The 57,085-nt window shown below is 48.1% G+C and overlaps 2 protein-coding genes across 7 annotated transcripts; one reads left to right on the forward strand and one right to left on the reverse strand.

Annotated features, from left to right (window-relative positions):
- The first annotated feature begins 350 nt into the window (after window positions 1–350).
- On the forward strand, window positions 351–21,943 carry VDAC2 (voltage dependent anion channel 2). 2 transcript variants are annotated; one of them, XM_023204881.1, is made up of 10 exons: window positions 351–753; window positions 941–996; window positions 2,027–2,095; window positions 3,791–3,840; window positions 9,440–9,592; window positions 9,673–9,725; window positions 11,121–11,348; window positions 12,933–13,083; window positions 20,221–20,278; window positions 21,387–21,943. In XM_023204881.1, the coding sequence occupies exons 2-10, from the start codon at window positions 966–968 to the stop codon at window positions 21,476–21,478; spliced, it is 885 nt and encodes a 294-aa protein (XP_023060649.1). In that variant the 5' UTR covers window positions 351–753; window positions 941–965; the 3' UTR covers window positions 21,479–21,943. The 2 variants fall into 2 exon arrangements, with proteins under 2 accessions (XP_023060649.1, XP_023060650.1); XM_023204882.2 differs by lacking the exons at window positions 351–753; window positions 941–996; window positions 2,027–2,095; window positions 3,791–3,840 and adding an exon at window positions 8,000–8,366.
- COMTD1 (catechol-O-methyltransferase domain containing 1) lies at window positions 18,670–26,498 on the reverse strand. Of its 5 annotated transcripts, XM_023204877.3 has the most exons (8): window positions 26,273–26,467; window positions 26,020–26,147; window positions 25,670–25,775; window positions 25,463–25,581; window positions 25,341–25,395; window positions 25,022–25,155; window positions 23,988–24,098; window positions 18,670–21,314 (listed from the first exon to the last, which is right to left on the reverse strand). In XM_023204877.3, exons 1-8 carry the CDS (start codon window positions 26,364–26,366, stop codon window positions 21,270–21,272), a joined length of 792 nt encoding a protein of 263 aa, XP_023060645.1. In that variant the 5' UTR covers window positions 26,367–26,467; the 3' UTR covers window positions 18,670–21,269. The 5 variants fall into 5 exon arrangements, with proteins under 5 accessions (XP_023060645.1, XP_023060648.1, XP_023060644.1 ...); XM_023204880.3 differs by lacking the exon at window positions 23,988–24,098; XM_023204876.2 differs by lacking the exon at window positions 18,670–21,314 and having other exon boundaries at window positions 23,364–24,098.
- Between the last annotated feature and the right edge of the window lie 30,587 nt (window positions 26,499–57,085).

The following is a 57,085-nucleotide window of genomic DNA, read 5'->3' on the forward strand; positions in this document are numbered from 1 at the left end:
GCACAGCAAGGCAGTCACACCAAGGCGGGAAAAGAGGGCAGAAGAGCGCGAGGGGTTGGAGGTGGCGCCCCTGTGTCCCACTCGTTCTCCCTGGGCTGGGAAAGAGAAGCTGTCCCTCAGAAGCGCAGGCTGCGCTAGCTTAGGGTGGAAGTGGGTAACGCTCAGCTGACTCCCCGCAGGCGCCCTATGCAAGGGTTTGTTTCTGGGGGGAACCCGCACCAGCGTGTAAGTGAAGTAGGCGAGATGTACGTGACCCCGGTGGTGCGCAGCCGCGCCCTACCGTCCAGGCCACGCGCCGACGCCCCGCCCCGTCCGTGACGCGTTCGCGCGGGGCCTCCGCCCCATCCCCCTCCCGGGCGGGCCGCAGCGCGCTGCCTTCGCCGTTCCCCGCCCCCTCGCCTCTGAGGCTGCCCGGATAGCTGCCTGATCCAAGGCCCAGCAGCTTCTGCCTTCCCGATCCCCACCGACGGACGGAGGCAGCTCACCTGCAGGACCGTGGCGCTGTCGGTCCACGTGGCCGCTCCGGAGCAGGCTGGAGTTGGCAGCGGGCTGCGCTGCGGGCACAGGCGCGGCGGACAGCCCCGGGGGCAGCGACGGGGTCCTGGCTGGGAGAGGACAGGGTTGCGGCGGGCGGAACGGTGTCTCCTTCACTTCGCCCTCCAGCCGCTGCAGCTGCAGCCCGACCGGGAGCGTGACGAGCGGCTTCAGCAGCTAGCGGAGCGGTGGCTGCGGCCCCCCTCAGGAGACCACCAGGTACCGCCGCGCCCGCCTCACGCCGACCCAGGGGCCTAGGCCGCTTCGGCCAAGCGGGAGGCCTGCGCCGGACTTGGGGTCGGCCCTTGCTTCCTAAGATGGCCGCGCTGCCCAGCGGCCCCTCGCCCCTCTCTGCCCGGGACCTCCCTTTGACCCCAGCTGACCGCACTTCTTGTCCCTCCCGCAGATTGCTCTCTTCCCACGGCCTCGCCATGGCGACCTACGGACAGACTTGCGCGCGGCGTAAGTAGAGCAGGGATCTCTGCCGGATGGGGTGGCGGGGAGTCGAAGCCTGTCGACCAGAAACCCGCAGTTTGTTTCCCTCTGTCTTTCCGAGGACTTGGAAATTCGGCTGCTTTTGGTGGTCGCCTTACCGTCTGACCACCTCTGCCGAGGAGGGTCTGGGCTGCTGGATTTCAAATAGGGAAACAAGGTCCGGGGAGTTGGTCTGTGGCCGCATGGACTTTCAGCTTTTGTACGTGTCTTTGACGTACAGAAGTAAAAGTTATTAAGTGGGGATTCCGCTTTGGGGGATCGGATCAGTCATTCTTCTAGAGGAAGTAGCAGTCCTTGTGAGAGCACAAGGTCATTACATGTGCTCCTAAGGGCGTGGACGTGCTTTGTGGAATGAATGAGCTGGTGTAATGAACTCAGATTGCCTGCCCTTAAGCAGCACAGCACTGGGTAAGGATTTGAGAGTTATATTAGTAAGTTTGAAGCTCCGTTTGATATTTAGTTGATACAGAAATTTGAATGAAACACAGGTGGCAGTATTTTTTCAAAGTTTCAATATTTAAATTCCCAGAGTATTGAGTTCTCTTCCCACTCCAGGATGTTGGTTTTCACCTCAGCGAAGATATTAAAGGACGTATCAGGGACAGGGCCTAGTCTTCGGTTTTGATTGTATCTAATTTAGTTCAATCAGCTCATCTCAGTGAATGTTGGTAGATACATATCCATGCACACAAATACTTGTTTCTTTGTACCTGTCCAGTTCTAGGAAGTGAGGCTGTAGGTAATAGACTGTTTTTCTATTTTGGAACGAATTTCCCAAGTTTGTATAACCATGGTTATCTATTTTAGAAATAATTCGTTGGTGGTGTCTCCTTTATGGGTCGTTATAGTTTTAGTGTAGCTCCTGACCGGATAAAAAAACATAGTTCCAACAAATGGGATCGCCTGAATTGTAATATCAGCAGTGGGTCATACTCTAGTTCTTGGATAGAAGATGGGAGAATAGAGACATTAACACTGGAATGTTTTTTTCTACCAGCAATGTGTATTCCTCCATCATATGCTGACCTTGGCAAAGCTGCCAGAGATATTTTCAACAAAGGATTTGGTAAGAACCTTATTTTTAAAACGTGTTAGATAAAGAGTGAAAATGTATGTTTGGGTTGCTTAGTGAAATCAGATTAATCGTTGCAAATTGTAAATATCTTGCTGCTTTACATTTAGATGTATTTATTTTTTTGAGCCTGTTGCCCAGGCTGGATGCAGTGGCACGATCATACCTCACTGCAGCCTGGACCTCCTGGACTCAAGCGATCATCTTTCCTCAGTCTCCCAAGTCCCAGGTAGCTGGGGCTACAGGCACACTCTGCCACACTTGGCTAATTTTTTTATTTTTCGTAGAGGTGGGGTCTCACTGTGTTATCCAGTAAAATACAGTGGCCTCTCAAAGCCTGGTTGGATTACATTATAGGCATGAGCCACTGTGCCCAGCCTTGTTTTAATTCTTCTGTTAGAAACTTAAGATGCTTACATTAAACTTCTGTAAAAATAGTTCTTTTACAGACTGCATCCCCCTCCCCCAGTTTTCCAAAATTTTTTAAAACTGTAGTTAAAGGATTTGAGCCTTTACGAAAAAGCGACTTGTGCTTTTGTTTTTTTCAGTTATAGCTTAGGCCTTGGTTGACTAGAGTTTTGATATATTACTGTTTTGCTTTTGTGGTGACTCCTAGTACTTTCCAGAGTTATGAGCTTTTTCAGGTAAATTTGAGTTTTCTTAAAGATTTTGTTCCATACCCTCCCCCCCTTTATTTAGATTGTTGGAAATACCCCATTGCTGTATTATGATAAATTGGTTTTGTTTTTGTGTTTTTTTGAGACAGAGTCTTGCTCTGTTGCCCAGGCTGGAGTGCAGTGGCGTGGTCTTGGCTCACTGTAGCCTCTGCCTCCTGGGTTCCAGCAGTTCTCCTGCCTCAGCCTCTCTGGTAACAAGCACGCGCCACCATGCCTGGCTTTTTTTTTTTTGCATTTTTAGTAGAGATGAGGTTTCACCATGTTGGCCAGGCTGGTTTTGAACTCCTGATCTCAAGTAATCCACCCGCCTTAACTTCCTGAAGTGCTAGGATTCCAGGCATGAGCCACCGCACCTGGCATATCATGATAAGTTATTAGCTATTCTGAGATTTAAGTTGAATGATTTTTAAATCTGATATTTAAGTTTAAGAATAGTTTGGGGGCTGGGCGTGTTTGCTCACACCTGTAATTCCAGCACTTTGGGAGGCGGAGGCGGGTCAGGAGATCATGAGGTCAGGAGATCGACACCATCCTGGCTGACACCATCCTGGCTAACACGGTGAAACCCCATCTCTACTAAAATTACAAAAAATTAGCCGGATGTGGTGGCACACACCTGTAGTCCCAATTACTCGGGAGACTGAGGCAGGAGAATCGCTGGAACGTGGAAGGCGGAGGTTGCAGTGAGCCGAGATTGTGCCATTGCACTCCAGCCTGGGCGGCAGAGTGAGACTCTGTCTCAAAAAAAAAAAAAAGAATAGCTTGAAAGCGTTCTTTTGTGTACCAACTACCAAAAAACTGGACAAAGCAGCATAGGTATAATTCTGCCCTTTATAAGCCAGTTTACAAAAGATGAATTTCTAACAATTTCATTTAAATAGTGTATATTAACACATTTTTATCCACCTCTGAATATGTGGAATCTTTTTGTTTTTTATGTATAGTCAACAATTGCTATGCATCTTTCATACAAAGTAATAATTTTGTTTCTTTTGTTCTCTATTTGTTGAAGGTTTTGGGTTGGTGAAACTGGATGTGAAAACAAAGTCTTGCAGTGGCGTGGTGAGTGTTACTGTTGAATAAGTTCTATTGAACCTTTATAATTTTTCAAGTCGTAAAATGGTTATAACTGAAAGATGTCTACCTGTTTTGTCTTAAAGAAGAGGCGGAAGTTAACTTTAAGAGATTTGCTTGTAACCTGTTTTATTTTGGTCTTGAATATGATTTCTGATTTTCATATGTGGTCTTTTGTTGTGTTATGTATACACAAGGAACTTAGGAAAGACCAGTCAGGTGGTATTCTTTACTCAGTAAGATTACACATTTGAAGGCAGGGAACCCATGAGACTTTTTTGTAACCCTTTGTCAACAATGCTCGTCAGTTATGGGCATAAAATTATCAGGAGCTCATTAATCTAATCATTTATATAATGTGTACTAATCATTTATATAATGTCCATTTTCTAGCAGTTCTCCCTGGAGAAGATTTCCGCATGTATTTTGTGAGTTTAGGGAGTCCTGATCTGAACTTTTTTTTTTTTGAGATGGAGTCTCACTCTCACTTAGACTGGAGTGCAGTGATGTGATCGTGGCTCACTGCAACCTCTGCCTCCTGAGTTCAGGTGTTTCTCCTGCCTCAGCCTCTCTAGTGGCTGGAATTACAGGTGCCCGCCACCATGCCTGACTGATTTTCATATTTTTAGTAGAGCTGGGGTTTCACCATGTTGGCCAGGCTGGTCTCCAACTCTTGACCTCAGGTGATCCACCCACCTTGGCCCCGGAGAGTGCTGGGATTACAGGTGTGAGTCACCATGCCCGGCCAAGACTTTTTTTTTTTTTTGAGATGGAGTCCCGCTCTGTTGCCCAGGCTGGAGTGCAGTGACGCGACTTGGCTCACTGCAACCTCCGCCTCCCAGGTTCATGCCATTCTCCTGCCTCAGCCTCCCAAGTAGCTGGGACTATAGGTGCCTGCCACCATGCCCAGCTAATTTTTGTACTTTTAGTAGAGACAGGGTTTCACTATGTTGGTCAGGCTGGTCTCGAACTCCTGACCTTTTGATCCGTCCGCCTCAGCCTCCCAAAGTGCTGGGATTATAGGTGTGAGCCACTGTGCCCGGCCAAGAATATTTTTTAAAGAGGTTAATATTTTGGTATTTTGGTGTCTTGATAGTTGGGTGAACTGTTACAAAGGGGATAAAGTAAAATTTAACTTTCTTTGAGACAGGGTCTCACTCTGTTGCCCAGACTGGAGTACAGTGGCACAATCTCAGCTCACTGCAGCCTCAAGCAATCTTCCCACGTCAGCCGCCCAAGCATCTGGGAGTACAGGCCCTATCATCATGCCTGAGTATTTTTTTGTAGTTTTTCTAGAGATGACGTTTTGCCGTGTTGCCCAGGCTGGTCTTGAACTCCTGAGCTCAAGTGATCCACCTGCCTTGGATTGACCTCCCAAAGTGCTGGGATTACAGATGTGAGCCACCATGCCCAGCTAGTAAAATTTAGCTTTGTGCAATTTTTTTTACTCTAAAAATTTTTGTTTTGAGATTATTTTGGGGTGGGTATAAGTGTGTGCATATTAGAATACTATAGGTTATTTTGATGTATGTATGTATGTGTATATATATAAAGAGAAAGAGTTTTTTTTTTTTTTGAGACCGAGTCTCGCACTGTCACCCAGGCTGGAGAGTACAGTGGCATGATCTCGGCTCACTGCAAGCTCCACCTCCCAGGTTCACGCCATTCTCTTGCCTCAGCCTCCTGAGTAGCTGGAACTACAGGCACTGGCCACCACCACACCCGTCTAATTTTTTTGTGTTTTTAGTAGAGATGGGGTTTCACCATGTTAGCCAGGATGGTCTCGATCTTCTGACCTCGTGATCTGCCTGCCTCAGGCTCCCAAAGTGCTGGGATTGCAGGCAAGAACCACCATGCCTGGCCTATATAGACATTTTTGATGTAGTGCATGCAACTGATATTTATTTAAATTAATCGTATTGTGGTTTCCTTCTTTTTTTTTCCTGAGACGCAGTCTTGCTCTGTCGCCCAGGCTGGAATGCAGTGGCATGATCTCAGCTCACTGCAACCTCCACCTCCCAGGTTCAAGCGATTCTCCTGCCTCAACCTCAGCCTCCCAAGTAGCTGGGATTACAGGTGCTCGCCACCATGCCCTGCTAATTCTTATATTTTTAGTAGAAACAGGGTTTTGCCATGTTGGCCAGTCTGGTCTCAAACTCCTGACCTCAAGTGATCACGAAGTGCTGGGATTACAGGCGTGAGCCACAGCGCTCGGCCTGTAGTTGTTTAAAAGCCTAGGCCTGTTGAATTTCTGGGGTTTTACATTGATCATATCTGTCACTTGTTTTCTTTGGTCTGAAAGGAAGCCTAGGTGTTTAGTTATGATTGAATGACTTGTTTGGCCAAGTTAACAGGTTACAGCGCAGTGATTTAATGTGTTTTTTAATGTTCCTATTGTTAGTCTATTGAGGCCCCTAGTGTATTTGTTGAAACACAAAGGGCCTTCTAAAAAAGACTCAGTCCTCGTGTTTAAAAAGCTTACTTTCTAGTTGGAGAGAGAAAATAAACTGAGAATACTGAGATAATTAATATCGAATACTAGATTGTTTGATAAACCAAATCTTTATTGGAAAGGAATAGATTATTGTGTATAGGGTTAGGGAAAGTTTTATGGAAGTAGGTTTAAGAGCATGAAGGATGTATAGGAGCTGGATTAGATATAGCATGTTTTTACTCACATTTAATACGTGTAATTGAACAGCCGTAGTATTGATCCTCTAGTTTGTCTCTGGCCCCGGATAAGTGCCATTAATACCTGGCTCTGTTTTCTTACCTGAACTGCAAAGGTACTGAGGCCACCCCAGAATGTAGAAGCCAAAATGTCTGGTGGTAAAGGGCATGAGCTGTAATCTGGCCCAACTCTGGTCCCACAGGGTGGTATTGGCTTTGTTTCTTGAGGCTTCCTTGGCATGTGTATATAGGCTGGCTGTTGATCTGTAGGCTGATGGATGGCAGTGGGTGGGGCCCTAAGAGTCATTAATGTCATTCAGGATTAAAAATATCTACTCACACATTCCCCGTTCAGACTATCTGCTAGAAGAACCTGTTCCATATATATTGTTTTAATAATGCTTTCCTTTTCTGTGGAGCATATGAAAATGTGCAAACTTTCACAGTGTCAATTCAATTTAATCATCCAGAGGTAAGCTTTGTAATTATAGTTGCAGAAACAGACCCAAAAAAGGTAAGTGAGGCTGGTCACAGTGGCTCATTCCTGTAATCCCAGCGCTTTGGGAGGCCAAGGCAGGAGGATCACTTGAGCCCAGGCATTCTGAGACTAACCTGGGCAACATAGCGAGACCCCATCTCTACAAAAAAATTTAAAAATTTGCTGTGCTTGTTGGTGGGCACCTGAAGTCCCAGCTACTTGGGAGGCTGAGATAGCAGGATCGCTTCGCTTCAGCCCAGGAGTTTGAGGCTGCAGTGAGCTCTGCCTGTGACACTGTACTCCAACCTGGGTGACAGTGAGACCCTGTCTCCAAAAAAAAAAACAAAAAACAAAAAGTGTGTCCTGCCCAGTGTGATGCATTTAGTAAATGACATGAAGAACTGGACATCAGAACTCCCAATTTTTATATCCAGTGTTCTTTCCTAACAGGATCCAATGCTTTTTTTTTTTTTTTTTTTTTTGAGATGGAGTCTCGCTCTGTCGCCCAGGCTAGAGTGCAGCAGCGCGATCTCAGCTCACTGCAAGCTCCGCCTCCTGGGTTCATACCATTCTTCTGCCTACAGGTGCGCACCCCCACACGCAGCTAATTTTTTGTATTTTAATAAAGATGGGGTTTCACCGTGTTAGCCAGGATGGTCTCGATCTCCTGACCTCGTGATCTGCCCACCTCGGCCTCCCAGAGTGCTGGGATTACATGCGTGAGCCACCGTGCCTGGCCAATCCAATGGGTTTTTTTTTTTTAATTGGAGATGGAGTCTCACTCACTCCATCACCAAGTTAGAGTGCCGTGGCACCATCTAGTCTCACTGCAACCTCAGGCTCTCGAGTTCAAGTGATTCTCCTGCCTCAGACTCCTGAGTGCTGGGATTACAGGGATGCACCACTATGCCCGCCTAAGTTTTGTATGTTTAATAGAGATGGAGTTTCACCGTGTTGGCTAGGCTGGTCTCAAACTCCCTACCTCAAGTGATCGTCCCGCCTCAGCCTCCTGAAGTGCTGGGATTACAGCTGTGACCCACCGTGCCCAGCCAATCCAGTGCTTTTTAGTGTAGGTATTGAGGGCTACGCTTTGACTTGAAATTCCTGTTAATGAAAGGATCTAATTTAGGAGAGTATATATAAGACCTGAGGATTTGTCTCTATCAGCAAAGCAATAGTTATACAAATGTTCTATTTTCTGAGAGAAGGATGACTGCCCTTTCCTCCTGTTGATACAGTTTTTGATATTTCTCACTCTGCAGATATCACAATTTCTGGCTGTAGTCTCTTTATTATTTTCACATCAGCTGTCTTCCTTAGGCATGGCGTGGTGATGCTTGTGATCCCAGCTACTCAGGAGGCTGAGGTATGTGGATCACTTGAGCCTGGGAGGTTGAGGCTGCAGTGAGCTGTGATCACACCACTGTGCTCCAGCTTGGGTGACAGAGGCAAGATGCTGTCTCAAACAAACAAACAAAAATTCAGATAAGCCCTCCATATTTTTTCTTTTTCAGTTCGTGTGCAACCAGGGATTCGCACATTATCGTTTTTAGACAGGGTCTCACTGTGTCACCCATGCTGAGTGCAACGGTGGGATTATGGCTCACTGCAGCTTGGACCTCCCAGGCTCAAGCAATCTTCCCACCTTGGCCTCCTGAGTAGCTGGGACTACAGGCGCACACCACCACGCTGAGCTGGTTTCTTAATTTTTGTAGAGATGGGGTCTTGCTATGTTGCCCAGGCTGGTCTCTAAGTGCTGGGATCACAGGCGTGAGCCGCCACTCTGTTTCCCGCTGATTTTTGAATCCCAAATAAAATCACCTTAGCAAAACCTTCCTTAAAACTTCTAGATGTACAGTTGGCCGGGTGCAGTGGCTCACGTTTGTAATCCCAGCACTTTGGGAGGCCGAGGTGGTGGATCACCTGAGGTTAGGAGTTGGAGACCAGCCTGGCCAACATGGTGAAACCCCGTCTATACTAAAAATACAAAAATCAGCTGGGCATGGTGGCGGGCACCTGTAATCCCAGCTACTTGGGAGGCTGAGGCAGGAGAATCACTTCAACCTGGAAGGCGGAGGTTGCAGTAAGCCGAGATCACGCCACTGCATTCCAGCGTGGCGACAGAGCGGGACTCAGTCTCAAAAAAAAAAAGGGTGTACAGTTTGTTCACTTGAGAATTCACTACAGATGAACTTGTGATTGATTAGAAGTGTCAGCTGTATGTAAAGTGGCAGTCAGTTGCTCAAAGGCTTGTCACTCTTATATAAGCTTCAGAGAGTAGCACAGTGCAGAGGGATACGAGTGTTCAGGAAGCTGAGAAAGGAGGATTCATGAATTTACCAAATGTTTCAGTGGGTTGTATGTGTGTGTGTGTTTGTAAGTTAGTGATGAATTCTAGGCTTATGAGAATGTTCATGAAGTTATTGATTGTCTTGTTAGGAATTTTCAACATCTGGTTCATCTAATACAGACACTGGTAAAGTTACTGGGACCTTGGAGACCAAATACAAGTGGTGTGAGTATGGTCTGACTTTCACAGAAAAGTGGAACACTGATAACACTCTGGGAACAGAAATCACAATTGAAGACCAGGTAACATTTTGAAAATTTTAGTATTAATTTTATTGATTATTTTTGTAAAAAGAAAGCAAATTACTTTTCTTTCAAAATAGATTTGTCAAGGTTTGAAACTGACATTTGATACTACCTTCTCACCAAACACAGGGTAAGCACAGACATTTTTATCTGTATTACATTTAAAAGCATTTCTCTTTTGTGTATTTAGAAAAGGTGTACCTTTACTGTTTGATAGCTTATTAAGCTACCTTGTGGTGGTGAAATCTCTGTATCTGCTTTTATTTATTTATTTGAGATGGAGTCTTCTCTGTGTCACCCAGGCTGGAGTGCAGTGGCATCATCTTGGCTCACTGCAACCTCCACTTCCCAGGTTCAAGCGATTCTTCTGCCTGAGCCTCCCTGAGTAGCAGGGACTACAGGCGCACACCACCATGCCCAGCTAATTTTTGTATTTTTAGTAGAGGTAGGGTTTCGCCATGTTGGCCAGGCTGTTCTGGAACTAATGACCTCAGGTGATCTGCCTGCGTTGGCCTCCCAAAATGGTGGGATTACAGGCATGAGTCACCACGCCTGGCCATTTTTTTTTTTCATATCTTATTGCATCTATTTTATTTTATTTTATTTTATTTATTTATTTATTTATTTTTATTTATTTTTGTTTGAGACAGAGTCTCACTCTGTCACCCAGGCTGGAGTGTAGTGGCGTGATCTTGGCTCACTGCAGCCTCCGCCTCCCGGGTTCAAGTGATTCTCCTGCCTCAGCCTCCTGAGTAGCTGGGATTACAGGCGATGTGCCACCACGCCCGCCTAATTTTTGTGTTTTTAGTAGAGACAGGGTTTCACCATGTTGGTCAGGCTGGGCTTGAACTCCTGACTTTGTGATCTGCCTGCTGTGGCCTCCCAGAGTGCTGGGATTACAGGTGTGAGCCACCTCTCCCAGCCTATTTATTTATTCTCTGTCACCCAGGCAATGGTGCGATCTTGGCTCACTGCAACCTTTGCTTGCTGGGTTCAAGCGATTCTCCTGTCTCAGCCTTCCGAGTAGCTGGGATTACAAGCGTGTGCCACCATGCCTGGCTAATTTTTTTTTGTATTTTTAGTAGAGATAGGGTTTCACCATGCTGGTCAGGCTGGTCTTGAACTCCTGACCTTAGGTGATCCACCCGCCTCAGCCTCCCAAAGTGCTGAGATTTCAGGCAAGAGCCACCATGCCTGGCCTATATCTGCTTTTAGAATACTATGGTTGCTATCATTGGCTTGCCTTCAAATATTTGCCTCTTCGTTGTTGCACTAACTTGGGCAATTAATGTGTTTCTAATAGGCGTTTGTGAATGATTGTTAATTCTGCAGAGCAGTTCTAGATGGCCGTCCAGTTGCCTCATGTGTCCTTGTCTTGTAGTTGAGATGATTTTTTTACTCCGTTATTGTATTGCTGGTTTTTACTCCCTGGTCATACTGCAGTTCATTTAAGTCTGTTTTGTGCTCTCTTGTGCATAAATATGTGTACATTTTTCCCAGTGACGTCAGTTTGTTCTTTTTCCAGAAAGAAAAGTGGTAAAATCAAGTCCTCTTACAAGAGGGAGTGTATAAACCTTGGTTGTGATGTTGACTTTGATTTTGCTGGACCTGCAATCCATGGTTCAGCTGTCTTTGGTTATGAGGGCTGGCTTGCTGGGTACCAGATGACCTTTGACAGTGCCAAATCAAAGCTGACAAGGAATAACTTTGCAGTGGGCTACAGGACTGGGGACTTCCAGCTACACACTAATGTGTAAGTATTTCTTTCATAGGATACTGTGATGTAGGCCCTCAGAGGATGATTTTGATGTCTGTCATCTCTTACTGATCTGGGTGCACCCTAAAGGATTTCTCTTAACATTTAAAAACAAAATCATTCTTGGTCATTTCTAGGGTGCCCCTTGAAAGCTTATAGTAAAAGAATGTTAATCTGACCTTTGGTGCTGAGAGAGTAAATGTTCATTTTATATGGGGTTTAATGCACTTTGTATTTTTACACGAGGCATTAGATATTGGCAGACTACTACCAGTATATTCATTTTAAAAGATGTGTGGGATGCTGACGTGATAGGATTGCCTAAAATGTATGGTGTTTTGTTGTTGGGTTTTTTTTTTTCTTTCTTTTTTTCTTTGTTGAGACAGAGTTGCTCTGTGGCCATCTCAGCTCACTGCAACATCCACCTCCCGGGTTCAAACAGTTCTCCTGCCTCAGCCTCCCAAGTAGCTGGGACTACAGGCGCATGCCACCGTGCCTGGCTAATTTTTGTATTTTGGTAGAGATGGAGATTCACCATGTTGGTGAGCCTGGTCTGGATCTTCTGACCTCTTGATCTGCCCACCTCCCAAATTGCTGGGATTACAGGTGTGAGCCACTGGTCCCAGCTGCTGCTGTTGTTTTTTTGTTTGTTTTTAATAATTATAGAGATGGGGTCTTGCTATGTTGCCCAGGCTTGTCTCAAACTCCTGACCTCAAGCGATCCTCCTGCCTCCACCTAAAGTGAGCCACTACATAGGCGTGAGCCACTACATCCAGCCTGGTTTTTTTTTTTGTTTGTTTTTTGTTTTTTTTGAGACAGAGTCTTGCTCTGTCGCCCAGGCTGGAGTGCAGTGGCCAGATCTCAGCTCACTGCAAGCTCCGCCTCCCAGGTTTACGCCATTCTCCTGCCTCAGCCTCCCGAGTAGCTGGGACTACAGGCGCCTGCCACTTCGCCCGGCTAGTTTTTTGTATTTTTTTAGTAGAGACGGGGTTTCACCGTGTTAGCCAGGATGGTCTCGATCTCCTGACCTTGTGATCCGCCCGTCTCGGCCTCCCAAAGTGCTGGGATTACAGGCTTGAGCCACCGTGCCCGGCCCCAGCCTGGTATTTTTACCCAAGCCCAAACTAGATAGATATATGGAAAGTACTTAAAATGTTTTTCTTTCCATTGTAAAAATTCATTGGTAAATAACAAGCACAAAGAAGAAAACCTACATTTCTCATAATCATGCCAGCTAGGTATATAATCTTTGTTAACATTGTGGTGGTTCACCTTTTTATATGTGTGTGTATATATACGTGTTTATGAAATACATAACCGAAAGGCTGTATGGGAATCTCTTGCATGTTTAATACAGTGTGATAATTCCACTGAATGGATATTCTGTGGTTCATTTTACCAGTCCCTCTATGGGTATGGGTTGGGGGAAAAAACCTGTTAAAACTTGCAAGTTTTCAGTGGAACACTAAAGACCCACTTGAGCTGTGGTTTTTATTTAAATGTAATGCTACAAATCAGCCTGTGCCTTAGACATTATTACATTGTCTATTCTAGATATACTAATTTAAAATATCTTATAGGAATGATGGGACGGAATTTGGAGGATCAATTTATCAGAAAGTATGTGAAGATCTTGACACTTCAGTAAACCTTGCTTGGACATCAGGTACCAACTGCACTCGTTTTGGCATTGCAGCTAAATATCAGTTGGATCCCACTGCTTCCATTTCTGTGAGTACTTTTGTGGACTTAGAAGGGGGTTTTGGTTGTGGGAATGAGTCTTTGGGTATACTGAATTGTGTTGAAAATTTGAACTGATTTCACACAGTCCCCAGTTTACAGATAGATTGGCTTTAGATTTTGAAATGTTGCTTTTTTGATGAATACAGTGTTAGATGTTTTATTTCCAGGCTGGGCCGGTGGAGTTTGTTTAATCTCAAAAACTGCTGAGTTAATGTTGATAATAACCTTGAGCCATAGGCCTGTCTAAACCCAGGTATAGCTGGTGTTTTGGTCCCTGGGTAGTTCTTATCGTGTCAGAAATAATAGTGCTTTAATCTTTTTTTTTAAGGCTCTCTTTTGTCCAGGCTGGACTGCAGTGGCACAATCATGACTCCCTGCAGCCTTGACATTCTGGGTTCAACCTCAGCCTCCTACTATTCCCAACTAATTTTTTGATGTTTTTTTGTAAGGATGGGATTTCCATAAGTTGCCCATCCTAGGCTCAAGCTGTCATCCTGTCTCAGCCTCCCAGTGGAGGCTGTTGGGATTACAGGCATGAGCCACTGCACCTGGCTAGTATTTTAATCATCACTTTGTCTTTTTTTTTTTTTTGAGATGGAGTCTCACTCTGTCGCCCAGGCTGGGGTGCAGTAGTGCAATCTTGGCTCACTTGCAAGCTCTGCCTCCTGGGTTCAAGCAATTCTTCTGCCTCAGCCTCACGAGTAGCTGAGATTACAGGTGCCCGCCACCACACCTGGCTAATTTTTTTGTATTTTTTAGTAAAGACGGGATTTGTTGGCCAGACTTGTCTCAAACTCCTGACCTCAAGTGATCCACCCGCCTCAGCCTCCCAAAGTGCTGGGATTACAGGCATGAGCCACCACGGCTGGCCCCCTTCTCCATTTCTAATTGCACTACAGCAATAAAAACCTCAGGATTCATACAGCACACTATTCTGTTATTTGCATTGATGTTCTCGTATGTCTGTGACATTTTAACAGATTTAATGTCAGTGGAAGAAGCTTATCTCAGCTACTAGGAGTTCATAGTTAAAATGGGAAGGCAGTTTGGGACCCCTGTGTCATTTAGTGACTCCTGGGAATTAGTTTGGAAACGTACCTAGCCTTTCCCACTTCCGTAATGTTAGCTGCCACTTCAATTCAGCAGTACCCAGAAGCATTGCTTAATGCTCCTTGTGATATTAGGAAGTATATATTTGGTTTTCCTTCCCTCTCCTGGCATAGAACTCCTAAAAAAATCCTTGGAATCCCCAAAGTGTTAAGTATCTTTTTGTATGCTAATGAGTTGACTGGTGGCTGGCCACCTTTAGGTAGCTTCCGGGTGGGAGCTAGTCGGTGGAGAGACCAAGGTGTGATTAGAGGGTGGTGGGGAGAGGGGCTGAAGGTTAAGTTGTTCACCAGTGGCTGGTGGTTTAATCAGTCATGCCTGTATAATGAAGCCTCGTGAAAACCCACAAGGATAGAGGTCAGTGAGCTGGGTAGCTGAGGTTGCTGGAAGGTGGCATGCCTGAAGAGGGCATTGAAGCTGTGTCCTTTCCTGTGTTTTGCACTATACGTCTCTTCATCTGTATCCTTTGTAATATCCTTTATTAAAACTGGTAAATGTAAATAAAATGTTTCTTGAGTTCTGTGACCTGCTCTAGGAAATTAATTGAACCCAAGGGAGGGGTTTGTGGGAACCTCTAGAGCTGCCAGGTCAGAAGCAGTTAAAACAACCTAGGGCTTGCAGTTGGCATCGAAGTGGGAGAAGGGCAGTCTTGTGGGACTGAGCCCTTAACCTGTGGCATCTGATGTCTCCAGGATAGAGTTGAATTGAATTACAAGACATTTAGCCAAGTGTCTGCTGCAGAAATTATTGCGTGCTTGGTGTGTGGGGAAAGCCCTCACACATGTCATAGAAACATTCTGTGTTGTGAAAGAATAGTAGGAGAAACTGAGTTGGTTTTTTTCTGTATCCTCAGATTGATGTCAGGATTGGGATTTGCTAGAGTGGCTCTAGCTAGAGTGGCTCATCGAAGCATGGTTTAGGAAGAAAAAGGATAAATGGATGGGGAAAGAGGAACTTTTGACTCCTGGGTGGTCAGGTGGTCACCCCTACTATGGAGCCACAACTGTGCTGTGCTCAGGTACTTAAAAATTACCAGTGGAATTCGGAGATAGATTCAACTGCCAGGGAGTTGGTTCACTGGGTGCATAAGGGGAAGTGCAAACAATAAGAAACAAACAAAATATACAAGTCCTTGATTGTTGTTATTTGTAATCACTACAATCAAAGTGAAAGAGTGCTGGATTGTACCTTGATGCTAGACCAAACTCAGATTTCATTTGGTTTAAGCCTTGGCTACCAACGTCGGGCAAAGTACCCCTAAGACCCGTATTTGCTGTATTTTGCCCAATTTGGAGAAATTTAAAAAGTCAGAAGTCAGCGATTACATTGAGAAATGTGATCTGAAATTGCCTGGGGCAGTAATCAGGCTTATCAAGATAAAGCTGACAAATGGGGAAGGGTAGATTTCTGTTGGGAAGGTAAAGCAAATATCTCTAATTCTTACTGATTTGTAACGAAACTGAATTTTTTTTTGTACCGTGCTCATACTGCCACATGGTAATACTGTTGGCAAGATTAAACTCCCTTGTGTAAATAAGTCTTATAATACGGATTGATGATCATATGTATTGTGAAATTGAGTTGAAGCCTCCTCAGGATGTAACACCTACGGAAAGTGGCTGGCCTGACGGGGAAATGGATCTCACTGCCAGCTGATTTCTGTCCTGTATAGTTCTGCACAAGGTACAAATAACAGTAGATCAAGGGGGAAAAAGCTGGTAGAAGAAGATAAAGATGTTTCTGATGGCTTCTGTGAACCTAAAGGAAGAAACTAAGGCACAAAATACAATTTTAAAGAATTTACTTGCACCATAATGAGGACAGCTGCCCAGCAGACTCAGATCCAAGTGGATTTGAGCTCCATTTGGCCTTTGTTACAAACAGGTTTTTAAAGGCCAAAAATCCAGGACAGGATGTGGGCTGATACAAAGTTGTTTGGCAGGAATATTCTTTGGTTTACAGAAATAACATTGATTAGTGATTGGCTATACATTGTTCTTTGTATCACAGATTCCAGGAACTCATGTTATATAATGTTAGATAATGGGTGAGGGTCACATTGTGCAACTTGCTGTTAACACTTCAGATATTTACTAGCTAGCCTGGAAACTACAAGGAAGAAAAAAAAGAAAAAATGTTTTTAAACAATTTCCCCTGGGCATCGGGGTGTGTCCTGTGACTAAAGTCTCATTCTCATGTCTCTCTGGGCCTGATAAATTTTGCATACCTCACATTCCTCATACCGCTGAGCTATTATTTTTTTTCTCTTCATAGGACAAATTAGGTTTTTTTTTTTGGTTTTTTTTTTTTGAGACAGAGTCTCACTCTTGTCATTTAGGCTGGAGTGCAGTGGTGTGATCCTGGCTCACTGCAACCTCCACCTTCTGGGTTCAAGCCATTCTCCTGAGTAGCAGGGATTATAGGTGCCCGCTATCACGCCTGGCTAATTTTTGTATTTTTAGTAGAGACGAGGTTTCGCCATGTTGGCCAGGCTGTTCTCAAACTCCTGACCTCTGGTGATCCGCCCTCCTCAGCCTCCCAAAGTGCTGAGATTACAGACGTGAGCCACCGCGCCTGGCCTAGTTGTTTCTTTAAACCTATCCCTATCCCACAGTAGCTTCTCCAGATGATAAGCATATTTGTGTTTGTACTCTTGCAGATATGTGTGTTATGTAAATGTAACAAGTGTAAACATCCTTGACAGATGTATGGACTTTTTTGCTCTAAGGGATCCCTGTTTGAAACCAGGGGGTGGCCTGTGATACTATGGTGTATATATTTTGGTTTTTGTCCAGTTCCTGGCTCACAGCTTCTGTAACCCTTGTAATTTCCCAAGTGACCAGAGCAGTAGGAGTACCTTTTGTTGAGATATTTGGCCATTTGTCCTTGGTTCCCGAAACAGCTCCAGAGCATAAAAGTGAAAGAGTGTTTTGTGGTTTTTTTTTTTTTTTTTTTTTTTTTTAAATGAAATCTCGCTTGCCACCCAGGCTGGATGGAGTGCAGTGGCACCATCTCTGCTCACTGCAACGTCCGCCTCCCAGGCTCAAGTAGTTCTCATGCCTCAGCCTACCTAGTAGCTGGGATGACAGGTGCTTGCCACCACGCCCAGCTAATTTTTGTATTTTCAGTACAAATGAGGTTTCACCATGTTGGCCAGGTGGGTCTCTTAACCCCTGACCTCAGGTGATCCCCCTGCCTTGGCTCCCAAAGTGCTGGGGTAACAGGCACAAGCCACTGTGCCCTGGGCTATTTTGTTATTTTTAGCCCGTCCTTTTCAGCCACATCTGAATTTATGTTAATGAGGTGATTTTTGGATAGTCCCTAGATGACCACATGGTAGGGGGTGCTGGTTGCTAGGGAACAAACCTTCCTTGGGGAGGACATAGTAGCTGAAGGTTGAGCCAGTGACCAGTGATTTAATTAATCGTGCCTTTGTAATGAAGTCTCCATAAAAACCCAAAGGACTGAGTTCAGGGGTCCTTCAGGAAGGCAAACAATAATACATTCATGTCATGGGAGGATGGGGCACCCCAGCTCCACAGGGATGGAAGCTCCTGTGCTTGGGACCCTTCCAGACCTCACCTATAAACGAAAAGATACATAAGTATCTTTTCATCTGGCTGTTCATTTACATCCTTTAAAATATCCTATATAACTGGTAAATGTAAGTGTTTCCCTGAGTTCTCTGTGCCACTCTGGGAAATTGAACCCCAGGGAGTTGTGGGAACCCCGATTTATAACCAGTCTGTAAGAAACAGAGGCAAAACAACCTGGAACTTTCAATTGGCATTGAAAATGAGGGCGGGGCAGTTTTATGAAACTGAGCGCTGAACCTGTGTGATCCAATGTTCTCTCTCCAGGTAGATAGTATCAGAATCGAATTAGAGAACATCTAGCTGGAATCTGCTGCAGAATTGTTTGCTTGATGTGTGGGAAATTCTCCCTAGGCCTTGTGAGAGTATAGAGGGAGAAACTGAGTTTATTTTTTCTACTCCTTATTACAGTTTCATGGTTTAACTCCTACTGTTAAATAATAGGAATTTCTTTCTTTCTTTTTTTTTTGAGACAGAGTCTCACTTTGTTACCCTGGCTGGAGTGCAGTGGTGCCATCTCTGCTCATTGCAACCTCTGCCACCCAGATTCAAGCGATTCTCCTGCCTTAGCCCCCCGAGTAGCTGGGATAACAGGCGCCTGCCACTGTGCCTGGCTAATTTTTGTAGTTTTAGTAGAGATGGGGTTTCACCATCTTGGCCAGGCTGGTCTTGAACTCTTGACCTCGTGATCCTCCCAAAGTGCTGGGATTACAGGCGTGAGCCATTGAGTCTGGCCAATAATAGGAATTTCTTTTTTTTTTTTTTGAGACGGGAGTCCCACTCTGTCGCCCAGGCTACAGTGCAGTGGCGCTATCTCAGCTCACTGCAACCTCTGCCTTCCGGGTTCATGCCCTGGCTAATTTTTTGTATTTTTAGTAGAGACGGGGTTTCACCGTGTTAGCCAGGATGGTCTCAATCTCCTGACCTTGTGATCTGCCCACCTTGGCCTCCCAAAGTGCTGGGATTACAGGCATGAACCACTGTGCCCGGCCAATATTAGGAATGTCTGTTCAGCTGTCTGAGGCTCTTATTTGTAGGGCATAGGATGGTCATTAGTGAGGTTTTTTTTTTTGTTTTTCTTTTTCTTTTTTTTTGCTTTGTGTTGCCTAGGCTGGAGTTCACTAGTGCAACCACAGCTCACTGTACCCTCAGCTACCTGGGCTCAAGAGATCCTTCCATCTCACCCCCGCTTCCCCGATAGTTGGGTAGGTGTGCACCATCATGCCAAACTAGAAAAATTTTGTACAGACAGACAGGGGTCTCACTGTGTTGCTCAGGCTGTTGTTGAATTCCTGGGCTCAATTGATCTCCCGCCTTGGCCCCCAAAGTGGTGGGATTACTGGTGTCAGCCACTGCACCAGGCCTGTTTTTTGTTTTAGATGGTCATTGGTAGCTCATGAATATTTGGCTGTAGTGCCAAGTGAATACAGGTGTTGTGGATGTGGTTTGTGTCTGTATAGTTACATCATTTCTTTCTCTGGATTGGGCTCTTTGGATGTTACACATTATAAGACTATAGACATCAAATCATTTGGAGATCTGTTTTGGTCACATAGGCTGTTTGTTACCTTTATACAGTAGCCCTCAGAATGCTGAAAGCAAAGCAAAGTTGCGTGTCTAGGCAACCTACACCCTGGAAATGAAGGGAGGTGTTCCTGGCCTCTGGTGTGGCTTCATAATGTTAGGGGTGGTAGAGAATGGAACTAGAAGGAATCTACTCCTTACTATGTCTTACTCTTCAGGGTTCCTTCCAGCCCTTGAAGTCTGTAAGTCCTGAAATGTTAGGATTGTGCAAGGAAGGCAGGGGCCTGGATTGGTACATGATACCTCACTGGGATCTCCTCCCAAGCACAGTGGTTACAAACAGCCAGAACTCAGCGGCACTGGCATTCATGAGAGGTGTGAGAATGTTTGATCTGATTCTTCAGAGGAATTACTTGTTTGGAGATTTTTTTTTTTTTAACATTGATGGTTTTGGTTCTTTAGGAAGCGTCCTGAAAGTAGGAAAGTTTACATGTGTGTAACTAAGTCATGAATTTAAACTTTATACCCTGCACTTTAAGGCTGCTGTGTGTCACCTCTAGTGAGCCCGATTTGTACCACATTTGGTCTGGTTTTGTTGTGCTAGACTAGAATCGACAAAGATGATTTTTATGAGAGTGCTTAGGCTCTTGTACTGTACCTACAGTTTGGGGTCTTTGGATACATTCCAGTGGCTATCAGGAGTATTGTGTCCTACTGACAATTTGATTTTTGAGTTGAATGGATACGAATTAAGTAGTACCTGATTTCTGTTTGTCTTAATACATAATGAATTTTATTGTCTCATATGAATAAAACTGAACACTACATGATGGGGAAACATGTACGGGTTTTGTCCCTATTGAAATATTTTTCTTACAGTTGTTTTTGAATTTTATTTTAGGCAAAAGTCAACAACTCTAGCTTAATTGGAGTAGGCTACACTCAGACTCTGAGGCCTGGTAAGTATTCTTGATAAAGTAGGATTGTTTTGATAGTATTAAAAAAATTTAGTTTTCATTCTTCAGCTTATTTTTCAGACCTTTCAAGCACACAGAAGAGTTGAAAGAAGAGTACAATAAATACATGTTTACCTTTTGCCACAACTTCCTCCCTTCCTTCCTTCCTTCCTTCCTTCCTTCCCCTTTCTTTTCCTTTCTTTCTTTCTTTTCCTTTCTTTCCCTCCCTCCCTTCCTTCTTTCCTTTCTCTCTTTCTCTCTAAAATAAAAGTAATTTTTATTTTGTTGATAAAAGTTCACTCATTGCTTTGGTTCTGTCTATAGTCTTGTTGACTTTATATAATATTTTGAAGCATGCTGTGTCTAGAGCAGCATTTCTCCAACTTCACAGTGCACATGACTCATCTTGGAGTCTGGTTAAAGTACTGGGGACTTTCCCCCCTCCAAATAGGGATTTTCCTCCCCAAAGTTTATTTTGGCGATTTTGAAACCTAAAGAAAAGTTGGAAGAATGGTACAGTGAACATCATATACCCTTACCCTATGTTGACCAGTTGTTAAAATTTACTACATTTATTTTATGTCTCTGAAACTTCACATACTTTTTTAAAAAAACTGTATGTTTTGCAGACATACAGACACGGCAGCCCCTAGCATGTGTATCCTAAGAGTAAGACATTTTTCTTTATAAGCACAATACCATTGTCGCATCTAAGAAAACTAACATTAATGTAATACCAAATATATATTCAGATTTACCCCCATCCCCAAATGTGTCTTTATTGTAGGTTTTCCTTTCTAGGATCTAATTATGATTATGTCTCTAGTCTCTTTTCATCTGGATAGTGTACTCAACATTATTGTATATTCTAGAACACTTTGAACTTGTTATTAAAACATTTCTCTGTGACTTGGTGCCTTACCTAGAATGGTAACCCAGTCCTTCTGGTGTCTCAGATACTTCCAAGCGCCCTCTGGTGGCCAGCACTAGTAGGTCAGCTGACAGGCTGAGGAAGTGACATGCAGGCTTCTGGGGATAACTGTGAAAGAAGGCTCAGACTGAGTGAAGTGCCAGACATCACGGTTTTTTGTTTTTGTGTTTGTCTTAATAGGTGTGAAGCTTACACTCTCTGCTCTGGTAGATGGAAAGAGCATTAATGCTGGAGGCCACAAGCTTGGGCTCGCCCTGGAGTTGGAGGCTTAATCCAGCTGAAAGATACCTTTGGGAATGGATATCAGAAGATTTGGCCTTAATATATTTCCATTGTGACCAGCAGCAGGCTTTTTTTCCCCCAAGAAGATGATCAAAACAAAGGATGATCTCAACAAGAGCTGTATTTTAAGTATTTAGACAGTTCCTTGTTAGCTGGTTTCTAGTTGAATTGGTTATCTAGTTACCAATGCTGCAGTCATGCAGTCACCTATACATTATTTAAATGTATTTAACTGTTAAATGCGCTACCCACCAATAATGAAATAGACCTTTATGAAAACCGTGCAATTGTGTGCATGTTTGTTTTTATGTTCCTTTAGAAAACATTGACTATTACCATTGAATGAGATGGATCAGTGGATATTGAGATGAGGTTAAAAATTTTGTTAAGTTCAGCCATTATTACTTTTGGTATCCCAGAACATGACAAATTATGAATAAAACAAGTATACATAATTAATGGCTCCAAGTATTTGCAGAGTTCCACGTTTGCCAGCTAGGGTCAAATCTCCGTGGTAGCTAGCCAATATTTAATTTTTCCAGTGAGTATTTTGCTCTTTACCTAAATCTGTGCCACAGAATCTTCTGTATCCCTAGAATAATTCCACGAGCTTTTTAAGACTACAATAAGAGGATACATGCTTTTACACTCTTCAGTTTGTAAGTCTGTGCAGAATTGCCCTGCATAATTGAAAGGAAAAAGAAGGTGCTGAAAAGTTACACAAACACACCATACCCCTGTGAGCTACTGCTAGGAAAATAAAGTAGGCCCTGGTTTGGTGAGATAGTGTTAGGTGTACAGAAGAGGAGTAAGTTGTAGACAGTAAGGGTAACCTGTGGGACTCTGAGAGATCATTACTCATTTCCTTCTAGGCAGACGTTGAAAGGTGGGTATAGATGGGAGACCAGAGGCAACCCCTTTTGGCTGTGTAGCATTGGCCTTCATCTGTGTACGAATGAGACATTAATAGGTGGTTCTGATTGGAAAAGTAGGAAAGAGCAAGTTTTCTGATAGGAGATAATTGGAATGATATGATTAAAGACTGGAGAAGATTTGTTCAACAAATCTGTAATAGTAGACCTGAAGAATGGTAGAGCCTGAGTGATAAGAAATGGGTAACAAAATGGAAGGACTCATCACCCAAGAAACGATACATGCTACAAACTTTGAGATTGAGAAGAAGCTGGTGAGAGACCAGAGCTCAAGCAAGCTGTCCACACAGGAGGGTTGGGGGGCATGAAGAACCCTCTGGTCCCACTTGGTCCTAGGGGACTGGCTTGAATGGCCCATGTGAATCATGGTTCTCTGAAAGGCCCTCTCCAGACAGACATGACTTAAGGGACAGAAGGTTAGAATTTGAGTCAGCCTGAGTCAGGTAAGAGGAGAAACATGAAAAGATGTCCATGCAGGCTAGGCCTGAAAGCAACTCTTACAGTGTAAAGTAGACCCGCAGGTAACTAATCACTGCTAGTGGTCCTCTAAAGGGAAAAATCCTAGTCATGGGGACTGCTGCCCCTTAGCTAACAGGTGGCTCTTTATTGGGCAGTGGCTACAGTAATTTAGACTGAGGTGTGGCACAAGTGAGTTAGCTGTTTGTCAAGGATCTGCTTAGAATAAATCGAACCTATTCACTCATGTGCATCCTAATATGCTTTCATGAGTTAGAAAAGTGTAGGTTTCCAGCCATGGTCCTGTGTAGTGTCCAAAATGCAAAGTGTGTCCCAGGAGCTGTGAATTCATGTGGCTTTTTTTTTTTTTTTTTTTTTTTTTTTAAGATGAGTCTTGCTCTGTTGCTCAGGCTGGAGTGCAGTGGTGCAGTCTGGGCTCACTGCAACTTCTGCCTCCTGGGATTAAGCAGTTCTCCTGCCTCAGCCTCCCGAGTAGCTGGGATTACAGGCGTGTACCACCACACCTGTCTAATTTCTGTATTTTTAGTAGAGACCAGGTTTCACCATGTTGACCAGGCTGGTCTCGAACTCGTGACCTCAAATGATCCACCTGCTTCAGCCTCCCAAAGTGCTAGGATTACAGGCATGAGCCACTGCACCCAGCCTCATGTAGCTCTTTAGCCCTGCTTCCAGCAGTCTCCAGGGACACTTCCCATCACCGAGGCTTACCAGGTAGTGGCAAAGGCTGCTTGAATTCCAGGCTAATGCCACTTATGCCTGAGGCAGTGTCAGTGGAAAGAATTTGACCTTCATCTGTCAGTGGAGATAAGATCTATGAGGTTGGGGAGATTCAAATGAGAAGCAGAGCACCTGGGTCGAAAATGCTCCATAAGGCCTGGTTCCTTCTCCACCTCACCCCATAGGCAGATGGTTCAGAAAAGCCCGAAGTTCTCTTCATCCTCTAGGGAGTGTGGTAACAACTGCCGTACCTATAGGCTTGTTTGCTTCACGCCTCCCTGGCCAATGATCCCCCTCACTTTCCTTCAGAATTTCAAGGAGACGGCAGAATACTCAAGTCAACCCCGAGGTCCTCAGGTCCAGGCCAACTGACCTGGCTCTCAGAGGTGATGTTCCCCCACCAGGGCCTCCACTGGAGAGGTGAGGCTGGGGAGCTGACTGTGCTGTGAAGACATGAGCAAGCCGCCAGCAGAAGTGGCATCACCTACAAAAGCACACAAGTGACACCTGTGGGCACCTGCAATCCTCTTTCCTGTTGTCAGACACCATAGTGGCCCTCCACCAGTCCCCAGCTTCACGGAACCAGAGCTTCGCCTGCCCTGAGGGAGAGATGTAGGAGGGAGACAAGCCTGAGGAACTGGGGTCTCTGACCATTACATGTGGCCAGGCCAATTAAAACTTCATAACCTGCCTCCTGCCAGCTGGAGCTTCCTGCAGTAGGGCCACAGACCTGGTGCCAGGGAGGGGACAAACCACAAGGCCCCTTTCACTGAAGGAGCTGTGCTGGGCCTTTCCTCCCTTCCCCATCCAGCGCCACACACGGAGGCTCAGGAGGTCGTGTGTCCCAGCCCCACTTTATTTTCGAATTTAAAACTCAGGGTCAATTCCTGGGGTTCCCAGACAACCCTCCCTCGCTCACTAGGGGCTAGCCCTAGATCTTGAAGGCCAAGGTGAGGCCATCGCCCAGGAGCAGGAGGCTGATGTAGACCCTGACGTCCCGCCGGATGCGTTCGTTTAGGTTTCGCACACACTCAGCCGCCATGTCCCCTTTCGGAGGTTGCAGCACCTTCCCGCGCCACAGCACCTGCGGGAGGGCGGGGCCAACCGGGCCGTGGGAGGCGGGGCTTCGGAGGGAGGTGCTCGGGCGGAAGGCGGGGCCTCGGAGGGAGGTGCCCAGGCGGGAGGCGGGGCCTCGGAGGGAGGTGCCCGGGCGGGAGGTGACCAGAGCCGGAGACTGAGAACCAAAGCGGAGGAAAGCCTGGGTACCTACTGGGGCCGGAGCCCCGCAGGGGATGCAGCCTACGTGACTGGACTGGGTGGGGCTTTGGGGTATAAGAGGAGTCAAGGAAAAAGATGGGGACCCGCCCCGAGAGGGTGCTTTCTCTTCCCCCGCAGTGGAACCCTTACTCTGAGGACGGCGAGGATGCCTCCGGGTCGCAGCAGCTGCAGGCAGCGCTCGTAATAGGCAGCGCAGTTCTCCTTGTCCGCATCCACCACGGCCACGTCGAAGGTTCCGGCCTCGCCTGCCGCCAGCAGTTCGTCTTGCAGTGGGAGGGAGGGCAGGTGCGGCTGAGTCCACGGCCCCAGCGTCCCTAAGGCCCCTCCCAGGCCGGCCCGGGCGCTGTGATAGCCGGCCGTGCCCTTAACCCGCAGGCCTAGTCACAGCTCGGCCACACAGCGGCCTCGTTTGCAATGGCCACAAAACCCTTCCCGCTTCGGTGCTCACCCAGGGTCTCCAGGGCGGGCTTCAGCCGGAGGTCGATCTTGTGCTCCGCCTCGGCCTACGGAGGAAGCGTGTCAGCCGTTGCGCCCTCGCCTGGGGCTGCGGGGCTAGGCGCGGGCGCTCACCTGCCTCCACAGGGGCCGCCCCAGCTCCGGGGGCTGCGCTTCCACCTCGCAGGTCACCACGCGCCCGTCAGCGGGCAGCGCCAGGGCCAGGGCCAGGGCAGAGTAGCCCGTGAAGGTGCCTGGGACCAGAACACAGACCGGCTCAGAGCAGAGTGGGGGTCGGCCCGGAAACTTCGGCCCTCTGGGATCCCGGGCGCGTGCCCCTACCCAGGTCCAGCGCCTTCTTGGCCTGGATGAGCCGCGCCAGGTTGGCCAAGAGCTGGGCCTGCTCGCAGGTCATCATGGAATCCCCCTGCGGCTGCTCCAGGGTCAGCTGCGTGAAAGGAGAAGGTGGCACCAGCCATGCCAGTTACCCACCTTCGCCCTGGGGTCCCAAATCCCCAGGAGCGCGGTTCTGGGCGTGGCCTGGGGGATGGACCCTCCGGGAACGCCCACCGCACCCGGCCCGGGGAAGCCGGAAGCCCAGAGAGGGCCACGGCCCAGCCCAAGGTCACACAGCCACGTGGGACCCGCAGGGCCCGAGAGGGACGCCCGTTCCCGTCCCGCGCCCTGCTGACCAGCCTCAGGCTTCGCAGCGCCGGGTGCTCCCGCATGGAGCGGCTCAGAAGATACTGCCACAGAGGACTGTCCTCGGGGGGAAGCAGGCACTGCTCTTGCCGGCCTCGCCATGGCGGGCTCCGCCTTCCTGCCGGGGAGAAGATATTGGATCAGAGTACAGGGCTCTGCGGCCACAGGGGTTAACCTGAGCCACGCCGCGCCCTCCTCTGCGCCCGCCCACCCGCCCGCCAGCCGGGACAGGGTCCTGCTCACCCAGGAAGAGGCCAGTGGCGAAGGCGGCGCCCAGCGCGGCTGAGCCCAGGGCCAGCGCGGCGGGCACGGAAAGCCGGGGCACCGGCTGGGTCATGGCGCGGGCAGGAGGCGGCGGGAGGCAGTGGCAGGTCACGTGCGCTGCAGCTCCTGGGACACGTCTCGGACTCGCGGGCCCGCCGGGCTCCACCTTGTCTGGGCACTGCCCGCGGAGCCGTGGTCTCGGGCATCATCTGGCGGCCACACAGCCTTACTGCAAGCCCTGCCCGATAGAGTCGGGCGCGATCTGGTGGCCGCGCCGGGAACTGCGCCCCTGCGGGGAGCAGGCCAAGCTCTGGATCTGAATTTTCCCGCCTTTGCCCGCAGTCCAGTGGCCTGCGTCCATTGCTTCTCCTGCCAATGCTTTTTCTCCTCGCCACCATTTATTCTGAGGCCCCTTGGGGCATATGTCGATTGTGTATAGAGGGCGCCAGTGTAAATTACAAGATAGTCACAAGTACAAGAGATACAGATTAAAGGGGGAAGGCCTCCCAAAGGCCTCCTGGGCAAGATGCCACAAAGCATCAGGCTGAAGGAGTCTGGGACCTGGTTTGAGGGCACGCAGCCTCGAGTTGGGGTTCAGGAGCCCTGGGATGGGCCTGTGGAACTGAGACCATATTCTTAGCTGTTAAAATCCTGCCTTTGGGGGCCAGATGGATATGAGTGTCTGATCTTGGGCCTGCCAGTCTCTCTGAGCCTCAGTTTCCTTCCTGTAAAATGAGGCCCACAATCTTACCATAAAAGGCACCAGATCCCACAGCTTTGCACACAGTAGCACAATACATAAGTGGCAGCTGCTGTTATGTTTGTAGGTTGGAAGACACCTTGGGGAGAAAGCCAGTGAAGCTCCCTTGCAAGGTTGTTCTGCTGAAACAGTCCAGAGAGCACTGATTGAACCCCTACCATGCGCCAAATTCAAATTCCGGAGGAGGTGAAAGATAGTCTTTTTTTTTTGTCCAGGTCTCGCTCTGTCACCCAGGCTGGAGTGCAGTGACACAATCAAATCTCACTGCAACCTCCACCTCCCAATTCAAGCGATTTTCCTGCCTCAGCCTCTGGAGTAGCTGAGACTACAGGCACGCACCCCCACACCCAGCCAATTTTTGTATTTTTTTGTAGAGACGGGTTTTGCTATGTTAGCCAGGCTGGTCTTGAACTCCTGGCCTCAAGTGATCTGTTTGCCTCGGCCTTCCAAAGTGCTGGGATTACAGGCCTGAGCCATCGTGCCTGGCCTTGTTCTTTTTCTTTTTTTTGGCAAGGTCTCTGGCAAGGCTGAAGTGCAGTGGCAAGATTACTGCTTACTGCAGCATCGCGCTCCTGGGCTCAGCAATCCTCTTGCCTCAGCCTCCCAAGTAGCTGGGACCACAGGCAGTCACTATTGTGCCTGGCTAAATTAAAAAAAATTTAAAAAAAAATTTTTTTTTTTTTTTTTTTTTTTTTAAGAGAAGGGGTCCAGGCTGTACCCCTTCTATGTTGTCCAGGCTGGTCTTGAACTCGTGGCTTTAAGTGATCTTCCTGCCTCAGCCTCCCAAAGTGCTGGGATTACAGGTGTGAGCCCCCATGCCTGGCCTCTGGTTGGTATTCTTAGTGAAGCTGGTTTCAGAGATGCAGGTCACACAGAACTGGTGGGTGGCCTAAGCTTCACGACTTCTGCCTCTGTGAAATGGGGTTATGAATAGTCCCAACCTCCCAGGGGACCAAATAAGAAAATCCAGGCGGAGGACTTACACGGGGTCTGGCACTTAGTGAGCTGTCATGTTACCTTTAAAAGGAGTCGAAGTCCAAAGGGCAGACTGTTATGTTCCTGCTGCTCTGCAGATGTCCCCTGGGGGAGGCTGTAAGAGTCCTTTTTTTTTTTTTTTTTTTTTTTGAGACAGAGTCTTGCACTGTCGCCTAGGCTGGAGTGCACTGGTGTGTTCTCAGCTCACTGCAACCTCCACCTGCCCAGTTCAAGCAATTCTCCTGCCTCAGCCTCCTGAGTAGCTGGGACTATAAGCGCCCGCCACCATGCCCAGCTAATTTTTATACTTTTAGTAGAGAGGGATTTCACCACATTGGCCAGGCTGGTCTCGAACTCCTGACCATGTGATCTGCCGCTTCGGCCTCCCAAAGTGCTAGGATTACAGGCATGAGCCACCGCACCCGGCCAAGAGTCCATTTTAACAATGTTGACTAGGCATTGAACTCCACTGGGGGGTATCCCAGGCAGAGGCTAAGCCTGAGCAAGGCCCAGAGGCCGGCTTGTTGAGGGGTTAATGAGAGAGTGGCTTGGTTGAGGATGAAGGCCAGAAACGTGGAGTCATCTGAGCTGCAGGAACCTTGGGCCTAGTGGAGGCAAGGAAGGAGGAGGTGAAGCTCTGGGGGGAGGCTCCGGGCTGGTGGGCATGGCCTCTAATCAGAGAGGGGGTGGGGCTGGTTCTTAGACCAATCAGCCGGCAGCCCGGGGAGCACACGGCTGTGTGGGGGCAGAGCCTGCCTTCTCCGTGCCTGGGTGTCCTTTCGGCCCTCCTGGGACTTGCCACCAGGCCAGCAGCCCTGCTTGAGGACAAGCTTCTTGCTCTTTACTCTTTTACCCTCTACGTCTTGCTTGGCCCCTAACTTGACTGTGAGCCTCTTTCTGCAGGGTAAGGACTGAGGCTGCTGGTCTCTCCTTCCCAGGACTGAACACACAGCAGGCGCTAAATAAATGCTCTTGACTAGAGTCCTGGCGCTGCCCGGCGCTCCTTGCTGCCAGGAGTAAAAATAGTAACAGCAGGACCCCTTTATTGAGGACCTGCGGGGCACCAGGCACAATGCTTCCAGGATCCGGGGACGGCTGTGATCTTGTTCCCATTTTCCAAGCAGGAAAGCTCAGAGACCACCGCCCAGACCCTCCAGCCAATAGAGGAAATGCTCCCTTGTACCCTGGAACCCAGGGGAACAGGCCTTCCTGGCTCCACTGCTGGGACGAGGGCCCTGTGCTCAGGTGGGGCCAGGGAAGGCCCTCTCCCTTCAGCCCCGGGGTCCAGGTTGCAGCAGGCCCCCAGCTCACAATGAAACTCCCTCCCACAACCTGGCTTTAGGCCGGAGCAGTGGAGGTTGAGGGGGAGCGGGTGGGGAGGGGAGGCATGTCACCATATATCCCCGTCAGATTAAAAAACTAATTTGAAAAGATTAATATATTCCATTCTTGTTACACTGGCTGTGATACCTCTGGGCCCGCGGCCGCTCTGCTTCCTGATTATTGAATTTTTATGGCCTGGTAATTAATTGCAGATTCCCTGTTTTGTTCTATTTCTTTTTCTCTGACATTTTAATTTCAACAAAAAGCAGTGGTCTCCATGCAGGTTCTCTCTGGAGATCCTAATGGTCTATAAAACAGAATGACTTATAGACGTGGCACCCACTTCAGTTGGCGAGCGATTGTTTGAAACCTTGCTGATCATGCAAAATTTAATTTTTCCACTTCCCTCCCCTTTTTGCTACTCATTTCTTGTCTCTTGCATTGCAGCACCAGCATCTCAGCTCACCATGAAGTCAGCAAAGTGTCGCCTCCGAATCTGTTCTAGGGTTTTTTCCTAGAAGCCTGGGGGATGAAAACAGAGTGGGTTTTGATTCTTCTTCTGGCAGTGGGCCTGGTAGTGGGTGGGGTGGGGGGCTGAGCCTCCCTAAAAGGCCATGTGGATGTGGGCAGCAGCCCCCAGGGGAGGGAATGGGCAGGGGAGGTCATTTTCACCTGTCTCAGGTGCCTTCTGGCCAAATGCCATTGCCCCATTAAGCACCAAGGAACCCGAAGCCTCATCAGGGCAGAGAAAATGGGCATCAGCACCTGCACTTAGGCCCCCACCAGGCAGAGAGGGAGCCAGTTCAGGCTGAGTGGACTGACGCAGACAGATGCAGATAGCCTGACAGTCTTAGCTGAATGGGGTCACTGGGAACAGCTGTCCACACACACAGGTCTGGAAGAGACCCTTGAATTTCCATCCTAGTGGCCCCACTCTTATTTCTCATAGCCCTGCTAGCATCACACAGGCTGGGTGCTGTCGCCTGGGATCCCCTGGGACTGAGCAGGGCAGGAGGCAGAAGGATAAGGTCATAGAATCAATCCTAAGGGATTGGAGTTCAGATGTCTTTTGGGTCCAGGCAGGTGAAGTAAGTGGGGGGAGATGATAGGGGGTGGTGGGGACTGGAGCACTCCAGAGCTCACCCTTCACCAGGGGACATGGTGGCCACTTGGCTTTAGCCTTGGATGCCAAGTGGGAAGATGGGCCCAGTATGGCCAGAGCTTCTGATTCCCCAACAGAGTTTGGCAATATGGCTTACAGTGTGAAACTTCACATTTTAAACATCGGGGTGTGTGTGTGTGTAAACACTGTTGGCCAAACTGAACACAACTTTTTTTTATTTTTTTGAGTCGTAGTCTCGTTCAGTCGCCTAGGCTGGAGTGCGGTGGCGCGATCTCGGCTCACTGCAACCTCTGCCTTGCCTGCCGGGTTCACATTCTCCTGCCTCAGCCTCCCGAGTAGCTGGGACTATAGGCACCCGCCACTATGCCCGGCTAAGTTTTTGTATTTTTAGTAGAGATGGAGTTTCACCATGTTAGCTAGGATAGTCTCGATCTCCTGACCTCGTGATCTGCCCATCTCGGCCTCCCAAAGTGCTGGGGGATTACAGGCGTGAGCCACCGCGCCCGGCCTGAACACATCTTTGAGCTTCATGTCTGCTCTGGCTCATGAGGCACCAGTTTCCTCTGACTCTGAGCATGAATGAGAGAAGTTAGGGCATGAAGTGGAGTCCCCTAGAGTGAGAAGGGCCTCAGTGGCCAGCAGACCACCGCCGATGTCTGGGTGAGGTCTGCTGGGCTCCCCGAGGAGAACACTACCTCTTACCTAAGATGTCAGGAGGCAGGGCTTTGGCTCCAGGGACTTTAGGACAGTTCAGGCCGAATGCACTGACACAGGTAGACACAGACAGATGGCGACTTGGGGGCTCCTGAGGCTCCTCACATGAGCTGGAAGCATGAGGGGGCCACAGCCTGGTCCCACCTCCTCTGTGCTGAGATACTGGGGAGCTGACCCTGGCAGTGCCTCTAGTGACTCACTTTCCTCATCTGGAGAGGCTGAATGGGAAAGCCACAGTGTGGGCTTTAGAACAGATGGACTTGGGTTCAGACATCTGCCCCACCACTCACTTTGCAGCTGAGTAAGCTCAGGGTTTCTGAGAAACTCTAGAAAACTAGGAAATGGGCATGAACCTTCTGTCTTTGTTTTCCATTGCTGTACAACAAACTGCCACAAAGTTAGTAGCTTAAAACAAAACCCACTTGTTATCTCGCAGAGCGTAGGTCAGAAGTCTGACAAGGCCTGACTGGATTCTCCTCTCAGGGTCTCACCAGGTTCAAGACAAAATTCTCCCCTGGGGCTGTGGGGCCTCTTCCAAGCTCACCAATTGTTGGCAAAATTCAGTTCCTTGTCCTGAAACCCTTCCATCTTCAAGGCCAGCAGAGGCACCTGGCAACTTTCTGGTGCTCCCAATTGCTGTCTTCCTCTTTTGCTTATTTTTATTTATTTATTTTTTTGAGACTGTGTCTCTGTCACCCAGGCTGGAGTGCAGTGGCACAATCTCAGCTCACTGCAACTTCTGCCTCCCAGGTTCCAGTGATTCTCCTGCCTCAGCCTCCCGAGTAGCTGGGATTACAGGTATGCACCACCACGGCCGGCAAACTTATTAGTAGGGACGGGGTTTCACCATATTGACCAGGCTGGTTGCGAACTCCTGACCTCAGGTGATCCACCCACCTTGGCCTCCCAAAGTGCTGGCATTACAGGTGTGAGCCACAGCGCCCGGCCCCTCTTTTGCTTTTAAGGGCTGCTGTGATTACATTGGGCCCACTCAGATAATTCAGGATAATCTCCCTATTTTAAGGGAGCCGCCTAGTAAACTTGGTTATGTCTTTCAAGTCCCACACCTGTAACCCCAGCACTTTGGGAGGCCAAGATGGGAGGATCACTTGAGGCCAGCAGTTAGTGTCTAGTCTGAGCAGCATAGTGAGACTCCTTCTCTACAAACAAATAAAAAAAATAGCTGGGTGTGGTGGTGCATACCTCTAGTCCCAACTACTCAAGAGGGTGAAGTGGGAGGACTGCTTGAGCCTGGGAGATCGAGGCTGCAGTGAGCTATGGCTACACCGCTACACTCAAGCCTGGGTGACAGAGCAAGACCCTGTCTCAAAAAACAAAAAACAGTCCAGGTGCAGTGACTCATGCCTATAATCCCAGCACGTTGGGAGGCTAAAGCACGCAGATCACTTGTGCTCAGGACTGAGACCAGCCTGGGCTACATGGTCAAACGCCATCTCTACTAAAAATACAAAAACTAGTCGATCGTGGTGGCGCACACCTGTAATCCCAGTTACTCAGGAGGCTGAGGCATGAGAATTGCTTGGACCCGGGAGGCAGACGTTGCAGTGAGCCGAGATGGTGCCACTGCCCTCCAGCCTGGGCGACAGAGCGAGACAATGTCTCAAACAAAACAACACAAACAAGGGAGTGACATTGGTGGCAGAGATTATGGGGTCAAAATTCTGCCTGCTCCAGCCTCCAACTGCTTGGGATGATTGAAAGGGTGAAAATGCCCTGCCTCCATCCCGTCCCCTATCGTTGAGAAGCGCTGGTATTAGACATTTAAATACGTGGTCCCGGCTCCTGCACTAATGCACTGGGTGGTGGGAATGCTCCTCCTAGCAACCCTCTAAGAGAGCTAGCATGGTCTCCCCATCTTCCAGATGTGCACACCAAGATGCCAGCCATCAGGGAACATAGTTGGCAGAACCAAGATGTGAACCTCTCTCTGTCTCAGCTTCACATAAAGGCTTGTCATCTCACCGTTGGCCCAAATCCAGGGCTCCTGAATCGTCTGGAAATTTAGTTCTTCTGGGAGGCACGCACCATGTACCAGCAATATACATGTGATGCAGTTTCTCCCACTTAATTCTGTCATGGCACATAGGTGTTAATGGGAGTCCCCAGAGGATGACTTACATGTGTGTATTTTCTGGTTGTGCTGTTTTTTCATCTTTTTTACTTGGAGGTGGCTAGCGATGCATATGACGGCCACTCTTGGGTACCATTGCTTCTGCAGGACACCTCAGCTGATTCTCAAGCACTTTCCAGTGGTAGAAACTTCATGAGGCTCTTTGAAAAATAGAGGGCCGGGCGCGGTGGCTCAAGCCTGTAATCCCAGCACTTTGGGAGGCCGAGACTGGCGGATCACGAGGTCAGGGGATCGAGACCATCTTGGCTAACATAGTGAAACCCCGTTTCTACTAAAAATACAAAAAATTACCGGGTGTGGTGGTGGGCGCCTGTAGTCCCAGCTACACGGGAGGCTGAGGAAGGAGAATGGTGTGAACCCGGGAGGTGGAGCCTGCAGTGAGCCGAGATTGTGCCACTGCACTCTAGCCTGGGAGACAGAGCGAGACTCCCGTGTCAAAAAAAAAACAAACAAACAAACAAAAAAAAACTCTCTTTGCAGCTTTTTTTTTGCATTTGTATTTGTTTTTGTTTTCCCAGATGGATCTCCCTCTGTTGCCCAGGCTGGAGTGCAATGGTGCCATCTCCGCTCACTGCATCCTCTGCCTTCTGGGTTCAGGCAATTATCCTGCCTCAGCCTCCCAAGTAGCCGGGATTACAGGTGTCTGCTACCAACCTGGGCTAATTTTTGTATTTTTAGTAGAGATGGGGTTTCACCATGTTGGCCAGGCTGGTCTTGAACTCCTGATCTCAGATGATCCTCCTGCCTTGGCCTCCCAAAGTGCTGGAATTACAGGCATGAGCCACGGTGCTCGGCCCCCTTGCAGCTCTTATCTCTCCACATTGAGATGCGGGACTACATTATGAGTCCCTCTGTGTCCGGAATTGGTGGATTCTTGGTCTCACTGACTTCAAGAATGAAGCCACGGACCCCTGCAGTGAGTGTTACAGTTCTTAAAGACGGTGTGTCCGGAGTTTGTTCCTTCAGACATTCAGATGTATCTGGAGCATTTTCCTTCTGGTGGGTTCAGGGTTCCCGCTGTCAGGACAGAAGCTGCAGACCTTTGTGGTGAGTATTACAACTCTTAAAGGCAACGGGTCTGGAGTTGTTCGTTCTTCCCGGTAGGTTCGTGGTCTCAGTGGCCTCAAGAGTGAAGCTGCAGCCTTTGATGGTGAGTGTTACAGCTCATAAAGGCACACGTGGACCCAAAGAGTTAAACAGCAGCAAGATTTCCTGCGAAAAACTAAAAAACAGAGCTTCCACAGTGTGGGAAGAAAACGAAGCAGGTTACAGCTGGCTGGTTCTGGTTGCCGCTTGGTGGTTCGGGCAGCCTGCTTTTATTCCCTTATCTGGCCCCACCCACATCCTGATGATTGGTCCATTTTACAGAGCTGATTGGTCCACTTTACAGAGAGCTGATTGGACCGTTTTGACAGAGTGCTGATTGGTGCGTTTACAATTCTTGAGCTAGACACACAGGGCTAGACAGAAAAGTTCTCCAAGTCCCCACTAGGTTAGCTAGATACAGAGTTAGCTAGATACAGAGTACCAATTGGTGTATTTACAAACCTTGAGCTAGACAGAGTACTGATTGGTGTATTTACAAACCCTGAGCTAGACACAGAGTGCTGATGGGTGCGTTTAAGATCCCTTAGCTAGACATAAAAGTTCCCCAAGTCCCCACCAGATTAGCTAGATACAGAGTGCTGATTGGTGCACATACAATCCTCCGCTAGATATAAAAGTTCTCCAAGTCCCCATCCGGTTCAGGTGCCCAGCTGGCTTCCCCTAGAGGATCCTGCACCGGGGCTGTAGGCGGAGCTGCCTGCCAGTCCGGAGCGGCGCCTGCACTCCTCAGCCCTTGGGCTGTTGGTGGGACCGGGCGCCACGGAGCAGGGGCAGCGCCTGTCGGGGAGGCTCGGGCTGCGCGGGAGCCCACCGCAGGTGGGGAGCTCAGACATGGCGGGCTGCAGGTCCTGAGCCCTGTCCCGCGGGGAGGCAGCTAAGGCCCCGCGAGAATTTGAGTGCAGCGCTGGCGGGCCAACACTGCTGGCGGACCCGGCGCAACCTCCGCAGCTGCTGGCCTGGGTGCTAAGCCACTTACTGCCCAGGGCCTGCTGCGCCAGCCGGCCGCTCCGTGTGCTGGGCCCGCCGAGCCGGTTCCCGCGCCCGCGCCCGCCGGCACTCGCACTGGCCCGCGAGCGCCGCGCGCAGTCCCGATTCTCGCCTGCGCCTCTCCCTCCACACCTCCCCGCAAGCGGAGGGAGGCAGCTCCGGCCTCAGTCAGCCCAGAGAGGGGCTCCCACAGTGCCGTGGCGGGCTGAAGGGCTCCTCAAGCGCCGCCAGAGTGGTCGCCGAGGCCAAGGAGGCGCTGAGAGTTAGGGCTGCTAGCACATTGTCACCTCTCACCTCCTTTCCCCCAAAGAAGATAAAATACACTAGCTTCCACCAATCAGATGCACAAGAATTGGAAGCAAGTACACGTGGGCAAGGTGAACTAGCTGGGCATGGAGGAGAGTGATCTCCCGGCAAGCAGGTACGACGTGGTGCAGGTGCCTGTTTCCGCTGGCGTAGCTGTGGTGGAGCCTCTACGAAGAGGCGGGCTGTGGCGGTAGCTGTGTTGTAATTAGGATAGTCCTGTGGTGTGATTGGGTGGGGCTCCCGGGCTGTATTGTTCCTGGCTGTGGGTCATCCAAGTCTGCTTCTCTGGTGCTTCCAGAGTCTGCTGTTTGCAACAAAGTAGAACTTGCTGTTTGTATCAAAGTGAATTCTGTTGTTTGCAATAAAGTAGAATCTGTCCTTTGCCACTGAGTGGCTTCTGTGGTTTATAATTAAAAGCCCTGCCTGGTACACTCCCCTTGATAGAACTCTAAGTCCTGGACCTCCAGCCCACACTGTTACTGCTCACTTCAGAGCCATTCCTCCTCCTGCCTTGCCACCAGGGGCCTGATATTGTTTAAGCAGCAACACATGCAACTCTATGGGGGAACTATGATCAGTCTCAGGCTGTCATAACTGTCGGAATTCTTTTCCCAAGATACTCCTTTCTTACCCTCATAGTTGCTGGGGATGACTGTGTGGTTCATTCGTGGCCACAGATAAATGGGGGCTTCTCAGGACGTTTTTCTTTCTGATAATAAGAAATCCTCTTTTCCTGCTTAGTCTCTTCTTACCTTGAATGGGGTTGTGTAAAGATGAAATGCTTGGAGCCATAGCAGTCATCTTGTGGCCATGAGGCAACAAGGTTAAGGATTAAAACCAAAAAAACAAAAAACACCAAACAGTGAGGATGGCAAGAGGAAAGACAGTGTGTTGGTTCTCAAAGACATTGTCAAGCCCTTGAACTAACACCAGCAGCATCTACCTCCACACTCTGCTCTGGGAGAAAATGGAGCCCTTTGTGTTTAAGCAATGATTAACTGTATATATACCCTTTCAGTTAAGGCTCAGAACTATCCTAACTGATTCCAGCCCACAGGCAGTGTGGCCCATACCCACAGGGATGGTTTAGAGTTGGTGCTGGATAACCCTGTTTGCTTTTTCTTCAGGCTAGAGTGACAGATTCCACAATGAACTTGGAATCGTGCCCTGCATGGGTGAAGCCTCTGATTCCTCAGAAGTGAGTTTGCCCAATCCCCTTGTGGACAGATTCATGGCAAGCCAGTCCCTCCCCATCCTGAGGAGCCCATATGCCAGCCCTGGGCAGCCCACCCTCACCCTGTGGCAGGCCTGTGGGGTCTCATGGCCCCTTCAGATCTCCCTGTGGGTGAGGAGAGATCCCTACATTCTGCAGGTGACGCTCTGACAGGAGAAGTGACTTATCCAAGGTCCCATGGGCAGGGTGTAGGGGCCGGCTCCAGTTTTGTAGGATCCAAGCTTGGGGGTCCCACTCCAGGGGGAGTCTGTCTATTTGCCCCAGGGCCAGGGGCACAGGGGCTTCTGGGACAGTGGCTGATCAGGTGGAGTGGGCGCTTCCATGCAGCAAGCTGAAGAGGGCTTGAGGAGGCCTGTGTTCTCCTGGGCCTGAGAAACAGATTTCTGTTGCAACAGTGCTATAACAGCCCTGGATCTCAGTGGCTTCCAAAATAACCATTTGCTTTCTCTCTCCTGGCTCAGGAGTCGGCTGGCATTGTTTTGCTTCAAGTCGTGGGTCCAGATCATCTGGGGAGCAGCAGAGACCTGGGGATGCTCTTGCCTGGTGGGCAGTGCAAGCATGAGAGGCAACCACACAGGTGCATTGAAAGTCCCTGCCTGCGCCAAGTCTGCTGAAGTTCCATTGGCCAAAGCCACTCACTTGGCCAAGCCTGTAGTATCAGGGTAAGTGAATGTGTTGTACCCCCTCTGTGGGGTGGCCCTGCAAGGCCACCTTTGTAATCCTATTACAGGTAGGGGAGTGAAAGGTCAGGATGAACAATCCACTCTAATGGGTCCCACATGCTCCGCGGTGACCCCAAAGCCACAGTAACACCCTAACCCCACCTACACCATTGGGCAGGATCTCCTCAGGGCAGGGGGGTGGGGGTGCTGCCTCACGCAGGAGCTGCCTTCAGGTCTGCCTGGCCCCAGGGCCTCTGCACATCCATTCTTGCTCAATTCCTAAGGGTTCAGGGTTTCCCATCTTGCCTCCCATCAGCTCTGGGAAGCCAAAGACTCCCTCTATTTCTCAGAGGAAGAACTTGAAGTTCAGGGAGCCAGGGTGCGGCCGGAGATTGCAGGGCAGACCCGCTGCCCAACCTCCACTGTCCTCCTGAGCCCTGCAGGGAGATGCTGAGTGGTCGGGCTCGCCTCCCTGGGCACCTGCCTCCTGGGAGTGACACACTCCCAGCCACTTGCCCCTTTCCTCCATGCCACCCCCACGCTCAGCCTATGCCCTCCCCGCAGAGATGCAGGGAAATGCAGCCGTGGACTTCAGGGTGCAGCCTGCCCTGCTCGGGGGACCTCTCAGCTCTTGTTTGCATTTGGCAGCCCCTGAGCTGGCCTAGGGACAGATTTTTATTTGCCTTGCTCAGGGTTTTGTTTGTTTCAATGGAGCCAACACTAAACAGTCACATTTCACAAAGAATTCAGATTTAATTTCTATTCCTTTTGAAACAGTGAAAGATTTGCCTACATGGGACCCACTTAGCTGCAGAGCAGGTCTGCTGGGGCTGCATGGTGCCCCACCCCCCGCTCAGATGGGTTAAGGGCCCTTGCCCCAGTCCCCACCACTCTCTGCTGCCTCACACCCAAACAACTTCACTAATTTTCTATATTGGTCTTTATGCTGCTGGCATGTGAGCTGTAACCTCTGATTTAATCCAGTCCCCAGAGGCCCAGAGAGGGGAGACTCCTGTCTGGGCTCCATGGCCAGTCAGAATACCTTATTTCTCTTTCTCTCTTCCCAAGAGCTTCATCTGGATCCCTCCTGCGGATTCCAACTCAGAGGCCCAGTCTCTATTTCCTGCCCCCAATGGCTCAGGCTAGGGGCTTTCTCTCCAGGCAAAGCTGTTTGTGTCCTGGCTTAATGAAGCTCCCTGGCATTGCTGTCCCAAGGGTACACTCACCTGAGGAAAAAGTCCAGACTGAGAGGAAGCTCTGGGAGACATGAGGGGCAGGGAGGCTCATATCCCTGAGCTATACAGAGAAGCCCTGCAGATGTTTAAAATTGGATCATTGGCTGGGCACGGTGGCTCACGCCTATAATCCAAGCATGTTGGGGAGCTGAGGTGGGTGAATCACCTGAGGTCAGGAATTCAAGACCAGCCTGGCCAACATGGTGAAACCCCATTTCTACTAAAAATACAAAAATTAGCCAGGTGTGGTGGTGCACACCTGCAGTCTCAGCTACCCAGGAGGCTGAGGCAGGAGAATCATTTGAACCCAGGAGGCACAGGTTGCAGTGAGCTGCGATCATGCTACTGCAACCCAGCCTGGGTGACAGAGTGAGACTCTGTATCAGTAAAAAAAATAAAATAAAATAAATGAAATAAAATAGTATAACAGCCGACACAAATATTACACTTCTTGTGTACCAGCCACTTCTTGTGACACCTTATTCCCCGTGGGATGAGGCTTTATATTAACCCACTTACTCCTCAAGCCAGCCCTGTAAGGAGAGTGGTACCACTTTTATCCCTGTCTTACAGAGGAGAAAACTGAAGCATAGAGAGGTTAAGCCACGTGCCCCAAGTTGCACAGCTTATAGGTGGTAGAGTAGGGATTCGAACCCAGGTCCTCTGGTTTCAGGACCCACAGTTCCTAACCACTGAACCATTCTGGAGGATATGCCATCCTCAACATGTGGCTTCTCATTGAGTAAGATAGCTGCTTGAGCTCCGGCCTTACACCTCACTCCAGTTTTCAGCGAAAAGGAAGGGACCACACAGGACTCACCCCTTCCTTTAAGGATCCTTGCTGAAAGTTTCACAGGAAGCTCCTGCTTGCCTCCCTTTGACCAACATTTAGTCACACAGTAACACCTCAGCCAAGAAAAGGTCTTTATTCCAGTGATTATGATCTCAATGAAAAAATCAGCTCTACTATTGCAGGGGAGAATGGAGACCGAATATTTAGCATCGATTGCTGCATTTCACGGATGAAGAAACTAGGGCTCAGAGGGGTGCACGACCTGCTGGAGGTCACACAGCCAGAAAGAAGTGAAGCCTGGATCTTCTGTCCCTGGGCTTTTAGGAGCCGGTGGGGCCCCAAAGGCACACCCTGCTGATTTCCTGGGGGTGAGGAGGACTGGGCTTCGGTGCATAACCCCCTTCCCTACCCCAGGAACACCTGGGGCCCAGGCCCTGCCAGCCAGAGCCCCCTGTGCCTTCCAGCCCTGGCAGCCTCTCTGGGCCCAGATCTGTCACACTGGCACCCACCCTGCCCCGGGCCTGGCCTGACTCCATCCAATCTCCACGCCAGCATCGACTGTGCTTGGGCAGGTTCCTGAGGCAGCCTCAAGAGCGTTGAATAATTCAGACCCGCGTAATGGGATAATGAATTTACTGACAACCCGTTGTGGTCTCCATACTTACATTTTGAGAAATACTGACTCCCTAGGCCCACTGGCAGGCAGGCGAGGTACACACCCCAAGAAACTGTTGCCTCTGCCCATTTGTGGGGTTCAGGCCTGACAGAGTGGGGACCCAACTTCGGTCTCAATGGTTCTTCCCCTGCTTGGGGAAGTGGGTAGTGTGGGGCAGGGGGAGGCCTGAGTGGAACTTTGGGGCGAGGTGGAAGCAGAATCCCAGGAGTTCAGAAAGGCAGAGCTTGAAGGGAGCCCGGCCACCCTTGGTCCTGCACGCCCATTTCATGAATGGGGAAAATGAGGTGGCAGGCAGGACCGCCTATGCCCCTGGACACTGTTCTGTGCTGGCAATGCCAGGGATGACTCGTGGCTCTGGGAAGAGACCTGTGTATTTTCCTTCTAGTCTGCAGTTACCTGTCCCCAGCTGCTGGGGGTGGGGGGTCACTACTAATGCCCCATAGCTGCCCCTTCATTGGAGATGTGTCCTTAGCCAAACGAGAGCCACCGCCACGTGGAAGGCCATGCTCTGCTTGCCACAACCTGGGCACGCTGTGGCTGATGGTGGACTTCCATGGTGGTACAAGAGGTGGGAGTAACTGTGTGATGCTCTCTATGCTCCAGAACCCCCGGGGGATAAAGCTGCTGTGGGACTCCAGCTGGGACCACATTCCAGCTTTGCCTTCACCCCCTACCCTACCCTGCTTCTCTCACTCCCCTTCTCCTCCAAACCTCCACAGTGGATCATTTGAATGGAGTCCCGTCTCAGAGTCTGCTTCTGGGAGTCCACCTAACACCGTGCATTTCCTGGCCTGAGCTTCCCTTCTGAGCACTGCCCCAGAGCACCAACAGGGCTCAGAGCCAGGACTCCTTGGCCCTGGCCCTGGCTCCGCTATGTGACTGTGAGGAAATCACTGGTCTGCCCTCGGCCTCAGTTTCCCTGTCTGTGATTGGTTGGCAGCAGGATCTTCCAGGGTCCGTTCCAGCTCTGAAGGTCTGTGATGTGACCTGAGGTGCCAGGAAGCCTTCTCCCTCCCCTGCCTAGCCCCACAGGCACATGGAATTCTGCCACTGGGTAGGGCATCACTTTTCCCTCAAAGGAGTTTTCACAGTGCAAAAGCATCTGAGATGAGAATGAGCATCCAATCAGGTGATCACACCACAAGACAGAATTTCTCAATGTGGGGTTCTTGGATCACCTGCAATGAGTTCTTCACCTAAAGGGGTATTTATTATTATTATTAATTTCCCCTCTTCTCTCTCTTTCTTTTTCTTTTTTTTTTTTGAGATGGAGTCTTGCTCTGTCGCCCAGGCTGGAGTGTGCAGTGGCTGGATCTCAGCTCACTGCAAGCTCCGCCTGCCGGGTTTACGCCATTCTCCTGCCTCAGCCTCCTGAGTAGCTGGGACTACAGGTGCCCGCCACCTCGCCCAGCTAGTTTTTTGTATTTTTTAGTAGAGACGGGGTTTCACCATGTTAGCCAGGATGGTCTCGATCTCCTGACCTCGTGATCCACCCATCTCGGCCTCCCAAAGTGCTGGGATTACAGGCTTGAGCCACCGCGCCCGGCCACCTTTTTTTTTTTGAGACAGAGCTGTCTTCTAGGCTGGAGTGCAGTGCAACCTCCACCTCTCAGGTTCAAGCGATCCTCCCACCTCAGCCTCCTGAGTAGCTGGAACTACAGGCCTGCAACACCATGCCTGGCTAATTTTTGTATTTTTAGTAGAGATGAGGTTTCACCATGTTGGCCAGACTGGTCTGGAACTTCTGACCTCAAGTGATCTGCCTGCCTCAGCCTCCCAAAGTGCTGGGATTACAGGTGTGAGCCACCATGCCTTCCTCTCCTTTTCTTGAATGTGATACCTTGGGCTGCAGCAGCTACCTTTCAACCACGAGGAAAGAACACGGCATGCAAACAACAAGCTAAGGATAAGTGAAGCAGAAATATAAAAAGAAGCTGGGTTTTCGTTGGCATTTCTGAATCATTGCCCCAAACTTGAAGACCCTTACTTTCTATGTGAAATAATTAAATATCTATATTGCTCAAGCAAGTCTTGGTTGACTCTTCTGTTATTTGCAGCCCCAAAGCATTCCAAACGGAATCAACTGTCCGTATCACACTGAATCATAATAACAATCCTCTAGGGAGGGGATTGTTTTTGACTCAGAGAAGTGAAGTGACATAGTTAATGTCAAGCTGGCAAGTGGCAATACCTCTTTGGGAAGGAGCTTTCAGGTTGGGAGGATTTGATTATTGGTAAGAATTTAATTTCTGTCTCCTTCACTGCATCTGTCCTATCGTAGTCTGATCATGGGGCATAACTTCCTCCCTTACCATTCTGGTCTTTGGTCTTCTCTCTTTCTCTATCATCCCACTCAGGGTCTCAGACTAGACCCAGGAAAAGCTGTTGTGGAGTAGCGGGGAGGTAGCAAGTCACCACAGTGCATTCCTCGATGGACTTTTCCTAATGAGTGTGGCCAGATTCTGGTACCAATGACTGCGGAGAAACCCAAACCCAACTCAGAGATAATTCTGGCCTCTAAACAGCCCCTCTTTGGGGGAGATGTTATAACAAAAGAGAGAAAGAGCTCAGAGACATAAAAACAGACAGAGGAAAGGAGGGAAAAACAGCAGGAGAAAGAGTAGAGAAGGAGGAGGATGAGAAGATGGGAGAAGAGAGGATCTCAGGTTAGAGTTTGACAGGCCTAACATTGAATCTCAGTCCAGACACTGACCAGTAGCTGACCTAGAACGGTAGGGAGATTTGAACAGGCCCTTTGGAAGGCAGGGAATTTGAGAGCCACAGTGGGGTGAGCAGGGGAAGAGTAATAGCTCCAGACCCTGCAACTGATTCCCCAAACCCTGGGTGGTGGTTGTGTGTGTAGGGAGCCCTCTCTGAGGGCTGCCCTGGATTCGTGGGGAAGGCAGGGGCAGGAATGGCCTTAGATTAGGGGAAAAGAAGAGGGCCTATGTCAAGGCACAGAAAGCACCTAAGCTTCGCCTCCATCACCTTTGGGCAGTGGCCAGAGAGGAGCCTAGGGATGACCTTTGGCCTCGGCAGTGGGCAGAGAGGAGCCTGGGGTTGGCCTTTGGTTTGGGTAGCAGGTAGAGAGCATCCTGGTGATGATCTTTGGCTTGGGCAATAACTGGGGAGGGGCTGGATCAAATGTCCCCAGGGTCTGGCATACAGCCAGTGCCCTCAGCTGAAGTACTGAGCCTAGGGCTGGTGGGTGAGGAAAGGAAGGAGCAGTTTTCCAGCGTTAGTCAGGAGGCGCAGGGCTGGGGGTAGAAGGGGAGTGGCTCCTCTCCCTGGGACTTGCCCTGCTCACCTGGCTAATGCCTCATGCCTGTGACTTCAGGCTGGCAGACATTGCTGTTTCCACAGAGCCTTCCCCAATCCCTCAGGCCAGATGTCTCCTTACGGAGCTGTTGTAGGGGTTTAAAGCATGTCAGGGAATTCGGCCCGGCGTGGTGGCTCACATCTGTAATCCCAGCACTTTGGGAGGCCAAGGGGGTGTGGATCACGAGGTCAGGAGTTCAAGACCAACCTGGCTAACATGGTGAAACCCTGTCTGTACTAAAAATACAAAAATTAGCTGGGCGTGGTGGCATGCAACTGTAATCCCAGATACTTGGGAGACTGAAGCAGGAGAATTGCTTAAACCTGGGAGGCGGAGGTTGCAGTGAGCAGAGATCACGCCACTGCATTACAGCCTAGGTGACAGAGGAAGACTTCGTCTTGGGAAAACAAACAAACAAACAAAAAACAGAATTTTTAGACACCTCTTTCATGAGGAGATAGAGTCTATGTCCCTTACCTTGAACTAATCTGATCACACAAGAAAGGCCTCTACGACAGCCTTTTTGAACAGAACGTAGTGGAAGTGATGCCATGTGACTTCTGGGGCTGGGTTAGAAAAGGTCACATCACATCTCCCAGATTCTCTTGAGCCCTTGGTCTGAGAGCCATCAGGTGTCCTGTAAGAAGTCCATCTTCCCTGAGGAGGCCTCCATGTGTAGAGATCACACAAAGTAAGAAGCAGCCAGGGGCCCCAATTCATTCAGCCCCTGCTGTTTGAGTCTTTCTAGCCCAGGTGCCAGATACACTCATGAAGAAGCCCTTGAGATGACACAGTTGCAGCCCCAGCCACTCTGGAGCTGTATGCCATGCATGAGACCCAGAGTGAGAATTGTCTAGTTGCGTCCAGGTAACCTCCAAATTCATAAGCAGAATAAAATGATAGGGTATTAGTTTTCAAGGGCTTCCTAGGTAAGGAAAACAAATTGGGTAAAACAACAGAAATTTATTTTATCACAGTTTCAGAGGCCAGATCTGAAGTCAAAGTGTTGGTGGGGTTGGCTCCTTCTGAGGGCTCTGAGGGTAATTTGCAATTCTTTTTTTTCTTTTTGGACATAGAGTCTCACTCTGTTGCCCAGGCTAGAGTGCAGTGGTGTGATCTTGGCTCACTGCAACCTCTGCCTCCTGGGTTCAAGCGGTTCTCCTATCTCAGTCTCCTGAGTAGCTGAGATTACAGGTGCAAATCACCCTGCCTGGCTAATTTTTGTATTTTTAGTAGAGATGGGGTTTTGCCATGTTGGCCAGACTGGTCTTGAACTCCTGACTTCAGGTGGTCTGCCCGCCTTGGCCTCCCAGAGTGCTGAGATTACAGGCATGAGCCACTGCACCCAACCTCTGAGGGTAATTCTGTTCCAGGTCCTTCTCTCACCTTCTGGTGGTAGGCAATACTTGGCATCCCTTGGCTTGTAGCTGTATCACTCCAACATTTGTCTCCATCTTCACATTGTGATCTCTGTGTGTCTCTGTGTACAAATTTCCCTCCTCTTGTAAATATACAGGTCATATTGGATTAGGGGTTCACTCAATCCCAGTATGCCTAATCTTAACTCATTACACCTACAATGATTGTCATTTCCACATAAGTTCACATTCTGAAGTACTGGGAGTTAGGACTTCAGCATATCTTTTGGGGGGACACAATTCAACCCAGAAGACAGTTATCATTTGAAGCCATTGTTTTGGAGTGCTTTGTTATGCAGCAGTAGTTACCCAGAACACTGGAAGTAAGGGATGGCTGGGGCAGCAGCTAAAACACCAGTGTAAATGTAGTGAGATGAAAAAAATTTACCAGAACATCCTCTGGGAGGCGACTGTATGTGGCTGGAATAATTTATTTTCTGAGTAGTTTGGGGTTGAGGTGCGGCACTAGATCTTACCCCCAGAAAGTGTATGTTTCAATAGCAACATGTAGTTGAATAATAACAGACAGCTTCCCTAATGCCTTCTAAAGTAGGAAAAGAACTTGGGTTTTGCTTTGTGGGATAGTCCTTTCTCTTAAATAAATGTTGCTTTTTTTTTTTTTGAGACGGAATCTCATTCTGTCGCCCAGGCTGGAGTGCAGTGGCCAGATCTCAGCTCACTGCAAGCTCCGCCTCCCCGGTTCTCCTGCCTCAGCCTCCCGAGTAGCTGGGACTACAGGCGCCCGCCACCTCACCCGGCTAGTTTTTTGTATTTTTTAGTAGAGACGGGGTTTCACCGTCTTAGCCAGGATGGTCTCGATCTGCTGACCTCGTGATCCGCCCGTCTCGGCCTCCCAAAGTGCTGGGATTACAGGCTTGAGCCACCTCGCCGGGCCAAATGTTGCATTTTTATAGAAAGAGAACCAATTTGAATATTAGAGTGTTTCTGGCCTCTATATATCTCAGAATGGTGTTGTTTACTAATGCTTACTCCATCAGAACACTGATTAACTGTGAGGTGCAGTTGCCTGGTTAAGTGTTGGGCTTCCCCATAGACTGTAAATGACCCTGTGGGGAGGGACAGGTTCAGTCTTGTTCCCCACTAAATCCTCAGAAGTTCTTGGCACAAAGTAGGTGGTTCATAGTTATTTGCTGAAAGCATGAACATTAGAAAAGTAACAAATGGTTTTAAATCTATATGATGACTAAAGACATACAAATCTATTAGCTGCAAAACATCTAAAAATGCTAGAAAAAGTACTTTTGAAATCCCTTCAGTTAATGGGAGAGCCTGTAAGAAGGTAAGGGAATTGCCAGAGGCCAGAAACGAATTGGAAACATCAGCCCAGGAAGTAAGTGATTATGAAACTGCTGTATACCCTGAGGACATCTACCTCACTGGGCAGCCTGAAACCTCCACAGCTTCTGTGGCATAAGAAAGAAGCAAGAGGTCATAAAAATTACCAGGAAGATTAAAAAAAGAACCAAACAGAGCTTCTAGAGATTTAAATATATAAGGTATGAAATTAAAAACTCAATGACACAGTTAAATAATTGAATAGACACAGCTGGAGGTGGAATTTGTAAACTGGAAGATAGATCTGAAAAAATTACACATAATACAGCATGGAAAAATGAAAAATATGAAAGAGGTTAAGAGGCATAAAGGATGGAATAAAAAATGTTTAATATACATCTAAGCAGAGTTTTGAAAAGTAATTATAAGTAAAAAAGGAGAGAGGCAATATTCAAAGAGACAGTACCTGAGAGTTTTCCATAATTATTAAAAACATGAATCCTCAGATTCAGGAATTCCAATGACCTCAAACAGGATAAATAGAAATAAATCCATACATACCTCATAGATACATCATATCTGTAGATACATCATAGTCAAAGTGAAGAATACCAAAGACAAGAAGATCTTAAAAGAACCAGAAAAATAAGTATTTTTTTTGTTTACAACTTCTTTTTTTTTTTTTTTTTTTGAGAAAGGGTCCCACTCTATTGTCCAAACTGGAATGCAGTGGTATGATCTCAGCTCACTGCAACCTCTGTATCCTGGGCTCCATTGATCCTCCAGCCTCAGCCCCTCAAGTACCTGGGACTATAGGCACGTACCACTATGTTTGGCTAATTTTTATTTTTTTCTAGAGATGGGGTTTTGCCATGTTGCCCAGGCTGGTCTCGAATTTCTGGACTCAAGGGACCTGCCAATCTCGGCCTCCCAAAGCACTGGGATTACAGATGTGAGCCACTGTGACTGGCCACACAACTTCTGCAATTAGAAGAAATTAGACTAATGGCTGATTAGTAATAACAGCATCAACATCAGCAATGAAACACAGAAAGAATATTAATTTCAACAGGCTTTTAAAAAGTCCCAAAACTAGGGACTATACACCCTAGTGAAGAACTACATACCCCAGTGAAACTATCTTTTTGGAGTAAGTGTGGAATTAAAAGCACATATCCACATAAAAACTTGGACTTAACATGTTCATAGCAGCATTATTCATAATAGCCAAAAAATGGGCCTGGTGTGGTGACTTATGCCTATAATCTCAGCACTTACGAGTATATTAGTCCATTTTTATGCTACGGGTAAAGACATACCTGAGACTGGGTTATTTGTTTATTTATTTATTTTTAATTTTTAATTTTTTTGAGTCTTGCTCTACTGCCCAGGCTGGAGTGCAGTGGTGCCATCTCCACTCACTGCAACCTCCAGCTCCTGGGTTCAAGCAATTCTCCTGCTTCAGTCTCCCAAGTAGCTAGGATTACAGGAGTCTGCCACCATACCTGGCTAATTTTTTTAAATATTCTTAGTAGAGATGGGGTTTCTGGCAAACAAAATCATGTTGGCCAGGCTGGTCTCAAACTCCTGACCTCAGGTGATCTACCCATCTTGGCCTCCCAAAATGCTGGGATTACAGGCATGAGCCACTGTGCCTGGCAAGACTTGCTCATTTGTAAAGGAAAGAAGTTTGATCGACTCACAGTTCCACATGGCTGGGGAGGCCTCACAATCATGGCAGAAGGCAAAAGGCACATCTTATATGGTGGCAGACAAAGAGGGAAATGAGAGCCAAGTGCAAGGGGTTTCCCTTATAAAACCATCAGAATGGCTGGGTGTGGTGGCTCACGCCTGTAATCCCAACACTTTGGGAGGCCGAGGCGGCTGGATCACCTGAGGTCAGGAGTTTGAGACCAGCCTGGCCAATATGGTGAAACCCCGTTTCTACTGAAAATACAAAAATTAGCCAGGTGTGGTGGTGTGTGCCTGTAGTCTCAGCTACTTGGAAGGCTGAGACAGGAGAATTGCTTGTGCCTGGGAGGCAGAGGTTGCAGTGAGCTGAGATCACATCACTGCACTCTAGCCTGGGTGACAGAGCAAGACTGTCTCAAAACAAAACAAAACAAAACAAAACAAAACCTATCAGATCACATGAGACTTATTCATTATCATGAGAGCAGTATGAGGAAAACCGCCCTCATGATTCAATTATCTCCCACCAGGTCCCTCCCACAACGTGTGGGAATTACGGGAGCTACAATTCAAGATGATATTTGGGTGGGGACACAGCCAAAGCATATCAGGGAGGATGAAGCAGGAGTAGCGCTTGAGCCCAGGAGTTTGAGACCAACCTGGGCAGCATAGGGAGACTCCATCTCTACATTTTTTTTTTTTAATTAGCCAGGTGTGGTGGCATGTGCCTGTGGTCCCAGCTACTTGGGAGGCTGAGGTGGAGGGGATTGCTTGAGCTAGGGACATCAAGGCTGCAGTGAGCTGTGGTCATACCACTGTACTCCGGCCTAGGTGACACAGCAATACCCTGTCTCAAAAAAGAAAACAAAACAAAACAATAACAACTGAAATGTGCAGGAACTAATGAATGAATAAACAAAATGTGGCATAGTGGCTGGGTGAGGTGGCTCACACCTGTAATCCCTGCACTTTGGGAGGCTGAAGCAGGTGGATTGCTTGAGCTCAGGGGTTTGAGACCAGTCTGGCCAACATGTCGAAACCCTGTCTCTACAAAAAACACAACAATTAGCCAGGCATAGTGGTGTGCACCTGTGGTCTCAACTACTCAGTAGGCTGAGGCGGGAACATTGCTGGAGCCCAGGAAATTGAGGCTGCAGTGAGCTATGATTGCACCACTGCACTCCAGCTTGGGTGACAGAATGAAACCTTGCTTAAAAAAAAAAAAAAAAAAAAAAAAAGTGATATAGCCATACAATAGAGTATTACTTGTCATGAAAAGGAATAAAATTCTAATTCATGCTACAACATAGATGAACCTTGAAACCATGCTAATTGAAAGACACAAAGGCCACCTGTATGATTTCATTTATGAAATGTCCACAATAGGCAAATCCATAGGGACAGAGAGTAAATTAGTAGCTGCCAAGGGCTAGGGGTATTGGAGGGGAATAGGGATTTTCATGCCCATATGCTCATTTGCTCATGGGCATAAAGTTTCTTTTCTGAGTGATGAAAGGTTCTGGAATCAGATGGTGGTGATGTTTGCAAACCTTATAAACATACTAAAACCACTGAATTATATGCTTTCAAAGGGTGAATTTTATGGTATGTGAATTTTATCTCAATAACAAATGCAAAAAACAAGACTAAGTTTGGAAATAAAGACATTTTCATTTATGCTAAAACTGAGAGAATTTATATACAACAGACCCCATGCTCCCCCAACGGAATTTCTAAAGAATGAACATGAAGAGAAGAAAAATGATCTCAGGGAGAAAGTCTGAAGTATAAAAAAAAAAGATGAATTGAGAAAATAATGAAAATATGGGTGAAACTAAATAAACATCCTTACTGACCAAAACAACGTCTGTTCCATGGGGTTAAGCAAGAGATGAAGCTAAAAGACTGGGCCTGATATGAATGGAAGTAAAGTGTTCAAAGTGCCCTGCGTTGTTCAGTAGATGGGTACGATATTGGTTAATATTAGATCATGTTAAGTTCAGTAATCATTTTAAAATTTGGAGAGTTGGCTGGGCACGGTGGCTCAGGCCTGTCATCCCAGCACTTTGGGAGACCGAGGTGGGTGGATCACCTGAGGTCAGGAGTTTGAGACCAGCCTGACTGACAGTGAAACCCTATCTCTACTAAAAATACAAAATTATCCGGGTGTGGTGGCATGTGCCTATAACCCAGTTACTTGAGAGGCTGAGGCAGGAGAATCACTTGAACCTAGGAGGTGGAGGTGGCAGTAAGCAAAGATCGCACCACTGCACTCCAGCCTGGGCAGTAAGAGTGAAACTCCGTCTCAAAAGTAAAGAAAAAAAAAAAAAAAAAAAATAAAGCCAAGTATGTTTGTAATCTCTAGAAATATAGACTGAACTCTCCAGTTAAAAGGCATAGACTATCAGACTGGGTTAAAAAAGAGACTAGACAAATGCTGCTTACATGAGACACATCTAAAACATGAGGACAAATAAAAAATTCTAAGTAAAACAGTTAAAACAAACAAACCAACAACAAAAAAAAAGCTAAAAAACCAAAAAACCTGAAAAACACTGACCAAAAGAAAACCAGCATAGATATATCAGTATTAGACTAAATAGACTTTAGGGCAAAAAGATGTTACTAGAGATACAGAGGGTTGGCCTGATGTGGTGCTCCTGCCTGTATCCCAGCACTTTGGGAGGCTGAGGCAGGAGGATCACTTGAGGCCAGGAGTTCAAGACTAGCCTCAACAACATGGCAAAACCTTGTCCCTACAAAAAAAAAAAAAAAAAAAAAAATTCCAGGCAGGATGGCATGTGCCTGTGGTCCCAGCTACTTGGGAAGCTGAGGTTGGAGGGACCACTTGAGCCCAATAGTTGGAGGCTGCAGTGAGCCAAGACTGGGCCACTGCACTCCAGCCTCGGTGACAAAGCAAAACTCTGTCTCTAAAAAAAAAAGTTAATTAATTAAAAAAAGAAATATAGAGGTGAATGTAACAAAATTTAAATTCATCAGGAGAAAATTATAATTCTAACTTCATGGATACCCAATAATATAGCTTCAAAATATATGAGGTCTTTTATCAGATATATGATTTACAATATTTTCTCCCTTTCGGTGGGTTGTATTTTCACTTTATTGTTGGAGTCCTACAGGGCATAAAAGTTTAAAGTTTTAAGTTCAATTTATCATTTTGTTTCTTTTGCTGCTCATGCTTTTGGGGTCATGTCTAAGAATCCTTTGCCAAATCCAAGGTTATAAAGATTAAATAATTAGCCAGGCAGGGTGGCACATGCCTGTGGTCCCAGCTACTTGGGAGGCTGGGGTGGGAGGATCACTGGAGCCTGGGAGGTCAAGGAGGTGCAGTGAGTCAAGACTGAGCCACTGCACTCTAGCCTTGGTGACAGAGCAAAACCTTGTCTCAGAAAACAAAACAAAACGAAACAAAAAACTCTATGTTTTCTTCTAAGACTTTTACAGTTTAGCTCTTACATTTAGGTCTTTGATCCATTTTGAGTTAATTTGTATAGTTCATTGACCTATATGCCTATTTTTATGCCAGTACCAAACTATCTTGATTACTCTTGCTTTGTAGCAAGTTTTGAAATCAAAAGTGTGAGTCCTCCTACTTTGTTCTTTTTCAAGATTGTTTTTGTTATTTTGAGTCCCTTGAAATTCCATATGAACTTTAGAATCAGCTTGTCAGTTTCTATAAAGAGGTCAGCTGGGGCTCTGATAGGGACTGCATTGAATATGGACTCCAGTCTTACATCACTGTGTAGGGTGACCATAGCTCCAATCAGCCAGTCCTTCAGAGGACAAAGGGCCTCCTGCCTAAGCTGGTCTGCCATGCCCCCCATGTGTATGTCCTCAAGTGGCCCCATCAATGTGAGTGCTACTGGGACTGAACATGGGTATTAAGAGTCTAGGCCGGGCGCGGTGGCTCAAGCCTGTAATCCCAGCACTTTGGGAGGCCGAGACAGGCGGATCACAAGGTCAGGAGATCGAGACCATCCTGGCTAACACGGTGAAACCCCGTCTCTACTAAAATACAAAAAACTAGCCGGGCGAGATGGCGGGCGCCTGTAGTCCCAGCTACTCGGGAGGCTGAGGCAGGAGAATGGCGTGAACCCGGGAGACGGGGCTTGCAGTGAGCTGAGATCCGGCCACTGCACTCCAGCCTGGGTGACAGAGCGAGACTCTGTCTCAAAAAAAAAAAAAAAAAAAAAAAGAGTCTAGATAACTGAAATAGAAACCCAGGCTTCTGAGATCCTTCTAAGATTGTCACCATGACCGTAGTAATGGATGATCTTAGGTTGGGTCCCCCAGGAAGCAGACCCTGAGATGAAGATTTGAGTAAAAGTAGTTATGTGGGATGTGGGCCCAGGAGACACTGGTAGGGCAGTGGGGAAGTAAGCTGGGTGGAGGGTGGGAGGAAATCAGGAGAGTGTGCCTAAATAAACAGAGCATCACTGTGGGCATCTGAGGCTCAGTCCCTCTGGGAGAGGGAATAGAATAGAGCTTCTCAACCTTGGCCCTATTGACATTTTGGGCCAGACATCTTGGAGACAGAGTCTTTGCTCTGTTGCCCAGGCTGCAGTGCAGTGATCTCGGCTCACTGCAACTTTTACCTCTTGGGTTCAAGCAATTATTGTGCCTCGGCATCCCAAGTAGCTGGGATTACAGGTGTGTGCCACCACGCCTGGCTAATTTTTGTATTTTTAGTTAGAGATGAGGTTTCATCATGTTGGCCAGGCTGGTCTCGAACTCCTGGCCTCAAGTGATTCACCTGCCTTGCCTTCCGAAAGTGTTAAGATTACAGGTATGAGCCACTGTATTCAGCCTGGGCTGGATTCTGTGTTACAGGGGGCTGTCATGTGCACAGTAGGAAGTTTAGCAGCATCCTGACCTCTACCACCAGATGCCAATAACAATCACTCAACCAAAATGTCTCAGTATCGCCAAATGTCCCCAGGAGTGCAAAATCATCTCAGATTGAGAACCACTGATGTAGGACATGTCTCAGAATTGTCCCATCCATGAGGTGAGGGAGCTGGGGTATTTATACTCCAACTGTTGTAGGGCTGCTTTGTTGGCGTTAAGTCCCTAGCATCTCTGGCCTGTCCCGAGGGTTGACTGAACATGATCCCAGGCCAGAGGGAGCTCCCAGGCAGTATTGTAGGCACCCATAGTAAGAAGCCACCAGTGTGTATGGAAATATTGAGGACTGAGAGGGTGTGGGCACTCATAGTGCAGCTACATGGATCCTGCCATGTGTAGCTTTGGAGACCATGATTCTTCCTCAGATTTGCAGCTCGGCCTGGAAGCCCGTGTTATTGGGGCTTTGCAAAAGGAGCTTTGCATGTACCAGGGCATACAGTGTTGAAACAACCTAACCCTGGGCAAGTTGTTGGCTCCTTGGCTGATTCTTCGCTCTGTCACAGGCCTGGCCCAACTCCTGCAGAATGAGGAAAGATGGCCTTGGAAAATTTCAGATTGAAAATCTCCAAATGATCTTGTTTGCTGGGTAGAAGGCATTAGGGGAAGGAAGTGCCCATAGAATTCTCTTCCACTTCCTCCCTCCATCTCAGCTCCATAAAACAAGCCTCAGCTTTCTGTACCCACCTCTGACCTCTAAGGGTGTTCTCCTTTTTCAGTATGCTGTGTGACTCTGGGCAAGACATACCTCCTCTCTGGGCCTCAGTCTGTCTTCTGTAAAACATGGGGGTCAGGTGAACCAGATGACCTTGAAATGTCCTTCCAGCTCGAGTGGCTGCCGAGAGCCCACGGAGGCAGCAGGGAGCCTCCAGGCAGCCAGAACCCGGGGGCCAGCGGAAAATGTGACTTCGTGACAGCTCGGCCCCCAGTGGCGTTGCTGGCCTCTGATCTTTGAGCATTTCCACAGTGCACCCGACACGTCGGGCCCGGTCATAGCCCAGCGCAGCCCCTCGCTCACTCAGGAACATCTGCTACAGCATTTACCACGTTAATAGATTAGCTTTGAGAATCGGGCAGGTGTTTTCCAACCAAGCCAGAAAACATCAAAATCACATTGCTCTCCAAGCCTTTCCGCACAGGCAATCGAGTTAGAATGACTCATACGGTCTAACAGATAATAAAACACACATAACATTTGCTTTAAGGTACAGGTGGGGGTATTTTGTCCCGCGCATAGGAGAAACAAAAACTCACTCTATTTGGGAATAGGGTAATTGAATACAGATGGGAGGAGGTAAATGAAAGAATTTAGCAAATATCTCAGTGGAATAGCTAATGGGAATGAGACAGAATAGGAAATTAAAAATTATTCGAAGCAGATGGACCATTCTTTGAGTTTTTAAAAATTTATTAGGACCGCGAAAAAATGTGTCTGTTTATTTTCTACGGCCATGAAATTAATGACTTGGTGAGTTTTGCTGGTGCAATTTTATGACTGCCATGTCATCTGTCATAATTTGGGGACTGTTTGATATGGATTTATGAATGTCCCCACCCCCCGCCCCTCCCTGATTTATTGGTGTGGGTCATAAGTGAATTAGGCTGTCCTCTTTTGGGGGAGCAACTCAGATGGTGGCGTAACCTCACGGGCCCTGGGCAGGGGCTCCGGGGAATTCCTGGCCAAAAGGTGAGTGGAAAATCTGTGGGGAAGCAGGAGGCTGACCTGGCTGAACTTCCTCTATTCGGGTGACCCCAGGCTGCCCTGGCCAGGGAGGAGGTGTCAAGACCGGGAAAACCAGCCCACGCTGCTTGTGCTTGACTGGGGCTAGGGTGGAGCCATTGCTGTGGCCTCAACCCAGCGTAAGGGCCACCTGCCTCCTTGTCCCTCCAGTCCTTAGAGCCAGGCTCACCTTCCCCTAGACCTGAAGCTCAGGGAAGGAGAAAAGTATTCACATTTATTTGGGGTCCGGTTGTGCCTGGCCAGGTGCTGGGGTTTAAGTACATTTTCTAGATGATGGTTAACACAGGGCTTTGCAACCCGCAGACATAAGTCCAGTTTTACGCTGATTCTTCTGAGCTGTGTGTCTCAGGACTGATCACTACCCTCTCTGAACCTTGATTTCCTCATCTTTAAAAACAAAATAGGGCCGGCACAGTGGCTTACGCCTGTAATCCCAGCACTTTGGGAGGCTGAAGCAGGTAGATCACCTGAGCTCAGGAGTTCAAGACCAGCCTAGCCAGCATGGTGAAACCCCATCTCTACTAAAAAATACAAAAAATTAGCTGGGTGTGGTGACACACATCTGTAATCCCAGCTGCTTGGGAGGCTGAGGCAGGAGAATCACTTGAACCTGGGAGGCAGAGGTTGTAGTGACGCAAGATCATGCCACTGTGCTCCAGCCTGGGCAACAGCCAGACTCCATCTTAAAAAAAAAAAAAAAAAAACCAACCAATCAAACAAAAAACCAGAATAGAAGCATCTAACATTAGGGAGTTTTTGAGGATTAAATGAGATATTGTAACAAACTCTGCCCCCAAACACACATAGCAAAGAGCTAGTAAGTGGTAACTATTATTATTCTTAATAATCATCCCATCAACATCTTAAGGTGGATATTGTTATTTCCCCCTGACAGGTGGGGAAAGAGGCTCAGAGAGTTTGAGTGATTTGCCAGAAGTTACACAGTTAAAGGGATGAACCTGGGCTTTCCTGTATGACGCTGGAGCCCATCTTGTTCTGAATTGGGATATACCAGGCCCCAGTGGCATAGTTCAGGGCTACAGACTCATGACCTTGTTCTGTATTTCCTCTGACTGGGGCCTAATCTCATTCCCTACCCATCCTACAGGTCTATTGCAAACTCTGTCCTGGTGACCAGTCAGGCAGCAGAGATAGCCTCTTATCAATCCCATTGCTGGGGCCAGCTGGGCACCTTGCCCAAGTGAGGGTGGAGGAGTCTGTCCAGTCTCAGGGACAGGCCCATCCCAATCCCCTTACCTATTCTGACCCAGCTCACTGGACATCGGAGAGCAGGGCTTGCAATGGCAGGGCGGGAGGCTCCCCTCAGACCAGGGAGTTCTCTGATAATGAAGCCTGCTTTTAACTAAATGTCATGCCCTGTGGTGTTTGACCTCAAAACAGGCTGTGGGTAGCATTGAGTCTCATCTAAGTTCTTCTCTTCAGCTCCACCTGTTCCCAGAATCCCAGTCCCCACGCCCTCTGTGCCCCTCTCAGCACCTCCAAATTAGAAACAATAAAAACTTCTATTTGCTGGACGAGTGTGGTGGCTCATGCCTGTAATCCCAGCATTTTGAGAGCTGAGGTGGGCAGATTACTTGAGGTCAGGAGTTCAAGACCTGACTGGCCAACATGGTGAACACTGTCTTTAAAAAAATACAAAAATTAGCAGGGCATGGTGGCAGGCGTCTGTAATCCCAGCTACTCAGGAGGCTGAGGCAGGACAATCGCTTGAACTCGGGAGGCAGAGATTAGTAAGCTGAGATCACATCACTGCACTCCAGCCTGGGCGACCGAGTAAGACTCAGTCTCAAACAAACAAAAAACTCCTATTTGCTGAGCCCCTGTGATGGTCCAGGCACCGTGCAAGGTGACTTGTTCATGCAGGCAGCCATTTATTCTTTCATTCATTAAATATCTGCTGAATACCTACTATGTGCCTGGCACTGTCCTAGCACTAGGGCTATGGCAGGGAACAACACATACGAGGTCCCTGCGCTCACTGAACTGACATACTAGTGGAGAGATGGGCAGGCAACAGCATATCATTCAGTAACATGTCAGGTACATCAGGAGCTTTGAAGAACGTTAAAGCAGAGTAAGGGAGAGGGAGGAAAGGAACAGGGATCTATCGTAGATAGCCTGATCAGGGAGGCCTCTCCAAGAAGGTAACATTTGAGCTGTGACTAGCCATCCAGGGAGTTTCTAGGCATAGGGAATGGCAAGTGCCAAGGCCCTGAGGTGGGAGGATGGCTGGTGAGTTTGAGAACAACAACGCCAGGATGGCGGGAACAGAATAAACAAGGAGAATCTGTATTGTATTGTATTGTATTGTATTGTATTGTATTGTATTGTATTG

Source organism: Piliocolobus tephrosceles, chromosome 9, assembly GCF_002776525.5.
Source record: "Piliocolobus tephrosceles isolate RC106 chromosome 9, ASM277652v3, whole genome shotgun sequence".
Taxonomy (NCBI): domain Eukaryota; kingdom Metazoa; phylum Chordata; class Mammalia; order Primates; family Cercopithecidae; genus Piliocolobus; species Piliocolobus tephrosceles.

Bases quoted from the DNA above. Each gene is read 5' to 3' on its own strand.
- VDAC2 (XM_023204881.1), top strand. From the start codon at position 966: ATGGCGACCTACGGACAGACTTGCGCGCGGC. The intron at 3,841-9,439 runs GTGAGTGTTACT...TTGTCTTGTTAG, and splicing joins CAAAGTCTTGCAGTGGCGTG to GAATTTTCAACATCTGGTTC. The intron at 13,084-20,220 runs GTGAGTACTTTT...ATTTTATTTTAG, and splicing joins ATCCCACTGCTTCCATTTCT to GCAAAAGTCAACAACTCTAG.
- COMTD1 (XM_023204873.2), bottom strand. From the start codon at position 26,366: ATGACCCAGCCGGTGCCCCGGCTTTCCGTGCCCGCCGCGCTGGCCCTG. The intron at 25,776-26,019 runs GTCAGCAGGGCG...CCTTTCACGCAG, and splicing joins CGCTGCGAAGCCTGAGGCTG to CTGACCCTGGAGCAGCCGCA. The intron at 25,582-25,669 runs GTAGGGGCACGC...TTCTGGTCCCAG, and splicing joins CAAGAAGGCGCTGGACCTGG to GCACCTTCACGGGCTACTCT.